The 71610-nt window shown below is 39.3% G+C and overlaps 3 protein-coding genes across 3 annotated transcripts; 1 reads left to right on the forward strand and 2 right to left on the reverse strand.

Moving 5' to 3' along the window:
* Positions 1-3257: 3257 nt before the first annotated feature.
* Positions 3258-38025, forward strand: B4GALT6 (beta-1,4-galactosyltransferase 6). The gene is made up of 9 exons (XM_074820310.1): positions 3258-3928; positions 20662-20778; positions 21138-21251; positions 27592-27716; positions 28228-28344; positions 29958-30145; positions 32465-32587; positions 33438-33539; positions 34429-38025. Exons 1-9 carry the CDS (start codon positions 3814-3816, stop codon positions 34574-34576), a joined length of 1149 nt encoding a protein of 382 aa, XP_074676411.1. The 5' UTR covers positions 3258-3813; the 3' UTR covers positions 34577-38025.
* A 1060-nt stretch (positions 38026-39085) lies between these two features.
* On the reverse strand, positions 39086-45590 carry LOC141921506 (transthyretin-like). The gene is made up of 4 exons (XM_074820325.1): positions 45462-45590; positions 43576-43706; positions 40840-40975; positions 39086-39403 (listed from the first exon to the last, which is right to left on the reverse strand). Exons 1-4 carry the CDS (start codon positions 45528-45530, stop codon positions 39296-39298), a joined length of 444 nt encoding a protein of 147 aa, XP_074676426.1. The 5' UTR covers positions 45531-45590; the 3' UTR covers positions 39086-39295.
* Positions 45591-47548: 1958 nt separating this feature from the next.
* LOC141933180 (transthyretin) lies at positions 47549-55499 on the reverse strand. Its single transcript, XM_074847593.1, has 4 exons — positions 55411-55499; positions 54482-54621; positions 49703-49838; positions 47549-47826 (listed from the first exon to the last, which is right to left on the reverse strand). Exons 1-4 carry the CDS (start codon positions 55477-55479, stop codon positions 47719-47721), a joined length of 453 nt encoding a protein of 150 aa, XP_074703694.1. The 5' UTR covers positions 55480-55499; the 3' UTR covers positions 47549-47718.
* Positions 55500-71610: the final 16111 nt, after the last annotated feature.

A 71610-nucleotide genomic window follows, 5' to 3' on the forward strand; every position in this document is an offset into this window, starting at 1 on the left:
CCTGATTTTGTCACAAGAACATCATCATGCACAACTGTGACAATGCAACATGGGAAGCATGATAGTTTAGTTTCACACATGTACTTCCTACGGCAGCATTTGTTGGACTTGACCTTTTGGAATGACTGAGAGATGTGTTGATTATTGTAGCTTTAGAGACCTTGATGATTTTGCAGTTGTTGATCTGGTGAGAACTAGTTTGATTTCGTGTCTGCTGATCCATAGAAAATTCACTTTTGGGTGGTTAGATGGAAACCAGGAATGAGAGGGAGTTTTTCTGAACTATCATCTTCTTCCAGAGTAAGCTACCATTGTTTAGGAACTTTTCTGCATAAATTTCATTGCAGGATGAAATACAGCGAAGAGCGATGTATGCTCAACGGAATTTCCTTTTCTTACAATAACAAGTAAATTGCAATGTTGTGACTTATTCAAAGAAGTGATCTACTTTTTGTGCAGTAACCTTTTTTACTGAAGAAAGTAATATTTACAGAAGATGAAGGATGTTTCAAGTATTCTTTTCAGAGCAGATACCTGGGCCTAGTCATCTACCACAACTGCGTGTGAGTCATGCTGTTCCTGCGGCATCCTGATGCTGGAGATTCAATCAAACATGACACATCTATCTTCTGAAATTCCATTTTGATATTCTTGCACAAATGTCTCTAAGCTAAGCAGGTTTTCTCATGCTCATCACAGTAGCATTTAAAGTCTTACAAAAGTGCACCTAACAGTCTAAGCAGTTAAAATTAACACTGTTGAGCTGAAGACATGGCATTTGCTTTTATGTATGGAGAGACAGCGATGCGTATGGCACCACTTAATGTTCCTCCACACAAGACTTAGGGCCAGTCTTAAGACTTCATGTTCCATGGATCTCACTCTTGTCTCTGACATGGTTCAGCAAGTTGCCATTGTATTGATCTTCTAATGCACTTCTCTACAGCATAGAAACCAATCTTCTAAAACAATATCAAAACCAGTAATACTAGATGATCATCAAGGTCTTTTCCAACCTAGATGATTCTGTGATTCTCTGATAAAAGTGGAATACTGGAGAAGCATGTGTCTATTAATACTCAGTTATTACAGTTAATACAGTAAATCAATAGCTTTAATACCTAAAAATAAAGCCGTAATAACACTGCACCACACATAAAATAAATTTTACTTTAATGTGAGATAGTAACAAGACATAAAGATACAGTACATTTTTGCTACATAAACCCAAGTTCATGTCCATAGGGACCCTCTATATTGCAGTCAGCTGAAGCTTCAAATTTAAGCCATCTATGTATATAGTGGCTCAATGTTGTATTTTTATAGCTAGTTTTACACTCCTCAATAAAATAAATGACATACATCAAGTTACATAGCCGCTACTGGCAATTCAGAAACAATTTTGTGACAAAATGCATCATTCAGTCTATCCATCTATCTGACACCCATTGCAATAACATCCATCAAAATATTACTGACAAATCTCTGTTTCAGAGCTGAAGGAGTAGAATTTCTCTCTCTCCTATGGAAGTGCTTACTTATGTCTATGCTCTGCATCAAAGTGACAATCAGGAAATTCCATGATGTGGCTATAGATCGTTGTTGTGTGTACCATAATCTACTGTACATAGAAATGTTCCTGTTCAATATCTAGCAAGGCTGGAGGCTAGAGTAAGCTCTTTTGGACTGTTTAAGTAAAAGATCTTTTAAGTAAACCTGTGGTTTTGTTATTAGTATCACTTACTTGGATCACTACTTCACTGATTAACCAATAATTTTCTATTTCTAGCTCTGATGTTTACACGTCAACTGACTTAGACTTTTTACATTTATGATACAAAAGTACTGATACAGAAAGCTGCAGAGTGTTTGGAAGCTGTTTGCCTTGTGACTGAAGTGAAGGAAGTGATGAGGTCCATCCCCTCAGCCTAAAGGATAAACTCTACTTGACCATGAGCTGTGCTGGGTGAACAAAATAACTTGTCTCAGTTATTACTGAAACAAAATGAAGTTATCAATAAAGCCTATTGCATAAAACCCATGGTGCAAGTATAGTGACTGAGACGAAATTGTATTTGGGGAAGGGGTGAGGGGAGCAGTTCTGTTTCTCCATTCTTTTTACCCTATGTATGTCTGAATAAACTCAACACACGTTAGCAAGAGAGACCAGGATTCTTACGCAACCGGATCCTGCTGCCATCTCAGGTGCACTTAGACTCATCCTGGCCAGCTGCCAGCCCCCTGGCACACATCTTCCCATCGCTGACAGCATTTTGCAGAGGAATGGAGACATCACTGACTTGGCCCTATCACCTAGCAACTTGTGATAACCAAGGTTAGTTGCTGAAGCAAGAAAAAACAGCTACCTGATGAGACGCTTGTATTACCGACTTTTAAAATACCTTTTTCGTGCAATGGGCTTAAGAGAAAACGACTAATGGAGCGTCTAAATTATCACGTATGAATTCAGCAAATTTGAAAGCGCAAGTGTAGCCAAATCTTCGGGCAGTGTGGAGAACTGTTGGGTCTGCCAGCCCTGACTCCCATTTCCAACTGTTCTGCACTAAAAGCAGCTCAAGTATGACGAGATCCGCCCGTGGCTGCGCTCGGCAGAGGGGCAGTACCGGCTGCGAAGAGGAAGAGAGGGGCAGCACCACCGCTGAAAAGGGGGCACGGGTGGCGTAGGCCCGGCGGCGCAGCCCCCCCGGCGGGACACGGCCCTTCCCCGCCGTGTCCCGCCAAAGGCCGAGGTGGCAGGGCTCCATAAAGGTGTCCCCCGCCTAGCGGCCGGGCACAATCGGAGCGCCTGAGAGGGGCGCAGCACACCGGGCCCTCCTCACTTCTCCCCAACGCCTCTTCCCGCCCCGCCCTCACGTGAGGGCCGCGGGACCCCGGAGGACCCGGGCAACCTCGCGCCGCTCCCCTCCCCCGCCCCGGTGATACCGACGCTCGTCCACCCGCCAGCCAATCGGGAGAGTGGACTCGCTTCTCCCCGGCCTCCCATTGGCTCGGAGCGCGGGGCGGCGCGCGCCCGCTCGCCCGCCCGCCCGCCGCAGTGGAGCGGCAGCCCCGCCGGCCGCCCCCCGGCCCCCTCCGCCGGAGCGCGGGGCGGGCGCGCGCCCGCCCGCCGCAGTTCTGCAGTCCGCTGCTGCCGCCGCCGCTGCGCCGGGGCTCGCGCACGCTCCAACCGCCGCAGTAGCCGGGTCTCGGCGGGGCGGGGCGGGGCCGGGCCGCGCCGTGCGGCTGCAGCGCGCTCCCCGCCGGTTGCGGGAGGAGGTGGGAGCGGCGGGGCCGGGCGCCGAGGTGACTGCCCGCCGGCAGCGGGGATGCTGCTGCTGCCGCCGCCGCTGCCGCCGCCGCCGCCGCTGCTTGTGAGGGGAGAGCGGGCGGCCGCGGCGCCTGGCGGCATGAGCAGCGGCGGGAACGTTCCCCGAGCCCCACGGCAGCGCTAGGGGCCCCTCCCCGCGCCGGCCGCCACCTGCGAGCAGCGCCGGTGGGTTCAGCCCGCCCGGAGGCGCAGCGCGAAGGAAGGCCGGCCCCGCCAGGGGGGCAGCCGGACCGGCCACAAACCGCTGCCGCCCGCCCGCCCTCTTCCTCTTCCTCCTCCTCCTCGATCCGTGGCGCTGCCCCTGCGGCCCCCACCCGCCCGTCCGCTCCCGGGGAGGCGGCGGGGCGGAGGGAGGGGGCGAGCGGAGCCCCCTCGTCACCTCCTCGCTGCCCGGTCCATGGGAGGAGCGGGCCGTCCCCCTCTGGGAAGCGCCGCCGCGGCTCGCCGGGATTGAGCGGACGGCCGGCCGCCGGCGCGGAGGGAGGATGCCACTGCTCCGAAAGGTGCTGCGGGTCTCCAATCGCTCCATGCTCGCCTTCATCTTCTTTTTCTCCTTCTCCTCCTCCTGCCTCTACTTCATCTATGTGGCCCCCGGGATCGGTGAGTCGGGAACCGCCCCCTCGGGGCGGAGGGGGGGTGAAGGGGGGCGGGAGGGGCCGCGGCCCCCTCGGTGGGGCTCACCCACCTCCCCCGGCCTGGCGGGTAGGGCACGGGCGGCGGCGGGCGAGGGGCGTCTCGGGTGTGGAAACGCGGACCCCTCTGCCGAGGGAGGGGGTCAGGGCGCCTGACGAGGGCCGTCGGTAACGTGTGTTAATCTCGCATCTTTGTTCTGTCGGTTTCAAACGCTCTAGAAGATTCATCTGCCATCGCGAGGTAGGTAAATGCTGTTCTTGCTTCCCAGGCCGGAAAAGTGAGGCAAAAAAGCATCTCACCGTTTCATCATGTTACAAATTAACGGTAGAAGCCAGCAAAGAACTGCAGAACTGCCTGCTGGAGTCACTTGATTGCATTCATCTTTAAATCGTTAGTAACTGCATCAATAATAAAGCACGTGTGATCAGAAATTAAGAGCTAATGTGAATATTTGTTGTTTACTTCTGTCAATGGGTTCTCTCTTCACAGGCTTTACAGTTTGTTCACTTCCACTTCTGAAAGAATCACTTCAGAGGGGAGGCAGTTTAAGAAAAGCTACGTAAAATAACTCTGCAAGTCTGGGTCAGACAAAAAAACCTGCGGTTTTTCTTAGTTCACTCTTCTGCTGTTTCTGGGAGACCATCAGGCTTTTTCTCACCTGATAAGCCTTTCAGAAGTGCTTAGGTTTACCCCTGAGCTAAGGCCAGCGATATCCTGTATGGTGCTCTGTGATGTTTCACTATGTTGGGTGTCTGTTGGCTAGGCAATGTTTTCCTTTTTTTCCAGGGAGCATTACCACTTTTTCCTGCACTTCTCCTTGCTTATCAGGTGCTACCTACATACCTGTAAAACCATCTCACTCTTTGTCCTCAGTGCTTAAAACTTCTTCCTCATTACTACAAAATGTCAACATTGATTTGACTACCGAATCTGCAGGAATTGTTTCGTGTTGACTTGTGTTTTTATGCTGTTCAGCTTCCTCTTGTTCACAATTTTTTATTTGATTTGTAAACCCTTTCAGGGTGCAATTGCTTCTCCTATACCTCGAGCACTTCATACAATATTGACGTGTCTCTCAATTACTATTAGAGTTCAAATAAATATAAAAAAGTATTGGGGGAATATATCATGAGTTGGAGTTCTTGAGTTTTATGTCCATCAGTGTTTCCCTGCTGAAAGGGATGTAGTTTAGTTTTCTAAGTGAGAGAACGATGCTGCTAGGGTCCATTTAGACATCTTAGTTCTATGAGATGCTAGTGTAATGTCAGAGTAGACTTAAATTACAAGCAGTTGGTGTATGATTTAGAAAGCAAAATACAGTTTCCGCATCTTTGTTAACATCTTGCATAATATATGCAGCTGGAGTTTTACTTCATTATTTAAATGTTTCTTCTTCAACGGATATCTTCTTAGAAATACATCTTCTTACTAAACAAGGCTTATGCAGTACCTTGTTCAGAACTGGAGCCTGTAGTGATGAGACTTTTCTTTCCTGACTTCATCTTGCTGCTCAGCTATTGGCGTTTACATGTCTGTTCAGTTTCCTTTGTACCAGGAGTGAAATGAAATCACTGCTTTGCACCAAAAGTGTTTGTGGTGTAGGTTATTTAGGTGTGATCAACCTTAAGGAAAAAAATCATAGACTGGTCTTTCTTGCTATCTCAGACATATGTACTGCAGTTAGACCTTTTGAGCTGTGGTTTAACAATAGAAAAATCTTCAGTAGTTATACAAGTTTGTGAAATTATAGCCCTTTCTGGCCACTGATCAATGGTGTGGTGCCCTAACTCTGTATGCAGTTGTGCTGTAAACTCATCCAGTTCAAACAAATCAAAACCCTGCAATACTGGAGTTATTCTTTGTGCCTCTTCTTGGATCCAGTTTGGAATGCTACGATGCTGTGCTGGTCTTACAGGGGGAGGGAACACAGAAAATGGTAAAGGAAGGGGAAATAGGAAAGTTTTACACTAGTAATCTCAGCCTGTCAGTTTGCAGATGTGATGATGATTTCCCAGGAATTTGCTCCTGGAAATGTTACTGTGTAGAATGGAGAGAAAGAAGGTCAAATATCTTGAAAGCAACCCGCATCCTGGCAGCATTCATGGGGAAAATGTAAGTTGTAAGAATGGAAGATTTTAAAAAAACCCAGTAACACCCCATCCCCCAAGTCTATAGGCAGATGATTCATCTGATAATCCTATGCTGTATGCTCAAGCCATCTGCATATTGTGATAGAAGAATAGAATATTCCAGTGTGCTTGCTCCTTTCCACTGAGTGTGATGAAATGGGTATATCTAGGTCAAAACTGATTGTGTGTGAGCAGAGGAGGAGGGTTTAAGATGGAAGTTCAGCCACCTTACCTGTTAGCAGCTTTTCATGATATATATTCTGCAGTTAAGTCATAAGTGGTTGGGATCTGTCATAATTTATGTGTACAGATACATTTTAGTGAAGATGTTTTGGTTCATCAGAACACTTCCTTCCTCAGCAAGCTACAAGGTGCAGTGGCAGAGAGGAGAAAAGTTCTGTGTTGTAGGGAACTGGAGCTGCTCCTAGTTCTTCCTGATGGTCAGAGGAACTGAAAAGAGAGGGAGAAGTTAGACTGCCAAATGTTTTATGGAGCAGCAGCAGTGTACTGGAAGGTAGCAGGGCAAAAATAAGTGGGTTATGTACTAGAACAGCTTCCTGAGATGTCAAAGATGAGTGAAAATTTGAATTCTTAAGGGCTGATAGAGTGGAATTCCCTCCTAGCAAGCAGTTCATGGCTTATCAAAGGGAGGAGATGTCTGCACAAGTAAGCCCTTAACACTGGGAGAATTCTCAAAGAGGTCATCTCGTTCCCTTTGTCCTTCACGCTAATTAGAAAATGGAGTTACTGCATTTTTTAGCAAAATTGCAGATTTTATGACAAATGCAGTTTGGGTCAATTTGGAATACTGACAATTTGTTTAGAGGGAAAAATCTTAATTACTTAAGGTCTTTAATTATTCCTGTTTAACATTTAAATGTTTTTATTTGCACAATAATTACTTGTATATCACTTTTTTTTTTTTGTAGAGGCCTCTCAGAAGGTTAGTTCTTTGGGAAATAGAAACTTTTTGTTATCTCATGTATTTCAGAATGAGGAGAGGAAAAGCATTTAAATTTCAGGTTTTCAGACACAGAACAGCGTTTTGAGACTAAGACATACAATTTTCCACATAATATAAAAATACAGGTTTTATGTGGTTGAGAAGAATTCATACGCTATGTTGGGGTTGTTCATGTGCCTCCTTCCCCTCTTCTGTAAGAACAGAAGATGGGATGAGGTAGACATGACTGTAACCCTGCTTCAGCAACCTGGTGGTCCTGTGATAGTCAGAGGATCTCAAGCACAGAAGCAGATGGATTTTGAACTGCTGACTAGAGAAGACAACTATTTTTCAGGTTTTCATTTTCCCTGTTTAATTGAGGTGATGCTTTGAAGCAAAACCTAGAGGAATAGGATGGCAAGGTAAAATGGTAGAAAACATTTTAAATGTTTAAAATTTAAAAAAATCTCATTTAAATGTTCAAATTATACTTCTATGGCTCAGGTATTTGATGGAAGCAGATAAAGAGGTGCTACTTCTCCAGAAAGACCACTTTTTTGACAGTACCACATGTGGTGCTCCTTCTCTGGTACGTGAAATTAAAAGATACAAACTGAAGTTGCTGAATTCGTCAATGAAGATGGCCTGTGATTCTGAAACTTCACTGGAAGTTTCAAATATCCCTGTATACTGCAGTTAGAGACTGAAGAAGCTAGCTGAGAGCAGGGATCTCTGGCACCAATATGTTCTTTTTTAGTGTTGTAGGTAACAGTACTGATAAAAGGGACTTGGATAGTCGATGTCTGGTGCTGACAGCTGTTCAGAATGTTTACTTAGGTTGAAGTTTATGTCATGGAAAGGATCCAAAGATGAGGAGAGTAAGACAAAGTAGCAAGGCAGTGGTGAACAAGAGAGGGCATTTGCTGATCTTATTTCACTGCCGAGCCAATCTGAGTATTGTCAGAGAATTTTTTAACTTTGCTTTTCCCATTTTCCATCAGCATCATTACTGAAATCCTATTGGACAACATAACTGGTCTCAGAAAATTATCTCTTATTCATCTCTGGGCTATTCCTTTTTGTCTGACTCCATCAGAGAACCTGTACCAGGTTGGGTGGAAGAGTACCTTAGAGCTCCCAATACTGTAGTCAGTTGCAGTCTAACTTGGCCAGCTTGGACATGATGACCTTTGTAGTTCTCATAAGAACTGGTTATGGGACAGTGCAGTGATTAGGGAAGATGCAGTCTGTCTTTGACATCAGTAACTAGAAATCCTGAACAGTGGAATGAGATTGAGGAGGAAAAAAAATGCTACTGTTTTCTCTCTTCTGGTCTTCTGCTTCTCTTACTAAAACTTTACTACTTCTCTAGCAATCCTAACCAAAGGGCAGCTGTGCAGGCTAGGAGGAACTTTGAAACATCATACTTTGATATCAATCTATTTCCTGTTCTGTTATTAGGAAATAATTTTCCTAATAGGAAAGGACGCTATCACTTTTTTTTGAACTTGTGTAGAAATGGAGGAAAGAGCTGAAAATGCTATCAGCAACATAAATGGTTGCCAGGTGCTGAGCCCATAGATATGGGCACAGCCTTTGTGCTAATGTTTTTTTGTTCCTGGCATGCCTGGTAGTTGTGGTATTTCTAAGGACTTGCTGGTTGATCATAGAGTAATTAAATTGGCAGGGACCTCTGGAAGTCATCTGATCCAAACTCCTGCTGAAAGCAGATCCTACTAGATCGGATTGCCCAGGGCCATGTCCAGTTGAGTTTTGAGGTAGTCCAGGGATGGAGATTCTGCAGTCTCTCTGGCAAATGTGTTCCAGTGTTTGACAACTGTGAGAAAACTGTAATATGTAATTGTAATTTCCCACTTGCACCTTGTGTTCATTGCTTTGTATCTTTTCTCTGTGTACCTCCAAGTGTTCAATTTAATCTTCCTTATACATTTCTACTATGTAGCTGAAGACAGCAAAAAAATTTATCCTTCCCTTAGCCATTCCTACTTAAGACTGAGCAAACCCATTTCTTTCAGTTTCTACTCAGACATCATATACTCCATTTTGGAAGCTTTCCTCAGGGCTTGTTCTAGTATGTTAATGTCTGTCTCTTACTGGGATCCCCAAACTGGACACAGTACCCCAAATATGGTTTCACAAATTGCTGAGTGGCGAAAAGTTGCTCCTATTGATCTGCTGATTATGCTGTTGCTAATACAGGGCAGCATACTGTTGTTTGCCACGATGTTACATGGATGGTAGTACCTTGTCTGAGGGTTTTGTAATCGAGCGTATATTTTCAAGGCAGTAGGTTTATTGCAGCTAAAGGGCTGCACTGAAATAGGAATAATACAACTAGCCTGTTTAAAACAAAAATCCTGTGTTACTCCCCTCCTTTGGTGCTGTGTGGAAATACCATATGATAAAAGGCTGATGGTTTCTGCAGGATGTGGTCGATGTTCATAGTTTTTTTACTGCTATTGCCTTCTTTTACTCCTTTCCTAGGGAATTGTTCTCATGGGTCTCTTACAAGCTTCTTGAGTGAATGAAACTTGTCTATCCCTTTGTTTCATAATTTCTGCAGGGAAATGTCTGTACTACAGACCTGGTTGTTGTTTGGGAGCTATTTTCAGCTATATTATTTTACTAAGGTTCACCTGTTACTACAGGCTTCATTTGGAGGCAAGTGGTCACAAGTGTGTCCCCCAGGGCTCGGTTTTCGGGCCACTCCTGTTTAACATCTTTATTGATGATCTAGACAAGGGGATCGAGTGCACCCTCAGTAAGTTTGCAGATGACACCAAGTTGGGTGGGAGTGTTGATCTGCTCGAGGGTAGGGAGGCTCTGCAGAGAGATCTGGACAGGCTGGAGCGATGGGCTGAGGCCAACTGTAGGAGTTTCAATAAGGCCAAATGCCGGGTGCTGCACTTGGGCCACAACAACCCCCAGCAGCGCTACAGGCTTGGGCAGGAGTGGCTGGAGAGCTGCCAGTCAGAGAGGGACCTGGGGGTATTGATTGACAGCCGGCTGAACATGAGCCGGCAGTGTGCCCAGGTGGCCAAGAAGGCCAATGGCATCCTGGCTTCTATCAGAAATAGTGTGGCCAGCAGGGACAGGGAAGTGATCTTGTCCCTGTACTCGGCACTGGTGAGACCACACCTCGATTACTGTGTTCAGTTTTGGGCCCCTCACTACTAAAAGGACATTGAATTACTCGAGCGTGTCCAGAGAAGGGCAACGAAGCTGGTGAAGGGTCTGGAGCACGTGTCGTACGAGGAGCGGCTGAGGGAACTGGGGTTGTTTAGTCTGGAGAAGAGGAGGCTGAGGGGAGACCTCATCGCCCTCTACAGCTACCTGAAAGGAGGTTGCAGAGAGCTGGGTATGAGTCTCTTTAACGAAGTAACAAGCGATAGGACAAGAGGTAATGGCCTCAAGTTGTGCCAGGGAAGGTTTAGACTGGATATTAGGAAGTATTTATTTACAGAACGGGTTGTTAGGCATTGGAATGGGCTGCCCAGTGAGGTGGTGGAGTCCCCATCCCTGGAGGTGTTTAAGAGTTGGGTTGACATAGCGCTGAGGGATATGGTGTAGTTGGGAACTGTCAATGTTAGGTTAATGGTTGGACTGGATGATCTTCAAGGTCTTTTTCCAACCTAGACGATTCTGTAATTCTGTAATTTCATTAGCTGCAGTGGTCTTTTTCTAGCTCACATTGTAGTTTTTCACTTTAGTTCCATGAATTACAACCAAACCATTTAACAGAAAATATTTAATAAATTTTCTGCTAAATAGAGTCTTCCCTCTTGTGCAAAGAGGAGTATGAGACTTACACATTCTTCTTCTTGATCACTGATTTCCAGTGATCAGAAGTTCCTTGGCATTCTGACTAATGGCTTGAGCTTATTATGAACTGAGGCAGTTTCATGAGTAAGTCTTCTGCCTTATTCTGGGAGGTGCAAAGATTTTTCCATGGTGTTGGCCCAGCACAGTTGTTCCTAGCACCTGATGCTGAATAAATTATTGCAGTGCAGACATACATGACTGTCTTTCAATTTATCAACAGATAAGCTTTGACTAAACATGCATATTTTTCTGTCAGAATCAGTTGTTTTGCATCTTTATCTGAGTTTTCCTAAGGCCCTTAGGTATACTTAGTTATTAGTCAGCAAACTTGCCTGCATAAGATTTCGTGGAGTATTCATTTTGTGGTGTTGCTCTTAGTTGGAAAAGGGGAAAAAAATATAAGCGCTTATGGTGTGCAGCTAAGTTCACAAGGACAAAGTAATTATGAGACCTCACATGAAATGAATTTTCACTTAAGCCAGCCAGTAATGTGAATGTGTTCTTCTCATCTGTTGAGGAGGAGAAACTGTATGCCCGGGAAACATTTATTTGAACTCTGGTGCTTTACTGTCATGGCCAAAGCTCTAACCATTTCCACATCTGTCTGTGGTGAAAGATAGTTTATCTGCTGGCATTTCATTAATAACACTGTTTCTACAAGTGACTATCTCTGCTTGCTTTTCTACTTTTGGGTAATTCTTTGTATTCATATTATGCATTGGTATTATGGGGAGCAGCATGCAATGATTGTGCATTGTGTGGGATCCAGTGCTAGATTCTTGTGAATACAGTGCAGAGGACTTTCAGATATAAACGATACTTTTTTGCAGGGTAACCCCAGTGCTCAGTTCGCTTTCTTAAATTTGCAGTTGTCTTTTACCATTGCTTTATTGTGCATGTATTCTTTTTTATTTAATGATACTTAGAATATTTGATTTACAGATACTACAGTTTTCTATTTTTCTCAGTAACTGAACTCATTAAAACAAAATTCTTGAAGAGTTGGCAAGGCTTAGGCTTAAAATGTCACTATAAAACCATTTAATTGTTGATGTCCAAAGTCAGCCTGCCTAGAACAGTCTTCACTGAACAAATGTCTTAATGAAATTTAATTATGAGTTTTAAAGTTGGAGTTGAATTTTGCTAAAATAGTAGAAATTCAAGGAAAAATATTTACTTTCCTGATTGAATCTGTCTTGAGTGGAGTTGTATTGTTGCTGGTTACAGCAATACTGATTTTTAAATTTCTGTAGGATACTGTTGCAAAATTAGCTATTGAATTATTGCTATATGATCAACTAACAGCCTGAGATTGGAGGACAGACTAATATCAAATGTGTTAGAAATTGTACTGAACATTGTATCATTTATCATGCTTAAAAATATTGCTAGAGAAATAAATTTTTATTTAAATGTTGTTTTTTTCACCCATAAATGGAGACTTGTCAATGAGATTTCCTCTTTTACTGGCTTCAATAAACAGTGAAATGACATTTATTCAATTCCTCAGGCTTGCAGTCAGAGGACTCATCCATTTGTCATGTCCTCTGTAGCAGTGAGTATACAGAGATTCTGGAGTATTGAAAAAACACCACCACTAAAAGCAATTTTGAAGCCTTTCTGTTGTAGCCAATACAGATTCGTCCATCTGTATCATATGAATGATCACTGTTAGCCGCCAGAAACATGGATAGTTTTTGGTGTTTTCAGTAGATTGAGTTGATCTGTATCTTTCTAATATATTTTTCTTACAAGGAGGTATACATACGCAGACTCAAATGCAGTCTCACCATCCCTATGAAATAAGTTTGGATTTATTGTTAAATTAAAAAAAGTGCAAAATTGGTATTAAATATTCAACAACAAATCAAGTAAAAAATATGTTTCAAGGCATACAATTTTTAGCTTTTTTCTGGTTGTTGCATATGTTTAAAACCAACTTCTGACAAGTGTGTAAAAATAAATAAAATCCTTTGGAGTTGAACACTTACTATAGGATTTATCTGTTTACTGTAAATTTCAGTTTGTGAATAGGACCCAGTGTACAGCAGTCTTATGTTACTTTGGGTATCATCCTTCACTGCATAATTGTTTACTGAATCTGTTTTACAGACTAAGGTCCCTATCCTGTAGTTGTGGAAAATATTCCTAGCTCCTAGAATTGTGACTGTGATGTTTTAGAAACAGTCTTCAGCTGAGCTCTACTTACTGTATATTTAGATTAGTTTGTAGAATTTAATCTTGAACACGTTTGTGTTAATTTGCCATGCATGAATTCTGCCAATAGTGTATTTATAACTCTAGTATTGCTGAGAATAATACCATATAACCTTGAGATGAGAAGAGATCCATGTGGGACTTGTTCTAGAAATGTCCCCCTGAGGTGATTCCCCATCTACAATTACTAGTGGAGAACTTTCTGTTAACCCATTCAAATCCCTGTCGGTTTTTATGCGATGTGTTGAATGTGCTTTTCAGAAGTCCAGTGAAATCAGGTGTTGACTAGCAAATGAGTAACTTTAGGGGCAGTGGTCATTTGATGAGACCTATTTTCTGTAAAGCTGTGTTTATTGCATTTGAATTTTGCAGCATCCCTGGATTCTCTAGGAAGTGTCTCTCTTGTCTGAGCTTTTCAGTACTTCTTTTTTTTTTCCCCCAGAAGATCAGTGTATAATGTTGCTACAGCTGCTCTGATGATCATCTTCTCACTTTTTAAGTATGGGGGTTGTTTACTTTTTTTGCTAATTGCTTTGAAAGTGTTCTTGAGATAAGGCTTTTTTTATTGAGCGTTTTTGTGTTTTAAGGTTTTTTTGTATGATAAAAAACTTCATTTCTAAATGAAATTTGTGATCTCCAAGTCTGTTCATCTTTTCTTCTTTGGTATTTAAGAAATCGTAGTTTGTAATCTAATTAATGCTTTTCTGACTATCTTGTTAAAATAATCACAGTTCTGACTTCCTACTGTTCTTCAGAATGTTAGTCATTGATCCAGTTTAACTTCAGTTGTTCTGTTGTATACTTTACTATGTTGATTGCTTCTAAGTGCATGGCACATTGTTTTAGCTTTCCTTTGGTGTGTGTGTGTACAGCATGATAAACTACTAAGTTTCTATGCAAAACTGTGTTTTGTGCTTTTTCTGTGAAGCTAAGGGATGATAAACTAATGCAGTATTGTGAGGAGTGCTTTAATTTTTGGTGTAGTGCTTGGAAGGAGCTTGATTCCCTAATGGAGAGTGATGTGTGAATGTTTTTTTCTTTAAAAAAAGGTGTAAATTGTCCTCGGTTGAATATTTAAATAACAGGAAGCTACCTGATGTAAAACATTGAGCCATTTTAACAGATGTTTTTATATTTTAAGAATTAATGCATTCCCCCTCACAATGCTCTTGTTTTCAGTCTAACACATAAAACTATTAATAACTAGTGAGCTATAAAAACGGGAGACAAAAAATGATCCATCTGATATTTTTAACATCTCTGAAATACAGGATGATCCCTTTAATGCTGTAATGTGCTTTATCAGAATGAGTTTTAAATAATGCCCTGAAACCAGGACTTTTGATGATGTGTGGCTGTGTGTCCATGATTGCTGATACAGATCTGGATCAATTACTAGTGAAAATTTAATCTGAATTAGGTATGAGCTAATGCTCACACTGCAGTTGCTTTAGGTGGAACACTGAGTATGGTATTTATTCCAAGGTGTCCTGTATGGGTGTGTTGTTTTATATCCTACGCTGTACTTCCCATTTGCTTACCTCATAAATGATGTGACAGTCTGGATTATATATGTTTCTTGAATCAGAAGTGCTGTTTCTTTCTTACTTACTAGGCACCATGTATAAGGAGAATATGAATAAAACTACTTCTAGGTGATTACATTGTTAGATGTTTTCTTTGGTTAAATGTGAAATTTTGCCTTCCTGGTTTGTGCATTGCCTTGCACTGTGACAGAAGAGGTGGTTGGTACAAACACAGAAAGACAATAGTGGAAGGAAATCACAGAATAGATGAGATTGGATGGGACCTATAAAGGTCATCTGTTCAACCCCCCTGCTTAAGCAGAGTCAGCTGGAGCCCATTGCCCAGGGCTGTGTTCAGATGGCTTTAGAGTATCTCTGAGGATAGAGACTCCACAACCTCCATGGGCAACCTGTGCCGGTGCTGGGTCACCCTCACGGTAAAGAAGTGTTTCATGGTCTTCACGTGGGACCTCCTGTGTTTCAGCTTGTGCCCATTGCCTCTGGACCTGTCACTGGGCACCACTGAAAAAAAAGCCTGGCTCTGTCTTCTTTGCACACTTCCTTCATATGCATTTTATAGATATACACCTACCCTTTACATACATTAATAAGATCCCCCTGCACCTTCTCTTCTCCAGGCTGAGCAGTCCCAGGTCTCTCAGCCTTTCCTCATAGGAGAGATGCTCTAGTCCCTTCATCATCTTCATGCCCTTTGTTGGAGTCTTTCAAATATGTCCACATCTCTGTTCTACTGTGGAGCCCAGAACTGGACACAGTCCTCCAGGTGTGGTTTCACCAGTGCTGAGTGAGGGCTGGGAAGGATCACCTCGACCTGCTGGCAACATTTGTCCTAATGCAGCCCAGGATGCCATTTGCCGCCTTTGCAGCAGTGGCACATTGCTGGCTTATGCTCAATTTAGTGTCCACCAGGACCCCGAGGGCCTTCTCTCTCTGCCAAGCTGCTTTCCAACTGGGCTGCCCCCAGCACATATTGGTGCATGGGGTTGTTCTGCCCCAGGTGCAGAACTTTGCACTCCTCCTTGTTGAAATTCATGAGGTTCCTGTCAGCCCATTTCTCCAGCCTGTTGAGGTCCTTCTGGATGGCAGCACAGCCCTCTGGCATAACTTACCCTGGTTTTGTATCATAAGCAAACTTTCTGAGGGTACACTCTACCCCATCATCCATATCACTAATGAAGATGTTAAACAGGACTGGACCCAATATTGACCCCTGGGGTACACCATTAGTCACTGGCCTCCAACTAGACTTCATGCCACTGATCCTTGCCCTTCAGGCCCAGTCAGACAGTTTTTGATCCACCTCACTTGTTTGCTCATCCAGCCTGTACATGAACAGCTTGTCTACAAGGATCTTAGGGGATACAGTGTGAAAGTCCTTACTGAAGTCCTGATAGACAACGTCCACTACTCTCTCCTTATCTACCAGGCCACTTATTTTGTTATATAAGTTTCTCAAGTTGGTCAAGCATGACTTTACCTTGGTGAAGCTATGCTGACTACTCCTGATGATTTTCTTGTTGTTCATGTACCTCAAAAATGGTTTCCAGGATTAGCTGCTCCATCACCTTCCCAGGGGTTGAGGTGAAGGTGAGTGGCCTTTAGTTCCCTGGGTCATCTTTCTTGAAGATAAGGAGTGACGTTTTATTTCCTTCAGTCCTCAGGCACTTCTCCCAGTTGCCATGATTGATCAAAGATTGTCAAGAGTGGCCTCGCAATGACATCTGTCAGCTCCTTCAATACTCATGGGTATATCCCATCAGGGCCCGTGGACTTACATATGTCTGGTTTGCTTAAGTATTTCCTGACCTGATCATCTTCCACCAAGGGCACATCTTCCTTACTCCAGCCTTTCTCCCTGTTCTCTGGGACTGGGGATTCCTGAAGGCCAGTCTTGCTAGTAAAGACTAAGGCAAAGGTGGCATTCAGTACCGCAGCCTTTTCCATGTCCCTGTCTCGCTGAGCAATGAGTCCACATTTTCCCTATTAGTCTTTTTGTTACCTATGTACTTAATAGAAACTTGTCTTGTTGTCTTTGACATCCCTGGCCAGATTCAATTCCATTTGTGCTCTAGCTTTTCTAACTGCATCCCTGGATGCTTGGACATTGTTTCTGTATTCCTCCCAGGCTACCTCTCTTTGCTTCCATCTTCTGTATGCTTCATTTTTGTGTTTGAGTTTGGCTGGGAGCTCCTTGTTCATCCATGCAGGCCTTGTGGGATTTTTGCCTGGTTCATATTTATTGACATGGACCTCTCTTGAGCTTTTGAAGGTGGTGATCCTTGAGTACTATCCAGCTTTCCTACCTGCCTCTTCCTTCAAGAGCCTTATCCCATGGAACTCTTCGGAGCAGATCTTTGAAGAGGCCAAAGTCTGCTCTCTTGAAGTCCAGGGCTGTGAGCTTACTTTTCCTTCTCCTTCCTGCTCCCAGGATCCTGAACTCCACCATCTCATGGTCACTGCAGCCAAGGCTGCCTTTGATCTTCACACCCGCAATGAGCCCTTCCTTCTTGGTTAGTATGAGGTCCAGCATAGCATCTTCCCTTGTTGGTTCCTCTATCACTTGTGTTAGAAGTTACCATCAATGCACTCCAGGAACCTCCTGGTTTGCTTGTATCAGTCTGTGTTGTCCCTCCAGCAGATATTGGCATGGTTGAAGTCCCCCATGGAGGACCAGGGCCTGTGAATGTGAAGCTGTTTTCCTTCTGTCTGTAGAGGGCATGATCCACTTGGTTTTGGTGGACTGTAGGGGGACTATAGCAGACACTTCCTATACTGTCACCTTGAATCCTAACCCATAAGTTCCCTATTGGCTTCTCACCCATCCCCCTAGAGCATGACCACTGACTGAATTGGATGAGGGGGTTGGTGCATCCCATTCCCCGTCAGTGCATGTGCAGAACCCATGCTCCACCTTTTCCTCGTCTGTCATGCAAATGAGTTTGTGCAATACATGCCTTTCTTGGTCTAATATGCTAATCAGCTGATAAGATGAACTTAAAAGGTGACAGAAAACTTTGCTGTGTGTGCACCCACCACCCAAGATTACCCAACTTGAGACAACGCTGGAACCTGGAGTGGTGATCTGGACTCTTTCTCTCTTTTTCTTTTGTTTCCTTTCTTTTCTTATAGATTTATAAGAGACCACATTGCTTACTATCCTTTTACAAGTTTAAGCTGTTTCAACCACAAGGAAAACATTTTAACTGGTCATCTGGTGTCGTTTCACCTTAATTTAACCCAAGAGGATCACAGAACCTTTATGACTCTCTGGGCTCCCAGTCCGAGTTGTAACACCGTACGGCGTGCACTAGCATACAGGCACTTGAAGGATTTGTGATGACAACAGTGTTGACAAATACAGTGGTTTAGCTATTGCTACACAGTGTTTGCACAGTGTCAAGGATTTTGTGTTTCTCACTCTGTCCCATACAGCAAGTAGGCTGGGGGTGGGCAAGAGGTTGGGAGGGGATGCAGCTGGCTCAGCTGACCTGTAGCGACCAAAGAGATAATTCCATGCCAAGTAATGTCAAGCTCAGCAATAAAACTGGTGTCTTTTTTTTCCCCCCAAAGTATCTGTTGCTTAGGGGCTGGCAGGGCATCTGTCTCCTGGTGGTGAATTTGGCTGGGTTTGTTTATGTTTTTGTTCTTGTTTTTCATCACTTTTGCCCTTCTGATTCTTTCCCCCATCCCACTGCAGGGGAGTGAGCAAGCAACTGGATGGGGCCTTACCTGCAGCCAGGTCAACCTACCACACCTGATATATGTGAATTAAGGTTATGTTTCTATAAACCTGGTGTTCTGTGGTGTTAAAAACTCAAGTGATTTTGGCTTTTGGTACCATCTTAGAAAGGAGGATATAGCACACAGTCTTCCAGAGGTTATCTCCGAAATCTGTATTTACTAACTGATTTGTATTAAGAAAGAACTTTTAGTGTTGGAATAGGAAGATATTGAAGAGAAGATCTGTACAGTAATATGTGGGGAAAAGAGAAGGAAGGATACCAATTTGATAGATGTTAAAGTCAAGAAAGTAATTCTTTGTTAATTAGGAAAATTTTGTCCTATTTGAAAGGCAAAAATCCACTTTGCTTTACTTTCTGGGAAGCCTTGAATTTTAAAATTGTTTGACGGTAAATAATTGTTCTTGGAGGAACAGATCAAATTGCTTTTATGCAATTCCTAAAGGAGAAGATTTGTTGAGTAGGTATCTTCATATATGAACTCAAGAATTGTACCAACTCCCTGAAATGTTTAAAACAGATACCCTAAAAAGCCAGAATTTGAATGGAAAACTATGAATGTCAGAAAATAATTGGAACCCCAAAGTGCTACTTTACAGTGAATTGGGTTAAAACTTTGATAAGTTTTTGTGCAAGTTTTCTGTAAGAATATCTGCATGTTATCTGTTGTCTTGGATCCCAGTAAGAATCGTTCTTGTTGGATTTCCTACCTTTGTCATCAGGCCAAGGTTGTGGGTTTTTGTTTTGTTTCTGTTTTAGTGGCTGGGGGTCATGAGACGACTTCAGGATCATAGCAGCTGAGTAACTTTTGCACACATGTAAACTCTTGTTAACTAAAACAGCTAGTCATGCTGGCCAAGAGCTTGCACACCATGCATAGCACCTGACATGTTCAGAGCCCGTCTTGTAAGTGATAGTATTCTTTGTTTTAATACGGAGTTCTTTGAAAGCCAGGAGAGTCCCTCCATTCATTCTTTTAGAAACAAAACCATTATTGCAGGGTTTGCAAATAACATTCCTTAAAAGATTATGTTGGTATTTGTATCTCTGTGGATGTCAGTAGTATTGTTTGCTAATGTGGTGGAACTAGTCACTGTATTTTCCTCTGGAAATGCCCCAGTCCTTTATAAATGGTTCTCTTTAGCTCTAGTCTCTTTGTGTTGGGCTGTAAGAAGATATTAACTGATCTGGAGTTATTTGTGTCATGCCACTGGTGCTGGGTTGTCTGATGAAGTGGAGCTCCTGAGATAATTTTCTAATTTTCTTCAATATCTTTAGGCCAGATTAATCTTAATCGGTTGTTGTTCTAGTATGTTTAGTTCTTTCCTCCAAAGTCTCAGAGCATTTTTTGGTTAGACTGGTTACTAGTTACAGCAAGCCAAATATCTGCCAGTCAAACAGATGCTTAACACCAGTGAAGTGACAGATGATCCTGTTCACCTTCTTTGCTACCCAGAGTAAAAAGAGTTCTGCAAAGGGGATTTGTCTTTCCCTTTATATTATTTTTTGAGCTCTGTGAGTCCTGGATAGACATTTTCTTATTCAGACATAAATGCAGCTTCTTTTTCAATTTACTTTCTTCTGTTTAGGACAAAGAATTGTCTTGAGATTAGATTTGGGGCTTTGGGTTCAAGGCTGAGACAGAGGAATACTTCATGCTGTTGTTGTTAGAGAGTTGCTTAATTACTCAGAATGTTGATTTACTCATCCTTGATGCCTATAATAAATATTTCACATATAATTATCAAACATTAATACTTCGAGATTGTCAGTAATTTGTAGCAGCTGAATAGCAAAACAGCTGTTGGGAGTGAATGAACAGCAGTACATTTTGACAGCAAGTTGTGTTAACTAATGAGTAAAAAGGGGGACTATTCTCTGGGACTAAAAGATTTTCTAGACGTTTTTTGTCCTATATTGCTATGATGTATATATAGATGCATATATGAGAAATGTATCTACATATGAAAACCTTTTTATTGATAAATTCAGTTATTTCTTGGCACTGTCACTTGCTTTTTGTAAGTTAAAGAGAAATGGAAGAGTTGTATGAAGTGTGTATTGATATTTTATAATTTGGGGATTTTATATAGATCTGTCATTATGAATCCATTTTATTCTTTTGTTGTTAGGTTTCACTCTGGATCTTCATCTCAAAAGATTAACGTTCACTAGCTATGGATTGAGATATAGTAACAAATATTGAACATGTTATAAATGGATGTTAGAATAATTTGGCAATATTTTAATTCAAATTCAAAATTGCTTTTTGTTTTATCAGCAAACACGTATCTTTTTATGGTGCAAGCTCGTGGTATAATGCTGAGAGAAAATGTAAAAACAATAGGACACATGATAAGATTGTACACTAACAAAAATACTACATTGAATGGCACAGGTAAGAATATTTCTTATTTAACTTTATTTTTAAAAGAGCTTTATGGAGGGGAAAAAAAATCCAAACCTTAATGACATAACTTTATTATGAAAACCTAGACCCAAGTCCTACTTCTCTGTAACTGGAGTGAAGGCCAAATAGTTAAGTGTTCATCAGTTCACTTTAGTAGGAAATACTTGTAGAGCTGTAACAAAGATATCTTAATTTAATTATTGTTCCTTTAGTGCAGTAAAATGTTTTTTTAATCATGCTGCTAGGAATTTGTTACTTATGAAGTTATTGCTCTCACGTGCATGATGGTATGTTACAAATCCAGTGGACGACGTAGGTTTTTACAAAAATCCATTCCTCTTTTTAAGATTATCCTGAAGGAAACAATTCTAGTGACTGTGTTGCTCAAACGACAATGTATCTTCCAGAAAACTTCACTTATTCTCCTTACCAGGCTTGTCCAGAGAAGCTGCCTTACATGAGTAAGTTTTAAACTGACCTTAATGTTTATCTAGTAAATTGGATTGTACTTAAACCAGAATACAATTATTTTAATATAAAATAGAATTGCAAGGAGTCCAGATATATAGCAGAAAATAATGAATAAAATACATCTGAGAATGAACAATAATGCTTAGCAGAATTTTGCCTGTAACTATTGTGTTACTAAAGCTTTTGGCCTCTTTGCTAATTGCCTAATGTGTTTTAAATTTTGATTACAAATAATTTTACTTTCTACAAATTAAATACTAAGTGGGTTTATTTATATGTAGGAGTACTCTAACTTTATAAAATGTACCCAGAATTGCACATTTTGAGGATTAGTTAAAATTTTTCTTCTTGGAAATGGTATTCCTAATACAGAGATTCATGAGTCAAAAACTAGTTCTCAAATCTTCATCAGCTAATCACAGTTACCTCAATATATAGGAAATTGATCAAAATGGTGTAGTGAAGTGAGAATTGATGGAGGTAAGAAAGTGCTAAAGCCCTGTCATAATGAGGAATTAGTACTTACATAAGAAGTAAAAAATTGTGATCCTCAGGAAATTTTAAAATTAAGCTTTCAAACCCAGATGTTTAAGATCCCAAACTATTAAATAGAACTTGATTAGGTAATCCTAACTTTATTCATCTTTAAGCTAGAACCTAAACTGCTATTTTTATTTGAAAGTGTTTAGTTGCAGAGATTGACATGCAGAAATAAGAAACTAAGTTGAGTACTTTGGCACCATTGCTGTTTTGGTTTGCTGGGTTTTTATAAAACCTGTAATATCACAGCTGTCCCAGGTAGTGGTATTCCAGTGTATGTAGAAAGTCTTTCACAATTGTAGCAAAAAATGTGGCAGGTATTGCACAATTAAAGCAGTTACACAAACTGAGATTGGAAGAGTTCCTTGATGTAATTCAGTATCCTTAACCTGGTTTAATAATGTGGCTGAAAGGCTGTTGGCATGACTTTTTTTGTCTTCTTTCTGTAGACAAAGTATGGCTCTGTTTGGGGATATTCTTAAAAATTCTTGTTAAGGACTGTAAATTTTCATGTGAATTTCCCTTTCCTGCAAACTTGCCATTGTTCAGATTCAGAGAAAATTCTGGGCATTGTTTGCTTTCTTCTGGCTTGTAGGGAAGCAATCTTTAAAGACCAAGAGTTATGTAGGAGATGAGTTCTGAACATTGAAAAGAAAGAGACAAATTGCTCCTGGTGGTGACTGCTTTACCTTGACTTTCACCACTGATTGCTTGCTGTTAGAGACAGTTCTTATATTTAACCTTTATAAAATTGCAGTCCTTTGGCTAAAACAGAGTTCCATCTTAGAGACTGTTATTGAGTTTTCAGCTTTTTTCTCTGTATTAGGAATTGTTACATTATCAGAGTTGCTGTAGGAAGCAAGGGATGATTAAGTATAAATGGTTTTTTATGCTCTGTATTTGGAAGAAATCATGACTTGAGTCAGTAATCCATGGAATTACTTCAGTTCTAGTAAATGTTTTGTAGACAGACTTAATATTTTTGAGTGAAGAACTAATAGTAGCATTAGTATAGCTAATTAGTTAAATTGAAAAGTCTCATTTGGTGTCAGAATGTACCAACTGGAGAAGAAGAATCAACAACTTTTTGTAAATAAATGTTACTAGAAGTGACTACTCAGTAGTATCTGGCAGTATCTATTACACTAATGTTTATTTTACTTGCTATATTTAAAATCAAATAAATAAACTACTGATTTGTGAGAGAAAATTTGAAATAGTTTCTGAAGATATTTGTGATGCTGTCCAGAATGCTAACCTTTTGTCTTTTAGGCTAACACCTGACTTAAGCTGTGGGCTGTCATTCAGTGTGAGCAAGTAATTAAGTATTTAATGTAGCAGTTCAGATCCATATCATACCAATGTTGCTGACAGCCAAACTGAATTGCTGATGATTTTTTCTTCAAAGTAAAATAGTAAATTTTATTAGGCTAATCTAGGTTCCATTATAACTTTTTTAAAAACTCAACGGAGAAGTTTATCCAGTGAAGAGTACAGTAACGGTGCTTGCTATCTGTGTTTCTTTTCAATGCCTCCAAATTCTAAACTTTGTCTCTTACATTGTAAATATGCAGACATGGAGCCAAAAGTATAAACCACTTGCTGTTGCTTATGAACTTAAATCATGTAGAAAACTGTATTAAACCAAGTAACAATTAGCCACCATGTGATTATATCCTTATTTCAATCTCTTTTCCTCCAGAAATAGGGTTTGACTGTCAAAATCACGTGGATGTTCTTTTCTGTAATATTGCATGGGTAAACAAATAAAACTAAATTTACTCCAATAGTAAATGTTTTAGCTACTTTGGGAAAGAAATAAAAATTTTGAAAAATGTCAACTCTGGATAACCGGAGAAACAAGAATGATGGTTATGCTGATTGAAAAATGCATCTAAGTTAGTATTTTTAATGAGACTTTCAAGGGATCAGACAGTTGAATTCTGACATGTTAGTTCAAAACTATATTGGCTTCTGTGACCTGTTCTACTTGTATATTAGTCTGCTGTCCAGGAATGGAGGGATGAGGCAAGTTAGAAGGTACTAAGGTACCTTAGTAGGTCAGCCTACTTCTAGCATGTTATCTTAAATCATTGATGCAGATTTATTTGCAGATTTGTATTTAAAATTGCCAGAGTAGGAATGCGTTCTAGTCTACCATCCTTGTTATCAGTCTCATTGGCTATGTGCAATGCTACCAGAATTTGTCTATAGGTGTCCTTATTGCTGCTCTCTTTTCCGTTGTTGGTAATCTCTTTGCACTTATTCTGTCCTGCTTAATTTAATAGAGAAACCATAATTTTAATAGAAAATAACTCACTGGATAAGTTACTGTTCAGCAAAGAGTTTTATGTCTCACCCTTTGGTTTTCAGGTATACTTTTTTAATCACCATCTGTATATTTAATTCTAAACTAAATAAAACTTCTCTGAAGATTATTTAATGCAATGAAATGTTACAGGTGGTCCTGAGGAAGAAAGCTCCAGGTCCAGGGAAGAAAGCTTTTGACCTGCTTAATAGTCTAAGGTTATTATAGGAGTCAACTACTCTTCACTGACTTGCCAAATTTGTATCATGAAAGGAGTATGGTAAAATCGTGTTTTTTCCCAAGTACATATGCTCTTAAAATAGGACCAGCTAGATCTTTGTGTGTGTGACTCAGTCTCTCAGGTTATAAGCCACTGGTTGAGCACTGCTGTGCTAAACAAGGCACCTCTACTTCAAGATAGAAGCAGTACAAAACAGTTTTTAATCAGCATAATTTTAATACTGACCTGAGAGGTAAATGGAAAGCAGATCCGTTTTTTCAGTTACATGAAATAAAACCCTCATGTTAAGAATTTTTAAGCAGTCTGCTCAAGTCACTTCATGGCTTGTCTAAGAACTGGCTCTTAATGAGCTATAAGAAATAGCCAGATCTAGTTTCATAACCTCAGTATGCTGGCATTGAATATTCCTAAACCATTTTAAATAGATATTAGAAAAATCTATTTTGTATTTTTTTAAAAAAATTAATCAGTGGAGGAAGTTCTGCTGTCTCCAGAAGTAGTATATTCTAGTATTTCATCAACTGAATAGTTAAGCTTTTCCTAATGCTCAGTCTGAATTTACTTTCTTCTTTTTTTTTCCCCTCCATCCTGCAAGTTAGTCAGATTTCTTCTTGCCCTCCTTGATGCTTGGAAAGAAGTTGGTTACCATCTATCTACCAAATTATTCTCTCTCGCAAAAGACTTGTTTTCGTCAGTCTCTTCCTTTGTAGATAAACCAGTACTTTCAGCCTTTCTAGACTGCATATTTTCTAAAGTTCTTGTAATTCTTGATTTTTGTACTGTAGACTTTCTCTAATTTGATTTCCTTTTGAAGCATCGTAACTGGCTAAAACCCTGGTTACAAAACAAACTAGTAATTACCTTCTCTGCCTTTCATATAACAGTGGTTAATGTATTCCAGAAGGAGATTTGCCATTTTTGTGCAATTGCATTGCAGTTTATTGTCTCATATTAATAGGCAATCCATTACAGTCAAAATATCTTTCTGCATACTGCAGCATAACCAGGTATTTCCTGTTTTATGTGTGTATGCTTCATTTCTCCTTCAGTAACAATCATACTTTATTTTTAAATTTCACTCTATTGATTGCAGAATGTATCTGATTTGTTGAAATTATTTTGTTTGCTGATTCTGTTCTTCAGAATGCTTTCTGCTTCCTTGGCTTTCTTTTTTGCGGGTTATATAAGTATGTTTTACTGCAGCATGCTAGACAGTAATGGAAGTAGTGAATACTAAGCCCAGATATTTACTGGGATGCCTGTTCCTGCCCCCCACTAATGACAGGGAAATACTGCTGATTTCTGTTTGCCCATCTCCTGTGTACTTTTGATAGTACGAATATTTCAGAGTTTACTATAGCTACTTTTTAAACAGTCTAGAGGGCATTTCATCATGTCCTTTCAAATTAGAAGCACCTGCCTTATATAAATAGTGTTTTACCATTCCTCCTTCTTTTTTTCCTTTTTTTTTTTTTTTTTTATTTAAACTCTGTAAGCATCTGATCACATCTAAACTTTTTTCAGGAGACTAAGGCACCTGGGTCCTTTACATCACATGTTGTTTGCTTCTTTCTCTGGTGTAGTAATTGACCTTTATTTATCTTTATTTTCCTATTAGGTTCTATAAATAAACTAAAAGGTTCTTGTTGCTTCTCTGTCTCTTGGTAGTTGAAATTGATTTGTGATATATTTAATTTTTTAAATGTAATCTGTACATGTTCATACTGTACATACTGGTACTTTGTTGATTGCCCTCGTTTCTACTTTTTGTAAGATTTCTTTTTCAGGTTATTGAAGAGTTTCAGATACAACCGTAATGATGATCTAAGCTTTTTTAAATATTTTTTTTTTAAAGCTCCGTAGGATTAGCTTGTTCTGGTTTATATTTATGCAGCCTTTTTTCATCAACTGCCAGGTTTCCTTTTTCTTCTAAAATAAATAAATGAATGTGGATTTGCTTAAATCTGCTCTTAAAAGATCTTCCCATTATTGTAGTGTTCCTGATTCTTTTTTTCTATCACTCTTTTTAAAGTTACCTTCTACATTTACAAGTAGTTCTACATTTAATCATATCCAAAACTAAAATAGCTCTTGCAATATTTATCTATTAACTATCTAACAATAGTTATTCCTAGATGCTCCAAAAATTTCAGTCTTTCCAGAAGATTTAGATAGCTAGTCAACTCAGTGTTAAAACGTGAAGCAATCTTTTGAACACAAATGGGATCTTTTGGGTTATGAGCACAGGGGAGAAAATGGGAATGTTTTCTTTCATTGACTTAAAATTCAAACCCTCACCAAAAGACTTAAATTTTTAAACAAAAATAAGTAGAATATTTTATGGTGTCTGTCAGTTATTGCAAGATTTTTGTTTGATGATCTAGCGTAGTAGTTGCTGAAAAACAATTTGAGCTTCTGGTTAATGAGTGTTACAGTATTCTTCTCCCTAGATTTTCTTGATTCCTTCTGCTTCTGCTTTTGATAAGGTTATTTACTTTGAATCATTATCACCAGTTTAGAAATTTATACACATGCATAAGCTAATGACCGACAACTTTTAGCTATTGACTAAGTCTAAATACTTTCTCGTAATAAGTATTAACCTGATTTTTTTTGCTACCATATTGTGGTCTTTATTCACTATCTTGCTGAATTCCACAATCATCAGTAGCCATTTACGAATGCTTTTCCCATTCGGCTACATAGTTCTATCAGTGGAATTCTCAAATCCAGGTGCTTGCTGTAAATTGGTTTGATGCAGACAATGGTGAATTAGTGGATGAAGGCTGTACATGAAATGTGCATAATTATATAGAATGTCAGTTGAGGAAGTTTGAGTGTAGTGATGATGCATTTTGGTTTTTTTGTAGAAGTGCAGGTAGGAAGACACCCAGAATTTGAATATCAGTTCAGTAGTGCAGATGATGTGGAATTGTTAACAGTGGTACTTGGAAGGTGACTCTTAATTTTTTTGAATAGATACAGAAATCAAATTTGCTTGTCTGTGTCCTCTGAAATGAGTATTTTGCTTATAAGATTTATTGAAGGAATGTTTATGTGGGGAAATACTGAAATTCATTCTGTAAAAAGAATATTAAGAGGATAGAATAAATTGTTTCTTTTTTATCTGTAGGCAGTGTAACTACAAATTTCTGATGCTATTTGTCAATGATATACCTTGTAGCATTAGAGTTGTTGTCTTAACTGAAATAAATAAATACAGTTTTCTTCCTCTATTTAGGAGGCCTTATCGATGTCAATATGAGTGAAATTAGTTTTGATGAAATTCAGCAACTGTTTTCAAAAGATTTAGACATTAAACCAGGAGGACACTGGAAACCAAAAGACTGTAAGCCACGATGGAAGGTGAGATGCTGCTTTTCTCTTGGTTTTTTTCACATTGGTGTATAAGAATAGTTTACTATTGCAAGCACTCAGTTTTTTACTGCTATGTATTTTATATAGTATGTAGCATGTTATAGTATATGTATTATGCTATCTGTGCTCAAGAAGAGACTGAAGCTTGAAGAAAAACTTGAAATGGATTGACCAGAACTTCTAAAGGTTCATTAACTGTGGTTAATAAATATTTTATTATATAGATACAAACTATGTGTGTGTTGCTTAAAGTACAATTAGAAGCAAGTGAACATAAAAGGAAAATCTTATTTATATTTTACTCAGAATTTTTTTTGGTCATTGTTTGAGCAAAATTCCAGCACTCTTTCCTAGAGGGAACAAAAGTGCAAAACACCGAGCCAATTTAAATGCAAAAGTTGAAAAGTCTGTGTAAGCCATGGGAAACTAGATCTATATTGAAACATTAAAATTTAAAAATGCTACTATAATAGCTTAATATATATATAATATTTTGAAGGTGGCGATCCTTATTCCTTTTCGAAATCGCCATGAACATCTTCCAATTTTTTTCCGTCATCTGATACCTATGTTGCAGAAGCAGCGGCTGGAATTTGCCTTCTATGTTGTTGAACAGGTAACAGTATTTACTTAAAAAGATTCCTTACTAAAGGGGATTTGCTATTCTTCTCAAGATTTGGATGAGTCCAGAATTTAAAAATTGTTACTCTGCTGTTCTAATCATTTGAATGAAAAAGTTCAGTTCCATACCCCAGTTTAAGCAGTGGCCAGGTACATGTTGCTTTTCTTCAAATATGGATTGATAATTTATAGGTGTTAACACGGCCTCTTTGAATCTACTGTCATTGTAAGTTTTCAAGGACAAAACGTGGGGCTACATCTAGCTGGCAGCTGGTCACCAGCAGCGTTCCTCAGGGCTCAATTTTAGGGCCAGTTCTGTTCAATATATTAGTGATCTGGATGCAGGAGTTGAATGCACCATTAGCAAGTTTGCTGATGATACCAAACTGGGAGGTGCTGTTGACTCTCTTGAGGGATAAGATGCCTTGCAGAGGGATCTAGATGGATTGGGGCACTGGGTTATGATTAATGGGATGAAATTTAACAAGTTGAAATGCCAGATTCTGCACCTAGGACGGAGTAAAACCAGGTACAAGTATAAATTGGGAGAGGAGTGGCTGGATAGCAGCCCTGCAGAAAGGGATGTGGGGGGACTGGTCGGCAGCAGGCTCAATACGAGGCTACCAGAGGGCAAACCATGTCCTGGGGCATGTCAAACACAGCATAACCAGCTGGTCAGGAGAGCTGATTATCCTGCTGTGTTCAGCGTTGGTGCAGCCTCACCTTGAGTACTGTGGGCAGTTCTGGGCCCCACAATTCAAGAAGGATGTGACAGTCTTTGAATGCATCCAGAGGAGGGCAACAAAGCTGGTAAAAGCGCTGGAAGGCATGTCCTGTGAGGAGCAGCTAAGGACTCTGGGGTTGTCTAGTTTGGAGAAAAGGAGGCTGAGGGGTGACCTCATTGCTCTCTACAGCTTCCTGAGGAGGGGAAGTGGAGAGGGAGGTGCTGAGCTCTTCTGTCTGGAATACAGTGACAGGATGTGTGGGAATGGTTCAAAGCTGCCTCAGGAGAGGTTTAGACTGGATGTCAGGAAGCATTTCTTTACTGAGAGGGTGGTCAAGCACTGAACAGGCTTCCTAGAGAGGTGGTTGATGCCCCAAGCCTGTGAGTGGCAGAGGCATATGGTCAATGCCCTCAGTAACATGTTTTAGATTTTGATCAGCCCTGAATTGGTCAGGCAGTTGGATTAGATGATCCTTGTAGGCCCCTCCCAACCGAAATAGTCCAAATCTATTCTATTTGACTGTTTTAACAAGAAACAAAATGTAATGTTTCTCTCTTAGTTTGTATCAGTGTTTCTTTAACTAGTAATGTCATGCTGTATTAACCCAAACCACCCATATTTTGATACTTCACAGTTAGTAGTATGATAAGTTGCTAGTGCTGTTAAGTTTTGTGTAAGAGGGGAGAACATCTAGACTTTTTATATCACGAAATACAGTTATGTAGTTGATGCTAACCAGAGCCATTTCTTTGCTTAGCTAGAGATATAACAGGCATCCTTGTCAATGTGTCTTTTTTGTGTGGTAGAGGATGTATTTCTCATAGTATTGAAATCTTGTCTCTTTCTTGATTCTTACATTGTCTCCTTTGTTTTCTGTTTGAAGACAGGTACACAACCTTTTAATCGTGCAATGCTCTTTAATGTTGGCTTCAAAGAGGCTATGAAGGATGCTGTCTGGGACTGCATAATATTTCATGATGTGGATCACTTGCCTGAAAATGACCGGAATTACTATGGATGTGGAGAAATGCCACGCCATTTTGCAGCAAAGCTGGACAAATACATGTACATGTAAGTAATTAGCTTTATTCGTGTTGTTTTAAAGACCCAGAAACATACTTAAAGTGTGTATGAATTTTGTGACAGTATATACAGTAAGTGTAACTGTTAAAACAGCCTCCTACCATGCTATTTACATAAATTAATATCTAGTTAATAAAAGGAAGATTTAAGTTTAGTGTCCACATTTGATATGTTGCTAATGTGAAGATTTGGTTTATAATTTTCAGTGTTGAAGTTGTTTCAGTGAGGCTGATCTTTAAAAAAAAAAAAGCTATGTGGGTCAAGGAGGAAAAACTTAACTTATTACAAATCTTTTCTGGCTACATAAGCCTTTGCAGTGACTGTTAACAAAGATAAGCAGATAATGTGCAACAAAATACAACAGGAAAAACATCTGTCTTTTCTCATAAATGTACAGTTTATTTCTGCTTTGTCCTGCTTTTTTAACAGACTATTTTCTTACTGCTAGACCATTTCGTACCTTGTATTCCGTGCCTAGTGACATTTGATGAATGCAGTGGGTCCTGCAGTTTCGTTACCTGCTTTCCTTCTGCCATTTTACATTAACAATGTTTCATTTCCTTTTTAACACTCTGCTATCTCATGACACTCTTTCAGTCACTTCACATAAAGCAGCAGCTTATTGCTTGCTGCATGTATGTATTTGCCATTCTGAAATTTTATTTGTGAAGTTGATCAACTTGGCAACCTTATCAACCTGACAGATAAAAGCAATGCATTGAAAACATGACTCTGTGTTTGGACTTCAGTTTTTCAGCCAATTAGCAGTCGAACCTTTAAAGATTTTATGTGTATTTAAAAATATATAAATAAAAACATATAAATATAAAAGAGATTTTAATCTATATTTGTATGTATTCATAAAATACTTTCTGTGTTTACATACACATTTATAAAATTTATAAAATGTCTAAACACAGATAAATATTTACAAAATATGTTTATGAAATTACATTTATTTTTATACTGTATAAATATGTATTTATGTCTACACATGTATCTGTATGTATATATACATTATAAGTGTATGTGCACCACACATACATACATATGAATAAAAACCTGAAACAATTCCATTAACTGTCATACCCCCGTTGTTATTTTTTGGTTGGTGGGTTGGTTTGGGGTTGGTGGCGGGTTTTGGTTGGTTGGGGGGTGGGGCAGGTGTTTGGTTTTTCAGGGTTTGGGGTTTTTTTCACTTTTGCAACACCTGTTATTTCAGTTAAATGTTGAAAGGGATATATAGTAACAACCTTCCCCAAAAGCTGTTAAGATTTTGGTTGAATCCTGTGTTTCCACAGAGATCAGAAATTACATGACTGTATTTCTTTTTCTTTCCCCTTGCATTCTGGAGTTATTTGTCCTTCAGTGTGGCAATTGTGTCCTAAGCAATGGTAAATCTTTTTGTAGATAGTCGTAACTCCTTGAAGGTTCCAGATTTGGAAGTGTCTTCTGAGAAATATGTTCGATTACTTGTATTTGATGAAATTGTGTGCTGTTTCTGAAAGAGGAACACGCTTTATTGTAGCAGCTTCTGGGTTAAGGATGCAAGTCAATATTGGTGGAAGTAAATATAGATAGCTTTTTTTTTTTTTTTAGATTGCCAAAGTGTTTTGAGAACTGGAAATCACATTGCCTGGGCCTTAGTATGTTATGTTATATAGCTATAGTGGCTGTTTGTGTTGGCCAACTGCTTATTACTTAATCTGTGTTAGTAATCACTCTATGCTTACTGACAAAAAAGCATATAGATTCTTTTGATTCAAAAGTTTAGCTTCTAAGAACTGGAAAAATGTTTTTTAAATAAGTATGTATTCCACTGTGGTTGAATATGTACTGTTAAACTGTTCCTCTCAGGTTTTAACGGTTCTGTAGAATATAGTTATGAATTAAAATTACTGAATTGATGCATTACTGATTTGTCATTTTTTCAGTTGATTAAAGAGAGTTTTTTTTTCAGTTGAATAGTGTCTAAATACGGTAGTTTGAGGGCTTCACTTAACACTTCAGCTATGGGTGTAAATCAGCCATCTGAAATACGTGATAGAGTTTTGTTTTATGTGGTGATACTAATTTGAGCTACAGTTTAAGAGTACCTTTTATGCAAACCAGTCTCTACTGCAAGCACTTTGTTCAATTGAATGTTACTTATGCCAGTGATCTGTGAACCAGTTTCCTTAGTGAATACATTCAGTATCTGTTCATGTCCTTAGTTTGGAGTTGTTATTTTTTGGAAAGGTATTGTTCAAAGAGGGGGCTACCTATCTAAGTTCAGCTAATGATACAGAATTTGTCTTTTGTTTTCAGTCTTCCATACAATGAGTTCTTCGGTGGTGTAAGTGGCCTGACAGTGGAACAATTCACGAAGATCAATGGGTTTCCAAATGCCTTTTGGGGATGGGGTGGAGAGGATGATGATCTTTGGAACAGGTGAGTGTTCAGTGCTTATATATTTCTCATTGTTCTGTGGTATCCACCCTTTGAGAGCAATTAGGTGCTTTTTCTGTCAGTTGTTACATATACATTTTTGAATTTATTTTAAATGAACAAATTCTAACATTTCTAAAGAGTTCACTTTAGAAATATTAGAACATACCATCTGAAGGGATAAGTATGATGTTCCTTTTTCTGGGCCTGGGGACAGTTGACAGGCTTTTAAGAGATAGGTCTTGTAACAAATAACTGATATAACAGCAGATAACAGCATTAAGCGTATTTAGTCTCATTACTTCTAGTTTTATGTGTGTTGCTTTTTGATTTTACTTTACATCTCTTGCTGCTAGCATTATGGAATACATTCCCACAGACACGTAGAGTAAGCATGAATTTAAGTATCTTTCACATCTTAGGAGGAGTGTTTGAGAGAGGGGTAAATTTGTGACTGTATTGATAGTCACGAATTGGACAATGGACAACAATGCTTACTGTGTTACTAACTGCTCATGGTAAACAAGTGTGTCTGCATGAGTTTATAGAGAGATATATTTTAAAGGAAGAGTTTGTATTTTTTCTTTTTCCTTACTATTTTCATATTTTATGCTGCTTTGCTTTAAGAACAAAACAGGAAATACTAAATATGAAATTATTATTTCACACTTTCTTGGTTTTGCCAGGTATTTTTAGTTGTTGGGTTAGGAGTGGTTTGGGTTTTTTAGGGAGAGAATGTCAGTGAACACAAAGACTTAGCTTTAAAAGATTTGATGTGTATTTTTCACTTTTTCTATAAGATGTAAAAACATCTTTTTAATACTCTTGGTACAAATCTGTATGTATTCTTCAGGGTTCACTATGCTGGATACAATGTAACAAGACCAGAGGGAGATCTAGGGAAGTACAAATCCATTCCTCATCATCACCGAGGTGAAGTCCAGTTTTTAGGACGGTAAGAAAAACAGAAATGTTCAAATACTAGAGCTAAAGATATAAAAATTTTTTCTTACACATCTTCCACACATACAATTAATCAGTCAGTGCTTATCAGTGTTATTCCCTCTCTTGTGCTAGACTTTGTATTTTCTTGAACACATTGTGTTTGGTGTTCACATATTTCCTATTTAACCATGAGAGAGACTGCGTTTGTGTGTCAGAAGATATTATCATCATAAACTTTGATGCAGAACATTATTGTTCCCTAATAGTTTGGGCATTAGTGCTGGCAGGGCTCCATTGGTTGATTAATTAGGATATTCTGCAAAAGGAAGCAGTACAGCTAGGAGAAATGACTCCTGCATGAAAATAGACTTTAAAACTCCTAAAGGAGTTTCTTCCATCATGTTTCATTCTTTTCTGAGATACAGGTCTTCTCATTTCCTGCTTACATTGACAGGAACTTTTCTTTTGAGGTTTGTTTCTTTTGCTACAAGGTTGCAAAACACTTTAACTCATCATGGTTTTGGCTGTCCTAGACTGGAATAGCAACCAGAATGCAGCAGATGAGCTACACCTAAAAACTGGAATGTGAAATGCAAAATAAAGGGTTTTATTGTATGTGCGTTCAGATAATTAGAAATATTGGTCAATTCTGTTACCAATGGGTCTCTTTCTGGGAACATCTTTATGTGAACATAAAATTTGAATATATTAAAAAGCATAAAGTGTCTTGCTTTTAAAGTTTAGGTAGGTAATTTGGTAATTTCAAAGGGCTGAGAGGTAGTTTCAGAATTTAAAGTATATTTCAAAATGAAATGACTGTTACAGTATCATGTCTAACATCAACTGAATTGTTTCTTGCAAATCTTTTTCACATTTTCTTCTTCCAACTCCCTCTGCAGATATAAACTTCTGAGGTATTCCAGAGAACGTCAGTATATTGATGGGTTGAACAATTTAATATATACTCCGAAAATACTTGTCAGTAGATTGTATAAAAATATAACTGTTAATCTCATACCAGAACTTGCTCCTGTTAAAGACTATTGATGGAAGTGGAATGACAAGCTACCCTACCAGAATAAACTAACACTGGAAGATACTAATAGACACTGCAAAACAAAACAAAACCAAACCAACAGCAGCTTAGAATTAGAGATCTTTGACCATTTGATGATGCATATTTGGGATGAGAAGTAACGTGATTGTCTGTACCATGCATTTTGTTCTGAAAGAAAAGCCAGCAGCTACCACTCAGATGTTTACAGCATGAGACTACTGTTCAAGCCTTCATTCATCATATTCCCTATCTTAACCACTCCACTAATTAAACTGCAGAAAACAGACTTGTAGCTTCTCTGGAAGTAGGGACAGAGGCCTCTTCTTCCAGGAATATTTTATACTAAACCACCTCCTCCCCTCGTATTTAAATGAATGCTTTTGTTTCTTTTTAAAATGCGTTTTGTAAATATGTGATGTAAATTAATGTGTGTACATTGCTTTTAAATTGCTCAATATTTTATGCTTCAGTGTGTATTTGAGTGTCTTCTTGTTTGAATTCTATAGGAATGTTTTTATTAGCATGAAAGAACAAGTGTAAAATGTAAGTATGCTTAAAAAAAGGTTATACCTTATGTGAAATGAAGGAAACATTAATTGTTGGCCAGCTATGACTGTAAACTGTTATACTAGTTTTGAGCTCTAGGCCTCCTGCATATCTATATAGAAAAATCAGTTTCATATATGAACTTGCTAGAAAGAAAGCTTTTAATTTTATTTATTGCCAACAAAATTGTATGATACCCTGCCTGCCATCTAAATCCTATTTATATGCATATTGCATGTGTATTACGGAGAATCTTGCGGTTGTTGCGTATTATAATCTACAGGAACTCTTAACTATTTCCACGTGTGCCACTAGTGTCAATGTCAGGGATTTTAATGCCTAAAACAATGTGTCTGGGTGCATACAGTATTTTGGTATTGTTCTTTTTTTTAAAAATCCTAGTAAACAGCACTTTTATTCCTCCGAAATCAGAAGAGCCAAAAATGTGTCTTCACTGGAAGAATATTAAAGTTAGATTTTTAAGAAAATAATAAAACATAGTTCTAATAGTTCTAATGCTTGCAGTGTGGGATTTTCAGAACCACGGTGTTGGTCAAACTATTCTGCTGCTGCTGCTGCTGATGGCATAAGCGGATCTGAAAGCAGGCCAATCCCAAGTGCTTTTTAAAATTCCACACATAATATATTAATCAATATAGCAATTTAAGGGCCTATTCTGGTAGAGTGCTGAGTGCTTCTATGATGCATTAAGTATCCTCAAGTCGATGACTTCCAATGAGATTGAGGTTGCGCAGTCCCACTAAGGATTGGTCCTGTCTGTTTCTCTATTTTTGTGGTGTTATACGTATGAGTAACTAGCCCCTTTCCTTGGCTTACAATGAAAAACATATCTTCTTATTTTCCGTTTGCTTGTAATGTTATGCTACCTAAAAGTACCCCGCTGCTAAGCATTATTATCTTTCCTAATATTTTTTTACATCCCTTGTTAATAGTAAGGAAAAGGACCGAATCATTTATTTTCTATGTTAATGCAAAGATATTGACCAAGATCTACTAAACTGTTTTGTTTGTCACAGTTACTCAACTCTTTAGGAACCAAAGACTGACGTCTGCTCCCATGAAGAATGGAAAGCAGTATATAATGAGGATTGTTTATCCATAGAGTGTTCTGTAAGAGTGTTGACAAAGAATACTAACTTTAACTCATTACTGTGTGTTGGTTTCCTGAATTGCTGCCACAGATGGTGTGGTGCTTTGTATATTTGAGTTTGTTTGCCATAAACACCTTTTATTTCTTTGACATCCCAGCAGCAAGTTTTGCCCTTAGCTGTTCTTCAGTAAAGTTACAAGTTTAGTTGTAGGCATCCCAAATATTTAGTAGAAATATAATGATTTAAGTAGTTGAGAACAATTGTAAGGCATATTTTAAACTGTTTTGGAATTACCTTAAAATCTACCAGTTAATCTAATGTGCTTTAGGAATGATGTAATGCAATGAAAATAACAAAAGTGAGCATAAAGTGAACCAAACATCCTTCAAAAGCATGCTTAAGTGGTTTGATCACCTCCTGATATATTTTTCTATAACTGAGTGTATGGAATATTCTGAAGCATATGGATGAAGGGGAGATAATTAATACACTGTATGAACAATTATATCTTCAAAATAAAATTAGTCTTATTTCATAACAGGCTAATACAATTCTTTAAGAACTGATGAATAAATTCTTAAATCCCTGATGGAATTTTTAAGTGATTTCTGGTTTCCAGTGCAAGTTCACCTACAATTTAACACCTATGATTATGAAACATCCTTTGGTACTGTAGGTCTGTACTGTTTTCTGAAGCATGCTTTTGTGCACAGGCATTCTGTAAAACTAATGTGCAATTTAAAAAAATTCTAACTCATATGTGTATATATATACATATATACATACTATATTACATATATGCTGTGGCTGAACTAATATAACTTTACAGCTCTAAGTTGATTAATCATGTATGCTCTTAGAAAAATGTGATTTAGACCAATATGTGAATGGATTATGACATACAGCTGAGTTCTTAAAAAGTTTACATTTTGGTGCCCCAAAGATATGGGTATTAAATTATGAATTGTTAATCAACACTCCTCTCTAAATACCTTTTATCACTTTGTTGGGAAGTTTTAAAAGTTGCCATCTTAAATTACATCAAAACAGTGTTTGTATACTACCTGCTTGAACTCAGTACTATTCTGTAGTGAATTTTAACATAGACAGTGCCTTCAAACAAAATAAATGCGATGCAGAAATAAGAGTTGTGCACATTCCTTTTGATATTTTCATGATTCTTGTAAAATGTAGAGAGAAGCCAATTGGCTTTTGCATTGCTGACCAGGCAAATTAAGGACGTCGTCTCTTCAAGGAGTGAACATGGAGGGAGAAGAAAGAGGGAGTATTTTACAAGATTCTGAAGGTCTTGCAAATTAACAAGTGAAAACATTACAGAAATATTAACAGTGGAGTCTGGTTGATATGCTAAGATACTCTTAAACCCATTTGCTGTATTTCAGATTTAAGTAGGAGAATATAAAGTATAAAATCCATTTTCCATAGACAGTATATTGAAAAGCAAGGGCAAAATGTCCTTTTCCTTGGATCTTGCCAGTCTATTTTTCTATCATTATGTTTACTAATGACTATGTTGTAGTGGGTTACTAATGAGCCAGTTATTTAAAAATATTAAAAGGATCCATTGCGTATCAGCAAGAGGAAGTGTACTTAATATTATTTTATTTGTAGAGGTATGTAAGATAGGCTTAATGAAAAATGCACTGAAACAAATGCTGGGAATTTCCTGTGTACTATCATAGTTTTGATTTCTGTTGTTCATGAAAATGTTTGTACTTTTTTATCATTGTCTTTTATGAAATACAATGTTCTAAAGATTGCGTTGGTTTGTTTATTCTGAGGTTCTGTGGAGAATGTATCTTCTTCGTGTTTTGTTTATAGACAAAGTGCTTATTTTGCTAGTGCTCAGTTCCTCGAAGTGACAGCTAAAGGAGGGGACACCTGGCCAGCAAGTGTACTTCAGGTTAGGCTGTGATGCGATCGACCCTTGGGCTAACAAATCGTTTTACCTTTCAACTTTTGTTTTTAGTAGTCTAAATGACTCAACATTTTTACATACTTTTCCAAGATAGGGTTTCTATTCTGTTAAATCTCCTAATGGCTCTTCTCTATACTTTTTTCTTTTTAGGAGTAATCTTCCTTATATAGGGATTACAAGACCGGGAAATAGAAGGATTCATCCATATTTCTCCAGTCATTAAATAGGGAGCTGGTTTTCTCAGGAATCAATCATCAGTTATCCTTCTTATTTTTCTTTGTATCTTACAACTATAAAAGTCTCTGATGGTTAGAGGTATGGAGGTAATTTTTGGGAGTACTTCAACTGTGGGTACAAAGGTTTTTGCAGAATTTTATAAAAATACATGAATAAACTTCTTCAAGTATATTTTGATGGATGTACTTTTCTGCAACACTGGATATGGACTCTCCTTGAAAGTGTGACCAGTTGTAATATATTGGAAAGCAGGAAAGAAGGAATTTTAAGTATGTGTAGCATCCTTAACTGCTATTCTACCTTGCTGTCACAGTTAAACTGCTTTTGCTTCTATATCTTAAAAATCAGAATTGGGAGGTGGGTTTATCTGATGATTATGTGGGGCCTTGGGTAGTAGTCATGTGTGACTTCATATATTGTGGGCTTCAGTAATAAAGTAGATGATGGTAGGTGGTGGATCGCCTTTCTTGTGTGCTTACTCTTCACGAGACACCTTTCAGATGTGTGTCATTCGCTTCCTTTGCAAGACGGAATGTAGTTTAACTTCATGGACAAATTTGGTTTATTCTCAGAATTCCAGTAATGGCATTTCAATGCATTTTTTTCTAAGCTTAATGTGTTTTTTCAAACCCTAACTTTTATTCAGAAGAGCAATATTTACAGAATACAGAAATACAGAGTACTTTTATTTCAGAAGAGTATTTGAAAACAAAGCCAATACACATTCTTCTTAAAGTTAACAAAGTGAATGAACAACTTCACTGTTAGTGATTTACTATGAAATCTAAAGCTGTTGATACAGTCAGAACCTAAGTGCTTATCATTTCTGGAAATTTTAATTTACACGTCTACATTTTCATGGTTAATGTCAGCTTCTATTCCACTGGCTCACTAACTACTGCTGTAGTTGAGTAAGAAAAGGGACTGAGGAAAACAGCAATGGAGTAGTGTCGATAACCAGCGTCATTAGCTGTGAACACCACCTGGAAAAAGAAAAAACAAATACAAGACAAATAAGCGATCTCTAGATACAAGCCTAAATGGATCCATTGTGATAATTTTACCTAACCTGTTTAAATTAACAGAATTAAACCTAGTACTACAGTAACTATCATCACGCCAAAATATGAAGCAGTGAGTTTCTTTAATCGTACTTAATAGGCAAGGACTGCTTTAGTCCTTTGGCCACAATGTGATAATGACCTTATGTATGAATCATTTACAACAGCCCTTTAAACATCTTCCCCATCAGCTCATGTCCTGTCCTTTGATTTTTCCCTCTACGTAGTAGGTTATTTTGTGTTGTGAGATGATATATGTCCACTTTTTAAAAAAGACACAGTTTAATAACACTGTGATGCATAGCTTGTGCTCCTTTCAACATTAATAAAAATGATACATATGAAACAACCAGTGAACTGAGCAAAACATGATCCCTACTGAGGCTTATTTTTAAGAAAGGAGGCTCCTGCACTCTGGATTAAATTCATTTCTAGTCTGGAATATAGATTTAAACAGTATCTTGATGTATAATCAATTTACTTGCATGCTGTAAATCTCTCATCTTACCTCTTTTATTTCCATTATCACAGAAGGCAAGACTATCCAGCATTAACCTTTCTTATTGTCTAGAATAAGGATGTAATCTCTCATCCATTTCAGAGAGGCAGAAACAAAATATAACCCAGTGTGTCTGCCACCTTTTCTCCAAGGAGATGACGAGTGGCTGTTTTGAGCAGCAGTTGCAAACTGTACAGGTGGTGGTGCTCACTGATCTGTCACAGTCCAGGAAACAACTAATACAGGACTGATGCTTCTACCAGAAGGTCATAGGGAAGGGCTGATGCTGTGGAGGGGAAGGGGACAAGCCTTGAAGAGTCCCAAACCCTGCAGCTGGCCTCACTTGGTACCTGATTTGGACCACCTTCACCTAACGAGGTTATCCCACACAAACTAAAAAGGACTATTACACTTTTTTCTATTGTAAACTGAGGATCCAAGCATCCAGAACACAGTTCATACTTCCATTATATTTAAAAATCTAAATTACAATCTTTGCAGCTGTACAAATACTGGATCCAAAGGGTAGAAAAATCCCTTTCCCAGCAGACTTAACAGAGTACACCTGTTTTTCTCCTTCAGGTGTCTGGGAATAATCACAGGCTCAAGTAGAGGTAGAAGGATGGAAAACTTTGTAAGAAATGCATCTGAGAGCTTATTGAGAGTTACAGAGAAGCTAGTAACTAGGTTCTCTCATGAGTATGTTGTTAGAAAGCTTTGAGACTAGATTTAAAGTGTTAATGCAAATATATTTTAAAGTGAAAAGAAAGTTCAATATGTACAGTTAGTAATTGAAGCCTAGACATATAAAGTATCTTTATTCTTTGCAACTAAAGTACAGGAGAAAAGGAATACTCACATCAGCATGGTGATGGAAGGGATTCAAGCCCAGTTTCTTCCAGTAAGAGGCTGTGTCAAGCTCAATCTTGTATTTCCCTGTTGCAAATTGTTCTTTAGTTGTGATCTCATGGAGCTCTCCGTTGTCATTGGTTTGTCTGTGTGACGGCAGAAGAATGCACTTTTATATTTTGGTTAAAAGCCCCAGAAAATTTTAGTTCTTTAGCTATTGAACTTGAGTGATGTTGTGTAGCTTAAGTAATATAATGAATACTTCTACTGATCTGGAATGGCTTACGTCCATCTGTATTATGGATGCTTCAGAGCTTGTCTTGGCATTTGCTACTTCCACGATCACCACAGCAGATGGCTGCCTGCCATGTCACTGCTCTGCATGGTTTGGGGGTGAGCCAAAAGCTGGCATTATTGTTCCTAGACTCTTGGCAGAGTCTTGGAGTTAATTAAATGAACCCACTCAGAGGGAAAACCACCACTGCTGTAAGCAATGTGGAAGCTCTATGATGCACTTACTGCACAAATAAGTAGGGTCAACTCTCGATTTTTCCATAGTTTTCTTTCTTATTTAAATGTATTGAGTTTTTTTATCAGTATGAACATTTTTTAAAGTTGGCTATTTGAAATTTGAGATCTGCTATTTGGAATGACTGTAGGTCAACCAACAATGTAGCCTTGTGGAATTCCCTGTTGTCTGTATTGATCAGTTGGTTTTTCATCCTCAACAAACAGATGGTTTTGTTTGATTTGAAGATGCTATCAGGGCTATCCAAGGCCATAGTACTGGCTTGAAACTATACACCTTTGAACACCAACCGATCTAGGGCTTGAGAACCAGTATTGGATGCTGTCTCTCAAACATGTCTCTTGGTTGAAACTTATTTCTGTGAAGTTATATAATACTAGCTTGTTGATTGGGTAGGGTATCCACAAATAACAGTGCTGCTAGTGCCTGATTTTAGTAGTCACAAACCACTGTTTTGTGTTCTAGCTGACAAAACATTTTCTGAACATATTTTATTCAAATTGCATGCAGAGAAAAATAAAGAATTGGATGGTTTTTATGTCATTGTCCCGTGCATTACTTAAGATTTGTGCTTTAATATAACTTGTAACTATGAAGTTGTAGAACACCATTTGTGTCTTACAAGATGCTCTGTAGCCAGTTACAGATTTTTTTTAATCCGTTCAAATGTCTGTCTTTTTTCTTTGTTGTAGATTGATTGTGGTTAGATAACAGCTCATTTCTCTAATAATCTTTGTCAGCTGAATCCAAACATATCTTTAACCGAGAAGAATTATTTCAGAATCTCTTGTTAACATCCAGTTATTTACAAATTAACAAGGCTGGAGAGGTTCATTTATTATTATCACAACTTCCTCTTCATCTCCTCATCTTAAGGTTACTTTGTTCTTTGTTTCAAATGTCATGTTTTTAAGGCTTCAGTCAACATCCAGCTGTTCAGCAGACTATATAAAGCCTCTAACCTCAGATTTGAAGACAAGTAAACACCCTCTTAATGGAAATTTTCATGCATTTCCAGTGACAGTATGTGTGAAGCTATCTTCTCACTTGAGGGTCAGGAGGCAATTTAAGTAGGACAACGTGATAGATTGTTCTTCCCCACCTTGTACAAATATGTGTGGCCTTCACTATAGCTATTATTTCTCAAGGACACAAATGAGAGTGCTGTTGCTTCTGCCAGCCCACTGTTCTGACACCAGAGAGCCATTTACATAGTTTCTCATGGACTTTCTAGAAAAGCATGAGTCTAGGATCCCACTATTGACATTCCTGCACTATGTCACCTTTAGACCTTATGAACTTTATCACACTTTTTTATGTAGAATAGACTGTTAACAAACCTGGAAAGATCTCAGGTGAGACTTTGCAACTATCTTACGGACATAAGTGTGGAAGTGGGATGTTGCTTGTTGAGTAAAGAATGTGCATTCTGTGTACACCCTAAGAATTTTTTCAATTTAATTTCAGATTACACTTTAAGTAAAAATTGCTTTTGAGTTTTTAAAGTGTTAATATATACTAAAATTGAGGGCAATTTCAAAAAAGTAATCTATATTTGAAATTCTACAACTATATTTTTTTAACAGACATGGCAATGCTTAAATATCTGGGAGATTCTTTTTCTTATTTTAGATGCAATTGCTTCTCTGGGGGAAGGAGGCGAGAAAGTTTTATCCACAAATTTTCTGTTTGCCTGATTCCTTTTTCTTGAACCAAAGAAGGCTATCAAATATAATGTGGTACATGTTCAAAACAGTTCTGTGGTTTTTCTTTAAAGCTGTGGTGCTGTATGAAAGAAAAATCCGTTTAGAAAGAAGGAAAATATCCAATAAAGGTAGGATTCTCAACCAGAGTCTTAGTTTCAAACAAACTAAAAGAGTCTGCCCAATTCTTCTGGTAACAATGCAGCAGTTCATTGCTGGGTACTAAAAAGTAATATAATCCTTTCTAATGAAATTGAGGAGAAGCGATGATTGAATTAAAGGGTAGTTTAAAATACTTTCTTGTGCTCACAGTAATTATAAAGCATTATAAAACCATTTTGGTAGCTGAAACTGTAGTACAGTTAAAAGACAATCTGACGCAAATTCATTCAGTAATATGTTATCTTTCCTGAGCAAAAAAGATATGTTAAGAGAACATGAAATAGGCTTTTCAACTATTTGGCTTCTTCCCATTGCCTCTCCCTTCTTCACTCATTATTTTGGTATGACTTACTTTAAATTTAACAGTTCCCAAGTTCCATCTGCAGCTTCTTTATATAATTTAGCTGGAACATTTGGAGCTGGACTTCCTCGGACTGAATCCAGAATTTTTATAAAAAGAGGATGCTTGGAGTCAGCAGAGTCCTTCAGATAGGAAGAGAGAATTTTTATGTTGCAAGAAAGATAAGCGATGGTGCATAATAAAGGATAAGGAATATTATTCTTTAGCTCTACAGAATACACTATATTTTCATCAACAAGATCACTGTGTACTGCAGAAACGTAGCCTGAATCTTTCTGGGGGCTGGATATGGCAGAACCGGGGAAGGTGTTGGGAGGAGTGTAGCCATGTGTACTGGGGAGACACTGTGACTGTTTGCAAGAACATGTTTCTGTTTTCTCTTTGGCATGGCTTAGCTACACATCATCTCCAGCATGAAGTTGTAACTAAATTGTGATCTCAACAGGAAATAAATCATCAAAGGTAGTAGGTATGTTTAAAAATCTGGCAACTCTTCCTCTGTATTTTGGAGTAGCAATCAGCACAACTTTCTGGATTTGAGAGCCTCTGATGTCTGGTTGCCATGGAGTTATCTTAATTCTGCTATAATCTTGATAGGCACCACATACAGACTCTCTCCTAATGCATGATGGATCAGATTTGTCAGCCTCTGGCAGCTATGCCAGGATAGGAGAGGAAAACCTTCTTTCAAAAATGGGATTGCTGTAGTTTTACTCCCAATATGTTCATCACAAGCAGTGGTTATGCCCTGATGTTTTACCTGTTCAAAGGTAGAGTTGAATCAGGACTTTCACCTTCCATTACCTAATTCTGTATATGAAAAGTGAGAAAACAGAGCTTTGTGAAAAGTGCTAATCAGGGGTGATCTCAAAATAGCAATCATTGATCTCCATTTAATCATTGCAAAATGAATCATGATGTAGATATTAAAAACTAAGAGCCCTCTCTGACATCCCTCCTACAGTCTGTGATGTACTGAATATACGCTGCCCTATATCAGAGCAATGCATCAGCAGGTATCTATGTCGCCTGTATGCCCTGACTCCTCAGGCTTCCCTTTCTGGAATACAGAGGCTCCTTGCGACTGTTTCTTTTGAGGGACTGGCAACGAGGGGTCTAGTGCCACTACCTATTTTTCTGGCTTTTATGCCCTGGGAGCTCAATGAAAGTCTGCTTCCTCACAAAGGTTGCTCAGGTATTCATTTTCCCGCAGATCAGAACTTGAGAGGAAGGATGGGGGGCGGGGGGGAAGGGGGAAGGGGGGCAGGTAGAAAGAGAGAGAAAAGTCTGCTCTAGGAGAATTTCAGGCTGAAGCATCTGTATCTCTAGCTTGCTTTGGAAGTGGGATCCTGGCTTTGGCTCATTTCTTTGCTTGCATCAATGAGCGTTGAGATCCCTTCTTGCTTGCATGGGATAGAGCTGTATTGGGTAGACCAGTAAGGGAGAGGACTAGAGAAGGCATTTCTCCAGCATGGATTTCACAACAGGAAATGAAAGCCCTCATGACAGGAGCTTGTTCATTGTGTTATAAGGGCTATTAATTACTTTTCAGCAGGCCCAAGGCTTTTGTGTAGTGAATATGATATTTTTTTCCTTTCTTGTTTTAAATGGTTTTTCACGTAGTTGCTGAGTCTAATGACAAGTGCTGCTTCTCTAACCATAAAGCCCTCTCACTAATCACTAGAGAACAAGAAAGAAGGACCAGAAAAAGAGCAGTAGGAGAGAAATACAGTCAATACATACTGTAAAATCAAAATAATTGCAATAAAATGGAATATTCTATTTTTTTACTTACACTAATTCAAGTATTTTTTAAAAAAAGAAAAAAATAGCTGGGACTACTTCAGTATGAAGGACCTGAATCCTGAGACACTTACCAGTGGTGCAGCTTCGCAGAAAAATGCCAGGCCAGCTAAGAAAACAAGAAATACAGAATGAAAAGCCATTTTGCCTACCACCAGGAAGTCTCAGTGTCAGCAAGTAGAAACTGGTGGGATCTGTGATTTTTATATCAAGGCCTCTAAACAGAGGCTACTTATCAGAAAACCCATTTGACTTTCAACATGCCGATTCATACTATTTACTTAGTAAACAATGAGAAAATAAGTAACCCATACAAATATGAACCTTGTCTGCAAGAATAAGTCTCTTCTATCACTGCCTGTGGAAATATTGTGAAAAATTGCCTAGCTCAACTGCAGTGATGTATTTTCTTAGAAACAATGTCCCTTCTGCTTTATTTTTCTCTTTTTTTTGTTGAGGAATAGTGATGTATAGATCTCATATGGTTGAGAGAAATACAAATTTCTTGTCAGCTCCGCGATTTCAGTTTCAATGAGAATTTGTGGTTATGTCTTGGCTTAGTTGACTTACCCATGTTTATCTATTAAGTGATTTCTTTCTGTGGTGCCTATCTCCTCACCTCTGATAAAAGCTAAGTGGATAATGTGTGGGCTATCTAGTTATCTTATGCATACCCCTGGAGGAAAAATATGTTACTGTTGGTTTCCAGCATGATAACCAGATACCTACATACCCATTTCTGAAGCACACTTAAACAATGCTTTAAGTCCTATCACTTTACTTGTCCCTTAGATTCAGTACAAGTTCAGGACTTTCCATGTACAACTGCAAGTCAGCTCCCACCAGAAGCATCTGCTTCATTTTAGGGAAATGTTACTTCTTGAAATTAAACTTTCTGTTCTTTGGTTAGACACACGTATGTACACGCTTTTACTACGTTTATCCTGTCATCAGATGGATGTCTATGTGCAAAGTAGTTTTTTGTTTGTTTGTTTTTGTTTTTAATGACTACACCTGTATAAACATATTTATGTCCTATTTTGAGGGTTGGCCATAGCCCACTGCAAGTCAAACTTACTGGTTTTCAAGCTTCAGGAATAGCAGGATCCCATGAAATCTGTATGCTTTAAGATGAGTACCATTTTGAAACTATTTGCACTGCTTACAAGAGTTGTGTAATTATGGTAGTATCCAGAAACCAGGGAAAAAAGTAATCAAATACTGAAATGTTAAAGGCAAGCTTTTGTAACTTGTGAATTCACTTGGTATGCAGTCATCCCAGCAGGCTCTGGGTGTAGAGATAAACTCCAAGGTCAGTGGCAGATGAGTGCTGATGGTTTCTGAATGGCATGATTTGAGTAACTATCTCTGTAGTTTCTGTAATCCTGTTAAAAAACAATTCCTCTGCTTCAGGATATTTTAAATACAATAGGCCATCAGTCTACAGAAATCACTGCTGATGCCTTCAAAGTCTTTGATCAGTTTATCAACAATGTTATTTGAATCAGTCACTCTGCAGCTTACCTTTTCCTGTTTCTAAAAATATGAAGAGAATATTAAGATGTTGTTTCTATTTTAGGACTTTTTTAAAATGATGGTTAGAGATTTGACTTATTAGAGATTTAATTGGAATGCACCTGAACACAGTAGTCAGCTGGGTTAAAGATCAAAGTGCTATTGTCATTGCTTCAGAACTTCCTAGATTGATTGAGCAGCAAGCTTTCCTCTTGAAATCACAAAGTGTTGAGGTTTACCTGAAGTTTTAAGTAAAAGAACACAGGTTTTAACTCTTTCAGCTCTCTGGATATATATATTTCAACAGTCTTTCTGCATTGTTTCTTCTGCTGCTAGGTATTCAAAATTTCTCCTATTTACCCTGTGACTTAGTTGATAGTGGGACCATCTCTTCTGTGTATGAACTATGAGTAGCATGGATGACTTTCTTATTTTGAGTACACGTGTTTGGTCAAATTTTTTAAGGTAGCACAACTCTATAACTTTCTTATTTTGAGCCAATGCATTTGGTGAGACTTTTTTAAGGCAGTGGAGGAAGATAACCAAATCAAGTGCCATGCAGTGCATGTTTTCCAGATGTCCTTTGCACTTGAATGCATATCCCGACACTTTAGAACACAATAAAACTCACCAATAGAATCAAAACTGTTTTAAAGAAGTAACATTTTATTGACTTGTCTGAAGTTTGCCAGGTTACAAAATGGAAAAAAAACTAATGTAGCAAAAAGTTATGCATTAGCAATAGGAAAAACCTTCCTCCTAAAAGCCTACAATAGTTCTAGCGGAGGAGGGTGTTTGTGTAATGACAGTACATGTTTATTCCTGGGGATCACTGACAACAGCAGTGGTTGAATAAGAGAAAGGACTGAGGAGAGCGGCAATGGTATAGTGGCGGTGACCAGAATCATTAGCAGTGAACACCACCTGGAAAAGAGAAAACTTGTGATCACGATCAACAACATACATTCAAAACTACCTTATAAAGAATTAGGAAGCACACTCCATTTCCTCTGCAGAATACTTTGCCAGTTCTGTCCAGTCAATGATCTTACCCTTCTGAAGGGTAATGCTCCCTGTTACTTTGTGATGTTCACTGACAACTGAGAAATTTGTGAGATTTGGATCAAGGTCCACAAAAATCCTTGGCTGCAGTGAAGCTAGGTGGAGATACCTACACCTGAGTCAGGCAAACTAGTCTGTGATGTGGAATGGAAAGTTGAAGGGGAGGTATCTCAAACAACCAGTAAGACAGACAGCAGGTGAAACCACATCTAGTGAACTTAAATACAACCTCTGTGTGAGGTGTCTAAGCATGGTAGGCAGTTGGAGCCCAAAGCTGCTTTCTGTACTTCAGTGCCTCACTTCTGTTTTTAACACAGCTGTTGATGGGTCAGTTCTTGTGTTAAGAACTGAGTGGCTAGACTTGCCAGAACAAGGAGACCCCCTTGTCCTAAGATAATTCAAATTTGCTGCTCTCCAAATCAGTCCCTGGAACTTGGGACACCCAGTTCCCAGGAAAGTGTCACTTGGGTTAAGCTCCCACTTTCTTTTGGCTCTCTTTAGCCAAACCATCTTCTGAACCATGATGTACTTTCTACAAGAGGACTAGAGAGTTCCTTCCTACATCCTGGTCCTGCCAGAGTCTAAGCTGCTGGGATGTGAGGACTGTAGGCTTCAGTTACCTTGTACACAGACAGGCATTGAACTCAGCCCACTTCTGAGGCTAATTTGTTGACCTGTAGCCTATTACGTCAAAGGAAAGTTTCTTCAACAGCCTAGCTGGAACAGTATCAACTAGGCACTTTTAAACACCTTTTGAGGTGAAGCCCTTGCATAGGACCCAGCAACTTTCAGACATCCAAATGGTTAGGGAATATTTTTGAGGATTATTTATTTGACCTAAATGACCCAAGCTGCACCTCAGACTTCTATGGATCTGGGCCTCAGTCATTTGTTTTAGTCTTCCACAGAGTTTCATAAACTTGTGGTTTAAAATGTTCTACAACACAATCTGTAGCCATTCCAGACTACTTAATTTGGGGAAACTTAAATTTAATGGCAGATTAAGCCTGAAGAATTTAAACGATTTTTTTTGAAGTGTTAAGTAAATGTAATAGAATAGAGCATATAATAAATCAGTGTAGGGCTGAAAGCAAAGGGAGGCATAAGACATGATTATATTGCTGGTCTGATTATGAAATTTGAGTATCAATGAAACAGCAGACTTTTCCTTTCCCACTATGGTTATTTCTTTATATTTTTATGCCTTTTTTTTCTATTGCATATTTCAGTACTGAGCATAGTTCTTTAAAAAAGCGTACAACAGAAAGAACTGATGTTTCCTGTAATTACAGGTCATACTAGAATTCATACATTTTCAGGTGACTGATATGGGGGAAATACCTCTGATTAAAGAATAGTTTATTTCCTATAAAATTAGGATTTCCAAATCCCTATATTCCTTCAGCAACAATAAAAGCAGTCTTTATTTTCTTGCTTTATAAACACTGTGTACTTTTGAGTAATGTAGCTCTTTTTGAACAAAGCTCCCTACCAGTCTGAATGGATGAATGGGCACAGCTCCACTGTGGAAGAGCTGTGTCAGTATTTGCAGGGAAGTTGGTTACTTCCTTTGGCTTAGCTGGCTATATTTGCCAGCCTTTATTTGCCCAGTGTTATATGGCAGTGAACCATTTCACTGAATGATGCTGCTCCTTCAGTATTAAAGACTGTATTTATTCTTTCCAGTTGATACCACTACACAGTATATAGGTTATCAGTTATATTTGCAAGTACTTACATCAGCGTATTCATGAAATGGAGAAAGGCCAAGTCCCTTCCAGTAAGAACTGGTGTCAAACTCAACCCTGTATATTCCTTCTACAAACTGTTCTTCTGTTGTGAGCTCATGGATCTCCCCATACTCTGTGGTTTTTCTGTAATGGTAAAATATCTACATAAATATTTTCTACTGTCATTTAGATGCTAAACAGAAACAGTCGATGTGGAATATTAAATAACAGAAGTGCTGCACAGCCAAATTCTACATTGAGTAGTTTCTTATTATCTGAAATAATTCCCCCCTCCTATGTAGTGTGTGTTTCCATATTGCAGAGCCTGTCCTTGCTACCAACTCATCCATATACATCACAAATCAAAGCTGGCTGGCTTTTTTTTGGTCATTTCTGTTGCTATGGCAGGGATTATAGTTAAAAGCCCTTCTTTTAATATCATGTTTAACTTTTACCAAGTGCCCTCTGGAACCAAATGTTACTGCTTTAGGAAAAGGATTGTCATGATGAAAGGCAAGATGCAAATCTCAATTTATAATTAAAGAGAGATTTTAGTGGAAAATTATTCCCTAGTTATTAACACTAAGTCTATGGGTTTTACCCCTATACACTGATGCAGTTTTATGTGACCCTGGGTGGTAGTGTCTTGGAAAAGCAATTTAACATCACAAGATTTTATTAATTTGAATTACAATGCCTTGGTCAAAGAGGAGGGTCCTCTTCCACTGGGTGCCGTATAAATGAGCAATAGAAATTCCCAGCTCAGAGAGATTATGTACTCAGCTTGTTACAAAAAATTGTGGGTGAATGAAGTCCAGAAGAAAGAAGGTAATATAGCTGCCATTACACTCTATTTGTTTGAAAAGTACAAGCTTTGTATGACACTGTTTAAATATTTACATACTTAGCTCCTAAACCGCATTTATCTCTTTTCCCTCCTTTTATTTCTGAATTTTTGTCCATATTTTTTTCTGCTGAAAATATTTATTTGATATTTACAGCTCTTCATAACCACGTGATGTAGTTGAAGGAAAAATGAAGAAAACCTTGACTTGAATAACTAGTGGAACTTTCTTGTCTTATGGCAAGGAGCAGCTGTCCAGCCAGAAAACAGAAAGACTTGAGGAGGAAGAGAGGGAGGGGAGAAAGCAGTGACATACTGCTTATCAGAAACAGAATCTGTTGTGCTATTGCAGCTTTTCTTTCCCAGCCACTGCTTACTCCATCTTATTTGTCATCTCTGGTTAATGGTGGTGAATGAAAGAAGTCTGTATGACAGAGCTTTTGCTTAAATTAAGAAGTAACAGGATTGAAAATCCCATGTTAATTTTCAGGTTTTCTTATATTTCAAGTTTAGCACTTTGAAGACTGACAAACGTCTCAATGCTCCAATACAAGTGAAATGAACTGTATCCAGTATTTTGTAGACCAAACCTGCAGAGAATCCAAGCCCTATTTGAAACACAGTTCATGGGCAATTTGTGTACACATCTGTTTTATTTTGGTTTAATTAGTACTTCCTGGCATAAACTATATTGCCTTAGTAAAAGGCAATAGGTAAACAGATGAAGAATTAATTGGCAAGTGTCCTTGAAACCGTGAGACAGAATTGCTGAGATCCTGCAGGAGTGTTCAGAGTGCAAGTTAGCAATTCACATACATCTGCTTATAAGTTGGACAGTCTAGACACAAACCAATTACAAGGAAAAATGGTGTCTGCCTCAAAATCTTTGTTCAGGTAAACAAATAAGTTTTAGTTTGAAAAAGTGTGGGTATGGCTTGAATAGTGCTTTCCCTAATGGGTGCTGACCCAGAGTTGCAGATGTTAACCATCCAGAACAGTTGGGAAGCTGGAAACAAGAGTTCACTTGAAGACTCTTGCCCACTACCAGGAGTTAATGGCACTTTCTTGATTTTAGTTATTAAGTGGTAGCCAAGTGGTCTCACAAGTAAACCCTTCAGCTTTACTGTGGCATTGACAGCCAAGAGGACAGTGTGTGATTCAGAGCCTGGATGGGATTAGGACAAGGCAGAGGATGCCCTGCATTCAGCCCTGGTAGTGAAATGCTATAAGGGATTCCTTCTGAACAGCACTTGGATTTCTGGCTGAGTGGGGGAATAAATATAGTGTGGTTGCTTATTCTTAATAGGATGTGGACTGCCAGCATCTGCTGTAAGATGGACAGTTAAGTTAAAAAAGCTGTGCTTTTCCAGCAAAAAATTTGCAAACCAAGTTAAGTTACTATGGCTCCAGCCTAGACTGCAATCCTGATCCTCTTTTACACTGTCTTGGACCTTAGTTGTATATTGTGACCAGGTTAAATTGACAACATCTGTGCAATGACATTTATGAACTCTTGGGATACATACTGCACTGAGATAAGCTCTGCCCTCGGATGTAGAGGAAATATCTCAGGAACATGAATTATCAATTTGGAGTTTTTTAAAAAAAAAAAGGAGAGTGGGGGGAACCACTTCAAATATGCTGCAGTTTTGTGGGTTTTTTGTTTGAGGGTTTTTTTTTATGATTTACATCCTAGGTCACAAGAGAACTATCTTTGGTGAATGCAACTCATAAGCTACATGATAAGACTAGATTTCCAAAAACATGTGAGGCATGAGAAGGTCAAAGCTAGTCATGGGAGGAGTTCATATAGAAACCAAATCACATGCTTCCCAGGTCTCTGTGCCCTAAAGTCTTCCTCAGAGTGTGTCTTGGCTCAAGTTATCTCTTCTTGCTTATTTTTGGCTAGACTAATTTTGAAATAAGCCTCTTAATAAAGTAAGATGTTGCTATGCTAACTTCTTCCCTGTCTTTTAAATACTATTACTCCAAATTCACCAGTTGCTAGGTGCATTTGCTTAATTCCCTAAAATGTGTTAGCAAAAAACAAAATGAACAAAAAGGTAAAAAAATAACTTTTATAGACATTTGTACAAAATGTAACTTTTCCATATGCATCTGCTAGGTACTGTAACTTCAAAATATTGTTAACCTGACAGGATTACTGACAGATTGCATTCAGATTTAGCCTGACAGGAGTACTTACAGATTGCATTCAGATTTTCATCTGGTTTAACACAGAAAAAGTCTGGTTTTCCCAAAAGAAAAGAATTGCAATTGTGTGAAAACCCAGTTCAAACAAGTGTCATTAGCTAAAGTCAATGGTATTGCTGAGAGCAGCCTTGGTTCAGATGCAAGTCAAGGGAAAAGTCAAAATCTTTACCTGCAATAAAAATTGTGGTTTAACGTTCCTCCACTGCCTTCCCCCAGCAAAATGCTTCTCACTTGCCTGGGGTTAATCTTCTAAATTTCTATTTAAGAAGAAGTCCTTTGATTTTCTCAGGGGTGTACTGACCTAAAGGGTCAACAGAGGTTGCCTAAGAACAGCTGTGGGATTTGTCTCCTTGGGCTTGTTGAGAGCAGCATTGCAAACTGAACAAGAAAACTCTGTTATGCCCAAAAAGTGAGGGCATTTAACACTGATGTTGCATTTATCTTGTTCTTCTGTAAAATGTATTTTGTATTACATGTTCAAGAGCACCTGATAAAACAGTTGAAATAATATGGGGTTCCTAATAACGGCAGAAATACTAAGGACAAGACATTATCCTTTTCTCCGCTTTCCTTGAAAACAACATGTCTTTTTTTCATGGGGTTTCTCTGTTCTTTAAAGTATATAAATCCATTCTGAGAGTCATTTGTTCCTAGATTAACACTCAGCATTTAGGAGTGGAGGGGTTTGTTTCTGCTTCAATCTCCTAACCTTTCTTGTTCCTTTTCAGTGGGAAAAGTATTTTTGGTTTTGAATTTTATGAAGAGAAACTCTTTAGATGTAGAGAAAGGTATCTCTTTCCTTGTAGTCTTCTCCTCTGTTTTTTTCTGCAGCTTTTATGCAAATCATGCTATAAAAATCCTAGTAAAAGATAGTTGGATGCTCTGGTGGCTCCTGTCCATGCTTGTGCTTGTCATTCTGTGCTTGAATATCCTGCTGTTACTGGAGGTTTCTCTTGACTTAATTAAAAATCTGTTTCAGTGAGTTGTTACAATGAAACTTAAATGCCTGAATACATCACCTATTTGAATTTTAGTAAGCTGTATTCCTCTCTTACCCATATTTTTCCCACAGACTGAAGATAATAATATTATTGCCTGCCCCTCATTGATGTTCTGAGGATGCTTAAGCTGTCTTTCTAGCAAAAGGCATGCAGATCTATAGAAATGACCACAAACAAATCCTGAGATTGTGCTTCTGTGTTGTGTTACAGTGGGAGTCTTTAAAACTTTCTGGTCAAAAAATTTCTTTCAATCACCATGTTTGTTACACAGGAGAAGACGACTAATGTGCTTATAATTTGCACATGTACAGGCAAAGCTTACAGAGAGGATTTTGTATGTGACTGCTGCAAATAAAGCTCTATATCCATTGCATATGAAGATAGTAGGTTAGTCTGGATTGCCTACAAAATTCTGGTAAATAAGCTTTTTATTTTTTTATTTTTCTAGAAAGGAAAGATAGTACTGAAGCTAAGAGAAAAATTGATTATTAAACCTATTCCCTTACAAAAATAAGATGAGCATCGTGACATGTTTTTGCAATTAGCACGCATTTCAGTCATGGATAACTTCCACTTGAATCTGATGGATTTTAGACCAGAATTCACATGCCGTTAACAGTGATAGTGTGACACGTTCTAGAGAACATTGCTTTTTTTCCATTCCCTTTATTTCTCAATTGTTTGCCCGAGGCACCTTGAAAATGGCTCCATAAGACCACATAACTTACCCAGCAGCAAAGTCCTGCCAGCTTCCATCTGCAGCCTTTTTAAAGACTTTAACAGCTACGTTAGCTGCAGGACTTCCTCTGACTGCATCCAGCACTTTCACCATGAGAGGGCATTTGGAATCAACAGAGCCATGGGAGACCTTGGGGAAAGCAGGAGAGGTTGTATAGGAGCTGTTCACCAGCCCTGCAAAACCTTCTTTCAAAGAAAAGATTGATTCTTATTGCAGAATTAACATTGAATTAAAAGCAATTTCTTTGACAAATGGTATTCAAAGCTAGTTTGCAAGCATATATTTCTTAAAGCAGAGTATCTTAGAGCTTTATACTGATAACTTTATTAGACACACACATACAAACAGGTTGCTTGATAAATATTTAGAGTTGCATATGGCCCTGGGAAAATGTTTTGAAGTGTATCTTTTTAATGAGGTTACAAATAAAAAAATAGTAAATTATTGTAAATGCAGGCAGAGCATGTTAGTCTAGGAAACCAACAAAGAAGTACCTATGACATCCCTAGGGTGGAAGGAATATTTGTTTCTTAAGCTTCATTATACTATAAGGAATCCTTAGACATAATTCAGAAATACTTTTTTAGTGCTTTAGTGAAGCACTTGTTTGGTGAAGAAGGTAAAGCTACCTTTATATCGAAGATACAGGATGTGAGTCATGAACTGACAATCACAGATAGAAATAAAAGGTCAAACCTTCTAGATCCTGACCCTTTCATCATATACTAAAATAGCTGGGTAAATGGCAAAAAAGAAGTTTTAAGAATTCTGAAGAAGCTACTTTAAAAATGGTAGTGAAATAACACTATACCAAAGCCTAATGGTTACAGAATTTCATGAATGGGGAAGATGGTAGTCATCTAGAAAATCTAGATTATCATTCTTGTAATGATTGAGTTTGAATAAAGAGAGACTCACCAGTGGTGCAGCTTCAGAGAAAAATACCAGTCCAGCTAAGAAAACAAAGAGGACAGAGTGAAAGGCCATTCTGTTTGCTGTTAGTGAGCCTTGGTGCCAGCAGCTAGGAGCTGAGGGGATTTGGGATTTTATAGCCAATCCTACAACAAAACAGACTGCTTATTGGGTGCCCATATGACTCCAAATCTGCTGATTCTGATTATTTGCTTAGTAAACAGTCCAATCCTAGAGTCAGTCCATGAATAGCACTGCCACTGCAGTCAATGGAAGGACTACAGGATCACTAGAGCAAAGAGAATAAGTAACGGGCACAAACATGACCCTTGCCTGGGGAGATTAGACTCGTAGAAAGCCCTCCACAAAATAATGCAAATGACCTTTGTTAGCCCAGAAATCCAACCAGTTCTAGGAGATCTTTACCTTGCCCTCAGGTTGTACATGAGAATGCCCCAATGCTTTCTCTGTGCCGGCTCCATGTTTCTTCTCAATGTATTCAGTGCTTTCTGAAGACCAGTTGCCTCTTAGATGCAGACTCAGTACATGGGTGATGGAGTTTGTTCATTGTCTGGCTCAAGCAGTGCTGATGGTCCATGCTGGGAGAGATTCCCAAGCAGTTTCCCTGCTTGTTGAAAAGGAGCAATGTTTCTTTTTGAAACCTTATTTAGATAGGATCTGACAACATTTGTCTCTCACCAGAAGTTCCTAATGATTCATCTTGCCTAATCTTCAGGTAGACATTGAGGTTTCCTCTTCGTCACTGGGAAGTGATCTGTTGAGATCTGTCCCCTTGAGAAGATAAAGGTCTCAGAAAAGCAAAATGAGTCCTCTCTTGCTCCATGTACCCCAGAAGGAACCAAGGAAACTAGCATAGACTGGTAGCTATGTTAACACCTAGATATTCTAGTTGCCAAACCTTTATTGTGCTGGAAATGGTGTTGTTATGCTCTGAAATGTGTGTTTAGGTAAGAGGTTTTTCAGGGGTGAACTCAGCCCCAACATAAGTTGGGAGAAGATGTCAACTGGGGGAGTAGGCATGGTGTAGCTGGGTTTCTCTGGCTGCATCACGTAAAAATTGTCCATACTGTAGCCTGTGCTAGTTGAGGGACAAATAAACAGGCCTGTTTGGCATTTCTTTCTCCTCATGTCCTAAACAACCTTGAGTCTACAGTTCTGCTCTTAGGACCTGGCACACTTAGTTTTTACTGATTTCACAGTATTCTAACAAAAAGCAATTTTGCCCCTTAACTTGAATAGAATTATGATGAAGGTCTTAGAGAGAAGTCATAGATGGTATTCTCCAGAGGCTTTCATGCCTTCAGGCTGCTTTATGCAGTTGTTCTTTTTAGGCAAAGTTGGTTTTTGAAAAAATCTATATTACAGTAATCTCCTGAACTGGGATCAAAGAGCCCTTTGTACTTACAGCAAAGCAGGCTGATACGTAGGTAGCATTCTACACTCGCTTTGTGTGCATGTAAAAGTCAATGCAAGGTGCCCAGCAGTAACAAGTCATGCTACAATCTAGTGCTTGTAGGTTACATTCAGATCTTGGAAAGATAAATACTGCTCTTAAATATGTTCATTGTCACTTTACTTCATTATTTTGCTCTCATTGTTTGTAAATATTTCTCTGAAGCACTAAAGCTCTGTATGTCAGGAAGAGAAATTGTCTGTATTCTCATGCAAGTAGGCTGTCCTGTCATTATCTATCAGCTGTTCTGCAAGGAATTAATGCCAAGGAGCTAATGCCTGCATGTGAAATTGCTCTGCTATGGGAGAATGACTTAAAAAAATAAGTCTTTTTCCTAGGTTTTCCTGCAAGGTAGCAGCTTCTGAAAAATCAGGTCTGCAGGGATAGTACAATTCAGATGTCTGTATTATCTATTTTACTTTCTAACACTGACCTTTTGGCAGCTAGTTTTTAAAGTGAATAAGGAGCATGGAAAATTCTAGCCCCAAGCAGGATTTTTTTTTTTTTTATTGTCCTTCATTTGTTGCTTTTTTCAACTCTTGACATCCCATACATAGCCTAGATAGGGACCCTTTGACTATTGGCAGGGGCACAATTCTGAAGGGAAATTGTGTGTTTGTGAATCTCCATTCACACATTTTGCAGATAACTAGATTATTTCTGTAAGTTCTAAGATAACAGTGGACTCACTGAGAAGGTAAAAAAGAAAGTCTTAATTATTTCTCTGATGTGAAAGGCCATGGAGCACCTAGAATTTATACAGAATTTTATTAAAATCCCATGTGAACCCAATTTAAAACTACTATAGCCTAGTGAAATCAATGCTAGGTAGATCTTCCTCCTTCCATTGTCAGCCTCAACCTATTAGCACAAGATGGTAATGCTTTCTGTAAAATGGCTGGCAGGGCTCAGGAATTTGGATTAGCTGGCTGAGAAGAATGACTCTCCATTGGTAGAGACTCAGAACATGATTATGGAAGGGAAAAGGAGAAAGGGAGTGGGTAACTGCTGAGCATCCATCAGGTGCTGATTGACTGTTGTCTGCCTATTGTTGTTAAACATTTTCTATGCAATGAGAGTCTGAAACTTATAAACTGAATAACTTATCCCAGCTAAAAAATATGGGAATGTGAAATGACAAGGGCCTGAGCACTGAGGAGTAAGTGGGGCTGGGAAACTCTAGGCCTTCTGAAGGAGTAGGGAAGCTCCCATAGAGATCAGGAAACAGGGCAGCTCCCAGAGACTGCTGGCAGGATATGTGCCCCAAGGAGAGTGGTGCAACACAGAGCCTTAGCACAGAGCAATAGCATAAAAGCTCTATTGTAAGAAAAAACAGAGCCACTGAAAGCACCTCAGAAAGAAATATTCAGGAATCCTGGTGTGGAAGAAACAGTAGGGTTACATAGCTAATACAGAGGTAGCATAAGGCTATTTGGGGACTAGGAGACACACAAAACCCAGAAGAAGGGGTGATCACCCAGCATACAGGGTGACCAGGGGGCCGGAAAAGAGAATGGCGAAGAGTCCCTGGGTGTGCACAGTAACCTCAGTTTTATGGAAGCCAAGAAGTATGAGACCCCCAGTTATGGAAAAATGTAGATAATCCTCAAATATGTAAATGCTTTAAGGCTTATCTGAATTCCAAATCAGTTGAAGTTCATGTCTGAAGAATTAGAATTAATGCCTATTTTTAATGAAAGCATATTCCCTGCTTGGAAGCATTACAGCGTTCAGGTCAAGAACAAACATGTCCCGCTAATACTCTTGTTTATGTCAAGGATTTTTCCAACTGCGCTAGAGTATTTTTCCCTCTCTTCCATGTAGTCTCACATACTCATGTTTGTTTTATGTAGATAAGCTCCTTATTCTCTGCTCCTTTCCCTTCTATTTGATTTTATTTAGAAAGCCAACTGCTTCTATACGACGAAATGCTCAGACAGGCTGGAATATCTGACTTTGACCATAAAAACCTCTAAGCTTCTCCTGTGACATTGGAGTGAAAGGGGCTGATAGATGGTAAGCCATTCAGTAATCTGGATAGATTTCTCTAGCACATTCCAAAGAATTAACAAATTCCTGAGCTCTGAAAAAAATCCTTTCTATAATATAGATACCTGAATGTGACACCTTCTTTCACTTTTCTGGAGTAACATTCCATAGGCACTTATAGGAAAAGACCTGAGAGTTACCTCTCAGAGAAGTTTGCCTGAATTTTCTGAACTAGAGTCAAGAACTCTTTGAGTTTTACTTCAGGTGTCTACCACTGAGTTGCTGTGGCAGGGCTCTGACATGTCAGTGAGTGCTCAATGCAATAACTGCTGAAGCCAGTGAGAGATTTTCGGTTGATTTCACTATTTGCTAATTATGTAACATTTCCCCTCTCTGCAAAGTCGGGGATAATGCTTTTCTAATTAAAAAATGTGCTCAGGGAGGTTCATGTTTGAGCTTGAGTTTCAGTTTGTAAAGAATTGCATTAAAAAATAGTGGCATTTCAGGTGTGTGTGGTGTGTGCATGTTTGTCAGCCTGCTGCCCATTTTGATTTTCTATGAGGAGTATGTTTGCGTTTAGAGTTTTAATGATCATTCTCAGACTTCTTTGTTCATAGGACTAACACTGGCTGTTTGAATGGGAAGTAAGGAAACACTACTGATCTTAATAAAATAAGAAAACCATCCTTATCTTGTATCCTATATCAAATCCAGTTAATTTGAAAATGAGGAAGTGTAAACTGTTAATAAACAATTTAGGAGACAGATGGATTAGGTTGGGCTTCAGGTATAAAATCACAGGTTTTAATCATTTCAAGGTTATGTCCAAGGAGCATCCTGGGACATAGCCCAAAGTCCAAAGAAAAGAGACTTCTAAATAGGTGGTTGTTGCTTTGGGGCATTTGTAATATATTAATTCACCTGGCACCTGCTCACCTCAGCAGGCTTTTGCTCTGAAGTATTTAAACTCCAAGGTCATTGGGCACTGATCACTATGAGGTACTACTTCATTAGCTACCTCTATAGTCCCTGTGATCCCTCTAAAACAAACTTCTGTTCTTCAGCTTCAATATGTATTCATGTCTACATACTAAAATCCATCAGTCTAGACAAGTGATTGCAAAAAAAACCCCCTAATCCGTTTATACAGAAAGCTAACAATAACCCTTGTGCCAGCCCTGATGCCTTAACCTTTCCTATCATTGAAAGATGCTTGGAACTTGCCATGAGATCTATGTTTTTAAAGGTCAATTTATTTGTTAGCAAGGTAATTAGATGGTTTAGGCTATAAATTTATTTTTGTCCCCTTCTTATGGTAAGAGGTACACATGATGCAAATGGTTCTGATAGCAAAAAATATTAACAAAGGCCACTATTTTCATAGGGTCTGGGCAAGGATCTTTTAGGACTGCATGATATTTTTTAAGGGATATAAATTCTCTCTCCATAAATTCTCAATTTATTCTCAGTGGACTCCAGATGTCAAATAAATAATTAGATCAGACATGACAACAAAAATCTTCCCCTAGCTATTATGACCATTAAAAAGATTCTGTAGGGTTAAATTATAATATTTTCTTAGGTTTTATATATATTTGCTAAAGTTATTGCAACTATGTACTTTGCTCAGCATCTTGCTGTTCAAGATTGTAAAATGCTGAGTCTAAGGCACTTCATTCTGGTACCTGAATACAAATATGTGTGTGGAAATGCCTGTTTTTCCAGCATGCAGAGCCAGCTAGGTAGTTTCTTCAAAAGCTTCTTCAAATTTGCACAAGGCCAAATTAGCCATTGGTTAATGGATAATCATCCTATAATGTCATTTAAATTACTCAATTCTTTCTTTAGTGGAGATCAATATACATAGATCACCACAGGGACTCATCTGGATGCAGCTTGGATATCAACTGTTACTGGAGTGCCCGCGAATCCCTTTACACTCTGTTGTGTCCTGGGCTGCCCAGCCCCTATATCCCTCCTGCTGAACTGCCCCACCTCGGAATAAGATCCCCATCTGCCTGGAATAAAATCCACTGGGCATGCTGTTGAGCAGAAAGCTACCAAGTTACAGTGACAGTCACACATCTATGCCTTTCTTTTTATTAGTTGAACCGGTGCCTGCTTCCTGCCAAAAGCTCTGAGGAAATGCTGTACTAATCATTTTATCTCATAAACAGTGTTCCTGTATCTACCACAGGCTTCACTGAACTTTTGCATCAGCTTCCAAGTACATTTAGCAGTGTCACTGATCTGGCAAAAACAAACGTGTACTGCATGAAAATGGATCTGAGAGGAAACAACCTTGTATCGTTTGAGGGATAGAAATAAAAAGGTATTTTAAAAGGTCAGGAACAGGGCAGATTATGACCCTTATGTACAATACAGTAATGCCATCTGGATTTCCTTTTTTTGTCTTTTTGCTCTTCCTCAACTTTTAAGAACAAAAATAAAGTATACTACAACATTTCAAGGAGAAAAACTGCTGAAGAAGGGCTAGACACTTCTGTGCTGCAGAACCAGCAAACAGTGAGATACATAAGCAGAAAAGAGATAATAGCTATTGAAGACCAGCCACTGCTCTTAGACTAGACTAGCTTACCTGAGCTGTTGCTGGTTATACCTGTAGTAGATGTGAAAGCTAACTCTGTCAGCAAGGTAGAAAATACGTGGTGAAGGCATACTGTAAAAAATACAAAAAACTATATAAAAACCAATATGAGTAGTTCTGAGATTCCTAGTGCTTCTCACCACATTGCCACTAAATCGATTTGTACTACATGGGACAAAATAATTTATACACTTTGAAATACTGTGGGCTACATGAGTCAACAGGAGATTAACAGGCAGTCATGACTTGGTATATTGTAAGGGAAAATCTAACTTGTGTATGTTTTTGTATATGTAAATACACAAACTCTCCAGTATGCATTCTGTATGAAGTGCTGTCTGCTTTACATAATTTCAAACACAGATTGTTGCTTTAAATTGACAAACAGAGGGTACCTTTTTCCTGTCTAAGCCTCTGTGGCTATAACCCCCTTTACCTACTGCTAGGCAAGTTGGGAGACTGAATTCTAATCGCATAACAGGTACAAGCTCAGGTTTATAGGGTGCAAGCTGGCTAATAGTTCAGTGCAACATTTGTTGAGGGTAAAAATATCAGTGTCTTTGATCACCATCTCTGAACGAAATTCAGAATACCTCTTGTCCCACAAAAATAAAATATATAGCGGCTCAGGCTACAACTTCGCTGTATGTATGGCTGTTGTGCCACTGTTCTAGATCTACAATCACAGTTTTTATAAAATCTTTTTGCAGTTGGGTATGTATTTCATCCCTGCCCTGTGTTTATATATGTTCTTCCTGGGCAGCATATAACTTCTTTCTTGGTCTACATAGCACATGGACCACCACATAACATTGCTGAGAAACTGCTTGTTCTGCATCCAGGGGTGCTTTATCAATAACAATAATGAAGCAGAGGCCTCTTGTGTGTTTAGGACAAACTCAAGCAGAACAGCAATCACCTTATCCAGTAGAACCTCTTATGTGTTATGCAGTATGTAGTGTCCGGGGGGTGAAACAGTAGCTGGCTTACAGCAGCCAGTCAGATCTCTGCTATAGTTAGGAAAAAAGATGTATACCTGTACTCAAGTCAGAGAGGGAGGAAGTTTGAGTTCCTGACTCTGACATCTTGTTTTACAAACCTGGAGTCCACATAGTGATTTTAAATATTGTGGGAAAAAACACCATGCAAGTGGAGTGATCCACAGCGCTGGATGAACATGGAGCTATTGGGGAATTATTCCCACTGGCCACTGTCATGGGATGTGGAGGTCTCAAGCAACTTTCTATGAAGGCTGACGCAGCAATTCAAGCTAGTAGCAGAGCTGTCCAAAGGATCACTTGATGCTGGACGTTTGTCCACTGAATGGTATATACCAATGACTTAACTTCAAGATAAGCCCACAGGTCTTTCATATTCAGGCAATTAGTCTAAACTTTCACCTTTCTTGGCTCTAAAATCTATGAATTCTGTAATGCAGATTATGCTGTAGAATGTACAAGTAAAACATGCCTATGTTGTGTTTTACCTTTTGGGACATTTTTTCCTCCAGAGGCTGAGTTTGGGTTTTTCAAATTTCTGAGGAATTTAGTGTTGCTTGACTAAAGCAATCAAAAAAAATCTGGAGTACTTATAGTATGAGGCCTTTCTAAGAGATCAGAGCTTAGGGACCACTTCTGCTCCTCATCACCCCAGCATTTGTGCAGAGCTGATCTGGGGGCTGCATGAGGCCCCCTGCCCAAAGGCATCTGCCAGGTAGTGCCCCCTCTGTTTTTAGGGCAGCACTACGGGCCCTTCCTTACTACAAGATGCAGTGCACAGCATCTCATGTCTTCCTGAAACTGCATCACAGCCCATAATTTTGGAGCTACTGGAAACCAGCTTAGGGAAATATGTACTGGTAAACTAAATTCATTTAATCCCCTTCATCTCTGTGATTTCCCCCTCTAAGCGTGTTTCAGAAGAATTTTAATCCCTTTTCATGTAGGCCAGAGAAGGCACTGAAGCTAGCAGCTTGTCCACACCTAGCAGAATGGTTACCACGCTCTATGTTCACATAATATCTTAACTAACTTTCAAGTGTGGCCAAATAGACAAGTCCTTAGGATCACTTGGATCCCTCAAAATGCTTTGAAATGACAGACTGAAATCCTTATCCACCCTTACTAATTAGCGTTTTCCCCCAACAGAGGACAAAAGACTCATGCACTCTGGATAATTTTCTCCATTCTTCTTTTCTTCACGCAGTTTAAAAGATTTCCTATGTCCTCAGTGTTAGACTTCTCTTCACTATTGGCTACTACTTTGTACTGATGATTTCCCATGAGCTTGACATCATTAGCTATTGGGCTCCTGATGACAGGGAAAAAGTAAATTTTAGCTTTTTCTTTAAAGCTGGTACTCAGCAAGTAGGCTCTTCAGTCTTTGAAAAATTATGACAGAAGCATAACTTGAGATGCTCAAAACAGCAAGTAACTCCAGCCCACAACTATTATCTGGGGAATATTTAACTATAGACAGAAGTGTATATCTTTTATTAGTATCAGCTTGATGAGTCTATTAAAGTTCCTCTGCAAAGTACGGAAAGTCACATAAAAAGAAGAACTCATTCTAATTTTGCTCATTCTTTGTACCATTATGTGAGAAAGGCTGTAAATAGCAGGAAAAGTGTGTAACTACTGGTCACACTCCTTTCTGTTGAGCAATTCGTCTTTTTTTTCTCTTTTAAACCCAGGGTCGGCATGTAGAAGTTGGGAAAATCTCAGTGCATGAAAACATTGAGCTATACATGGCTTATGAGGCTTTTTCCCTGACTCTGCCTGAAGTGGCAGCACAACTGCATGCTGCATACAGACAACTGGCTTGTGGATGGTGGGTTTATTTACTGCAGAGGTCCATAAGTACTGTAGTAACATCTACTAACACAGGTGTAACGGCTTTGAGAAACTACCCCCTGGGCTCTTTTGAAAGCCAGAACAACTCTGGCTCTTCCTTTCACCCAACCACCCAAAAAAGTAGAGGAGAGCTAGCAGAGTGCCCTGTTCTGCCCTTCCTGTTACCTAACTGTCAGCTTCTTCCCGAGGGGACCCTGCCCCATGGCCCATGACAGGGCACACAGCGGCCATGGAGCTTTGCAGCCCCCTTGGCCAGACCCATGCCACCGCAGTTGATTTGGTCTGGGAATAATGGCTCCAGCAACCTGGAGCAGAGTCGTGTTGTGGTACAAAGTGGCTCTGTTAAACAGGGTTCATGGGTCTGACATAGGCAGGTCTTGGCTGCTCAATTTCAGAGCAAAATTTCACTGTAAAAATCAAAAGAAAGCCATGTCCTTGGCTGAAGATAAACAAACCCAGCAAAGCAAAGTTAATCCTTTTAAAATGTAAATATTAATTTAAACTTTCATTTTAACAGCACCCTTGGGTCTGTTGCCCTTTGGCTAGAATACCTCCCCTCTCTCATCTGCTGCTGGGCAGCACCACTGGGATGGGAGCCCATCCCTTCCACAGTATGGGGAAAAAATTGCTCAAGGTGGGAGAAAGCTGTTGTCGCTGGAGACTTGTCTCTGAGGATCATGGCACACGCAAAGAAAAAGGCATCCAAGCTGGACTATGGGGGAGAATCTGCTGATGGTTTGAATGACGAGCAGGGCGTACAGTCCTACCAGTTGCTCTGAGATGCGACTAAGCCTGGCTGTCAAGCAGCTTATAGCATGTCTTTTAACTGCCTCTCTGCCCCCAGAATCATAGCAACATTGCAAAAGATGATGGCTTGTCTGGCTGCTCCAGACTCTTTAGTTAAAAAGCACGGGAGAAGAAAAAAAGGTAAGAAGAAGAAGAAAGAGAAAAAGGTAAGAAGGAGATGGAAAAAAGAGGCTGAGATGTAAAGAGCATGGTGGTAGGCACCTAAATCTAACACTTTTTGTGATGTTCATGAAAACAGCTGATCCTAGGAGAGGGCTGAGGTAGGCTGGCACTCTGTCGGGTGTAGAGTGTCTCTACATGTGCAGAGTGATGAAGGCCAGTGACTCTGGTTAGGGATCATTGCAGTAAGATAACGCCTTCCTGCACCATTCTCTGAGCATCTCTGTGACATTGTGGATCCCCCAAAAGGTTTGATGGCTGTTGATTTTATCTGCCAGTTAAGAGTAATTTCTAGTGCAGCAGTTCTGGCCCACCGGTCCCTTCTTCCACATTCCTCCTGCTTACAACATATGATCTTAATGCAGTCCATGGATGCATTTGTTTGGATTAATCCTGTTACTGTGAGTAAAGTTTGCTAATTCTTATAAACAAATTTATTTGCCCAACTGAGCTGGACTTTGGGCAACTTGAAATTCAGGTGTCTACATAATAGTGCTGAAAGACACAATATAGTCAGTACCTGGAAAACCTGTTGTGTCTAACCAGAGAGAGACCTTTTATTCTCTCTTCTCAGCAAAGAGAGGAATTTTAAGTCACTCTGGCTTTCCATCCTCAGTTTGTAATTCTGTTGCTAAGTGGCAACGAAAGAAGATTATCGGATCACAGATTAACAGAAAACTCTATTCAGTGCTCTTGTGTAATTATACATTTCAGTTACTTATTTGAGTACTGATTTTTAGCTGCTGTGCTCCTATCCCACCCTTACCCCTCCATAGATCTGTTGTCCTCAGGGGCTGGTCAGGATCCTGAACTGGCTCTTCCTTTCCACATTCAGTCTCTGCACCCCAGGCTCTGCCTACAAGGATACCTGGAGGGTCTCTGCTCCCAGGGAGGGTCTCAGAAACTAAAGTCCTAACCTAGTCCTTCTGAATAATTTATTTTAAGAGAACACAGGAAAGAGTGCATAAAACAGTTTAGAGAGTTCAGATCTTTCAGAGGTTGCCCATTTTCTTCCTTCATTGAGAAAATCCCCATTTCTTTTTCTCTTTTCCCAGCCAACATGGTCGTGCTCCCTCAAGTAAAAGCGGTCAAGCAGCTTCAGAAAGTGGAGGAAGAAACAAGCCTGAGTGGCCAAGGTAATTATGAAATGTTAAGGATGACTCTTTGGCAGAAGTTGCTTAGAGTGGGGTTTGAGAGGGAACCAGTGAAAAGGGTACAGAAAAATCAGGAAACAGCAGAGCTGGCCAGTGTTGGGGATGCAGGCAGAAAGGGAGTCTGGGAAGGAGATATCATTTGTCAGATGGGAGGGGGGAATGGTTGTGCACAGCATGTGCCTTCACAGAAACATGAAGGGCAAAGGCATCTTCATGTGGGAGAGCAGTCAAAAAAATTGGTGTAGAGTAGAAAAGCTTCACTAAGGAGAACCATGTGAGGAAGAGGAGACAGAAAGGAGGGCAGAGTTGCACGGGAACCCATTCCTGGGACTGAGGGGGACGAAGAAACATGAGCTGAACATTTAATCAGAGCAGAGAAGGAGAGGCGAAGAGTTGCTTGACTAAAATGGAAGTAAAAGGTAGGATTGGCATGGAGAGTTGGTGAGAAACAAGAGCTGCAAAACCAACAGAAGGGAAGGATGTGTGGAGGGAGAGAGGTAAACAAAAGGATACAGTTTCAGGAGGTGATGGACACAGACTGTCATGAAAATAAAACCCAGAAACAGAAAGTAGCATTGTACAGAAAAGCAATTCTGTGGCAGTTCAATATACCTGCTGTTCAGGAGACTGGTATTTTCAATGTCTTTTATGCTTGAGTATCCCAGGGACACAGTAACTCAAAAAATAACAAGGCTGAAATAATATTTTCTGGGGCAGTCTCTGTGTTTTAAACTGTAGCTGACATTAAACATGTGCTGCCCATGTGCCTACTCAAGGCCTTGTGTTTGATGGACATCCTGCTTTATAGAGCCCCTTACAAAGGAGACATTGGGGTTTTTTTTTGTTTCAGAGTTTAGAAGGAATGAACATGCACTGTTCTTTTTTCTGAAGAGTTTGTGTAATTTTCCTGTCACTCCACTCTGCCTTAGCTTTGCATGTAATTTCTCTTTGGAGGTAACCTATTTTCAAACAGGACACTGTGTTTGCTGAGATCAGTTTCAGCTCAGCAGCCACACCAGAGTAGCTAGTGACTAGAGTAGTGGGTCCAAAAATGGAACTCCTCTTGCTGGTGCTTGCTAATTCAGCTGATCAAACACAAGGCAAACATTCACTTTGCAGTTCCTACCTCAGCAGAGATTTTTCCCATGTATGTTATGGGTCTCTTTCAGACTTGAAGACGAGAACCAGTTTTGATTTCTTTTCACCCTTAGCAGCAAGCTGCAGGAGGTATTTGCTGCCCTTGCGGCTCTTTTGTTTTGGCACAGCACCCTGGATGAGGACAGGAGGTCCCGTCACTCCCTTTCTTTCCTTCCCATCTGAGTCCATTTGGATCTTTAGCTCTGAGACACAGTTTTTTGGGATTTCACTCTGAATGGGCAGCGTTGACTTCATCACAGCAGTGCCCAGGGACCACTCCAGAGGTAAGGGACTGGGAGAGCTTGCCATGTGGAGATGGTGGAAAGCAGAGAAGTGAGCAGGCAGAGGGATCAGCGTGTACTTCTGAGCAGTGATACGCACAACGTCTGCTTTTGATTGCTGCCCCCCATGAGCAGTCTGCTTTTGGGAAAAAAAAGGTTTTGCCTAAGATCAGGTAGGGCCCTTCATCTGAAGTCATTCTGGAAGAAAAATACCCTTCAATAATAGAGAGCATTCTCTTTTCACTCCTACCAACATCCTACTGTTTTTGTGATTAGTCATCTGCAGTCTATACTCCATCTTTGACCAGAGTTACCAAAAACTGAATTCCTTGCACCCATGAAAACTAAATTACTAGGACTATGGCAGCCTTGCTATCTGTCAGAATATCCAGTTATGACAGGGTTTATGACTAATTTATCCCTGACCTTGTAATTACATATGTTTCCCTATATGACTGCTGTGATCAACTTAGCAGCTCCATCAGAATTACACTTGACTCTCATTCCAGGCTGAGCTCTGCTCAGAAGGAAAAGGAATTGCTGGAACCTCTCGTGGTGCCCTTGCCTATATGATGGGGAAACTGCCAAGTGAACCCTGATGACTGGGATAGTCATAATAGTGCCCTCATGGCAAATAGGGTCTAGTCTTGACCCTAGGTCAAGTCTAGTCTCCTCTTATGAGTCTTCTGACATAGTGGGATGGAAAGGATGAACCATAAAAGAAAGAAGCACCAATAGAAGAAGAAGAGTTTTCTGTGGAAAACCTACAAATCAAGGAGAGAGAAAAGGGGTGAAAAATGTACTGTGTTGTATAGCACATAACAAGACTGTTAGCTTTCTGAGGGAGGGGACAGCCTGTGCTGTTGTGTGTAATTTTTTTTCTCAATCCCGTCTTAACTTTTGCTGTTAAAAAAAAAAAAAAAAAAAAATCCATAATAGGTCTCTTTTCTAAAGGTGTCACTGATTGGTTGTTACTTTTGACCTAGGGTGACAGGTCGTACAGAAACCATCACACAGTGAACTGGGATGCTGAGATGCCTTTCCCCACCACCCCACCACAGCTTGACTCATCACCTGTATAAGCCCAGCACACTGGTAGCGCTGCCTCGGGTTAAAACCATGCAAAGTTAAGAGGAAGAAGAGTGAAGGAAAGGGGGATGGAGAGGTGCTGCTACAGGCTTTGCTCCAGCATTACTCGATGATAAGACCAGTAAGGAAACTTACTGCTCCCCCAGGGCACCTTTTGTTAGCTGCAGTTCTATTAATCAGGTTGAGTATTGTTTATCTTTTCAATAAAAAAATGTGTCAAAACTTCTGAAAGAAAAATGCCGTAAGTGCTTCCTAAGGGATTCATCCTTTGAGAACCTGAAAGTGTTGGAATGTTGCCAGAGAACATCTTATTTAAGAGATCTGACGAAGCTGGAAAAATCATTATCCTTTGGAAGGGGTTTGTTACCTACACGAAAGGAAGCACTAGAAAAGAGAGGCTGTATTGCAGTCCAGGACCTTGTTCTTTATTGCCATGGGCTTTATTGAGCACAGCTGGGTACATTTTAATGCCAGAGAAGACGTCTTTCTAACCAAACCAAAAATCCTTCAAGCTGCGACGCCGCTGGAAAACCCTGGCCGGCTGCTGCGGGGCGTTTCTGCCAGCCACTCTGCTGCCCGTCCCCTCCAGAGGCGCCTGTAACACCCCGTTTTCGGGTACCGCGGTATGACCCGCCTCGGCGGAGCCTCTCTCAGCATCCCTCAGCATCCCTGACGTCACCGGGGATTTTGGCGCGCCGGGAGGCCGGGGCACAGCGATCGCAGCCTGCCACCTCGTGGCCTCAGGCACCCGCCAGCTTCCGCCTCCCCGGCTCTCTGGTTTTCCTTTTTTATTTTTTTTTTTTTTTTCCCGACCAACTCCAGGAAAATACCCTTTTTTCCGAGGCTCTGGTCGCCCCGCCGGCAGGGTCCGCTGCAGGCAGCAGGCGGGCAGTGAAGCGCGGGTCGTGCTTTCCTATGCAGAAGGAAAGATGTAATGATTCTGCTTCGAGAAATGCGTTACACCCTTGGTGCCTCGAGGGAAGTAGCTGGTCAGCTGTTGGTAATAAAGCAATTCTCTTTTCAACGACACCGGGGAAAATGCCTGCCATTCCTCTGTCACTGTGATTCAGAAGCTTATCTGTTGTGGCAGACAGAGCCAGCCATAAAAACTAAAAATCACTCTGTCACCAAGGTAAATAAAGAAAACAAAATAAATGCTGAAGGCAGATTTCCCTTCCCTTTGAAAGCCTGGATTTCTTTCCTAACACTCTGCAAACAAACTTAATGCACTCAGGTCAGATATTGTCAAACTTCAACTCCTCTAAACAAAAAAGCACCACATCTGCTGGATGAGTAGGCGGCACAGTGGGGTATTTCTATTCCTGTTGATCCCTCAATCTGGCTATAGAGCACAGCAGGAAAAGGTAGGTGTGGGAGAGAAACAAAGAGGGGTTATCCGAGGGGCAGGGTTTTTCAAAGGAGGCTCTCTCTGAAATGAACCCTGGTGGTACTAACTGCTAATTTATTTGTGGCACAAATTCCTTCCCATGCAGCAAACATTCCTCACAGATTATTTCTCTCTAATACACAGCAGATAATTTTGTAAGCTCAGACTGAGCAGTACATTCAGCACATTCTCTTCCAGAACAATTTTAAAAAGAACAGCTTCTCTTCCACACCATCACATATTGTGTCACATTGTCCTTTTCTACTAATCCCAAACTTCAGCTGATGCAATAAATCAGCTTTCAGGAGCCTAAAATTGTGTTTACAGCACAACCTTGCTGCTCTGGAGCTTTCTACCTCAAATTATTTTCTTGCTCCTCACACCAGATTACATCCAGAATGTTTCTCTTCCATTCAGGTGCTTCAAAAGTATTCTTCTTTTTGTTTTGTCATAGGGCAAAATTCCCCTTCTCAGTGAAAAACCTGAATAGGACATCTGAAAAATAAGTAAAGACACTTTGGGACAGCACCATGTTCTGCCCTTCCTTTTGGATTTTGCACAGTGGATTTAGTGTCCTGACTGGGTCCCCTCCCAACTTTTTGCTGGGAGGGCAATGTGAGAAGCAGAAAAAGTCTTGACGCTGTGCAAGCACTGTTCAGCAATGACAAATGTGTCCCTGTGTTATCAACACTGCTTAGGTCAAAATCCAAATGTAGCACTGTAGGAGATACTATAAAGAAAATTAACTCTATCCCAGCTAAAATCAGTACAGTGGGATGCCAGACTGCACTAGAAGTTATCAGTGGGATTTGTAGGAAGGGCATCACAATAAAATGGTGAGATCCTTGGTAAATTATACACATTATCTCTTAGAAGTTGGTTACCGAGGGCCTTGAATGCTCAGGATTTTTCAGCAGAACTTTTGCTTAAATATCTCCTTTAAAAGACTTCCTTAATCCTAATTATACTTCTATATAGACCTGGATTAATTTACGAGTCCAGTTTTACTGTAGTTGCTTTCCCAGCTCCTCATACTGTGTCGTGCTCAACAGGTGCAAGGTACTTATGTCTCCTAATTTTAAGCCAGTTTGCAGGAATTGTCTTGGATTTGAATGGAGGAGAACACAACAGGAAGGGGTGAGGATTTAAAGGCAGCTAAAATTTTTTTTATCTAACTGTATTTTTCAAAAAAATTGATTCTGAATATCTCACAAGTATTTTGAACTAATCTTATGAAGTAACATGAGCAGAGTGAGTCAGAAAATTTAG

This window comes from Strix aluco, chromosome 1, assembly GCF_031877795.1.
Source record: "Strix aluco isolate bStrAlu1 chromosome 1, bStrAlu1.hap1, whole genome shotgun sequence".
Classification (NCBI taxonomy): domain Eukaryota; kingdom Metazoa; phylum Chordata; class Aves; order Strigiformes; family Strigidae; genus Strix; species Strix aluco.

Coding starts and splice junctions, on each gene's coding strand:
- LOC141933180 (XM_074847593.1), bottom strand. CDS start 55,479: ATGGCCTTTCACTCTGTCCTCTTTGTTTTCTTAGCTGGACTGGTATTT. Junction 49,839..54,481: donor TGGCAGGACTTTGCTGCTGG/GTAAGTTATGTG, acceptor TTACCATTACAG/AAAAACCACAGAGTATGGGG. Junction 47,827..49,702: donor CATTTCATGAATACGCTGAT/GTAAGTACTTGC, acceptor TCTCTTTTCCAG/GTGGTGTTCACTGCTAATGA.
- LOC141921506 (XM_074820325.1), bottom strand. CDS start 45,530: ATGGCTTTTCATTCTGTATTTCTTGTTTTCTTAGCTGGCCTGGCATTT. Junction 43,707..45,461: donor TCTGCGAAGCTGCACCACTG/GTAAGTGTCTCA, acceptor TCCTATCTGAAG/GACTCTGCTGACTCCAAGCA. Junction 40,976..43,575: donor TGGGAACTGTTAAATTTAAA/GTAAGTCATACC, acceptor GCCGTCACACAG/ACAAACCAATGACAACGGAG.
- B4GALT6 (XM_074820310.1), top strand. CDS start 3,814: ATGCCACTGCTCCGAAAGGTGCTGCGGGTCTCCAATCGCTCCATGCTC. Junction 20,779..21,137: donor TACTACATTGAATGGCACAG/GTAAGAATATTT, acceptor CCTCTTTTTAAG/ATTATCCTGAAGGAAACAAT. Junction 28,345..29,957: donor CCTTCTATGTTGTTGAACAG/GTAACAGTATTT, acceptor TTCTGTTTGAAG/ACAGGTACACAACCTTTTAA.